Source organism: Anarhichas minor, unplaced genomic scaffold (genome assembly GCF_050575085.1).
Source record: "Anarhichas minor isolate MPS153535 unplaced genomic scaffold, ASM5057508v1 ptg000016l, whole genome shotgun sequence".
Taxonomy (NCBI): domain Eukaryota; kingdom Metazoa; phylum Chordata; class Actinopteri; order Perciformes; family Anarhichadidae; genus Anarhichas; species Anarhichas minor.
The window spans coordinates 1,114,539-1,184,606 of NW_027466462.1; the positions used below are offsets into that span (position 1 = coordinate 1,114,539).

Consider the following 70,068-nt stretch of genomic DNA (forward strand, 5'->3'; position numbering starts at 1 on the left):
TGCCCTCTGACATAACGATAATATAAAAGCACAATAATGCAGGTACACCCTTTAAAAGAGCAATTCACTATTAACTCTAAAAGGTCCAAGTCTTATAAAGTCAAGATAGTATTTGCTGCGTATCAATTATTTACATTTAACTATTATTAGAGCTAGATGTCAGGATTATATTTGTCATTTATGACGGTAAATGTAAAACTTTTGAGGGTTTAGTTACCTTTTGAAACCTGGGAAATGTCATTTTTCGCCATTTTTGTTGTTGTTGCACGTTTTAAACTATGTGAACAATTGAGAAAGTATTACCTGCAGAATAAAAGGATTAAAAACAGCAGTTGTCACAAACTACAGAGCCTCAATGAACATCTCCAAAAACTGAACACAATGGAGCGTCACTAAATCACGACGCTTTGGGTGATTCAGTCCACACTTGACCTCAGATAAACCTCAGTCCATTCAGCGAGCTAATTGTCTCCCAGTCTGCTCACACACACGACCTCCAGATGAACCGCATATTGGTGCCACTTCCTGCACACCGGCCCGGTTATAGCCGAGACTTCAGTTCCCTGGACGGATGCCGTCAGAAGACGACTGTCTGGCTGCTCAAAGCGCCTGAACGAGATCATAGGGACGCCATCGGAAATAGATCTCACTAGAAGGAGCTGCAAATTGATATAATGCGACTAATAATAGCACGCGGCACTAAGGAGTTATTTTGGATTTTCAGAAAAAACATTTACTCACATGGAAGCAAGACACTATTATCTGGCTGCTGTGTAAACTCCCAAATAAGAAAAATATGCCAAATATGATTGTGAAAGTAAAACAAAGCATCTTTAAAACAGCTTCCTGACACTTTAAACACACGCTTGTATTTACTCACCCTTTGTTGTTGTGGTCACCCCGTCAGATTTGATGAAGTCTATACTGGCGTAGGCGCCGTTCTCCGGCACCGACGTTGCCGCCGCCGTTGAGCTCCCGTTGCTGTCACCGTCTCCAGCGCTGCTCCCGTCCTCCCTCAGCTCCAGGGCGATGTAGTTCAGCCCGTTCTGGTAGCCCACGGACATGTTCCGGCACATTCTGCCAGAGGAGGTGGTCCCGGCAGCGGTGGTGGCCATTTCCATGGCTCTAACTGGGGCATGGGGAGCCGGCAAGTCCCCCAGACCCTCCATGGACACCCACATGCTGTCGAAAGAGGCCGAGCTGGCCCACCTCGAAGCCTGACCCTCCGTTACGTACGAGCCGTTGGGGGCCGCGGTGTTGGCTAGTGTCGGGTGGGTGGATGAGGATGCGGGGGCCGGTCCTGCTCCAGAGGGGGTTGAATTAGAGGAGGAGGTAGAGGAGAACGTCTCCGAGCTGTGCCTCCTCCTGCCTTGGGGGTCCGCGCGAACCACCCTGGGCTCCAGCTGTTGCGTCGGCGGTGGAAGAGGGGGAGAAATGGAGGCGGGTGGAGCGTGGCCGTAATGTTCCTCCATCACACAGAGGTGCTGCAGCATGGCCGTGGGGCTCGTTTGCGTCCTCTCTCCTCTGCTGAGGTTGAACGTCATGTCCGTGTAGTCGTCCCCCATCGACTTCCAGTGCCCTCCGGTGGAGGCTCCGGGATTGGTAGCCAGGGGTCGGATGTAGCTGGGTGGGTTCCAGGGGGCGACGAGGCTGGGTCTGGGCGACGACTGTATTTTACCCAAACACCCGGCGCTGTCCTGCTGGTCCGCCACCGCCGCCACCTCCACACTCATGTAGTCCTGGTGAGGGGAGCGACTGTGGGCACTAGACCCCAGGGAAGGTGCTTTGTCTTGGGCAGAGAGGGGATAAGCAGGGGGCTGTTGTTGATGGGGGTAATGATCCCCGAACTCAATGTTGATGTACTCCCCGGGACTTGAGGGCCTTTCAGATGAGCCGACAGCGGCGGGGACCGAGGTGGAGCTGCCGGCCGACGTCGTGGTGGAGGGCTCGCTAACCCGCAGCGGACCGTGGAAACTCCTCCTGCCTAGCGGGAGGCGGTTGGGCCTCGCGGCGCGTCGGTCGGCTATTGCCGCGGTCGTATGGTGAGCCCCATAAGGCGGGGGTGGGTGCGAGGGGGTGGAGGTGTTGCTACCTCCTCCGCCCTTCTTCTCCGGTGTCAACATTGAAGCCGTGGCGACAGATGAATAGACGGGCTTGGCGGGAGAACTCATAGGAACATACTCCCCGTACTCTTTCTCATCTCTGTCTCTGGTGGGAGCTTTGTAGGAGCGAGGGAGGGAGAAATAAGGGCTGTAAGACTTTGGGGTGCCCTCGGGTGTGCCGGGCGTGTAATACCCGCCGTTGCCTTCATTTGAGAGCTTGCGCTCTGCGCTGCTGCTGCAGTAAGACATGTCCATATACTCCCCGTTCTCGGGTCTCTCCGCTATGCTGTCACTTGCACCGGCGCCCGTCGCGCTGGAGCTGCTGTGAGGGCTCGGGGAGGCTTGTCCTGGGAGCATCATCATGTAGCCGTGGGAGTCTGAGGAGGATTGGGACTGGTGGTGGTGGGCTGAGCGGGGGCCTAAAGCTGGACTGTGAAACTGAGGGGATTGGGAGACGGGGTGGGTGTAGGAGCCGGGTTGCATAGGCATGTAGTCGGGAGGCGTGTCTCGCGGCGAAGCAGCCACGCCGCACAACATCGGCATGTAGCCGCTGTCTTCCTTGGCAGAGGTGGAGGAGGAGAGCGGAGGGCGCTCGCCACCGGCCTCCGTCCGAGAGAGCGCGGAGGGACGGCTCTGCTGGCTGTGCTCGGAGCAGGAGCTGTAGTCGGAGCGGAGCGAGGAAGAGGAGGAAGACGGCCCGCCGCGGAGCAGCCCGCTGCCAAACGGCAACACAATATCCGACCCCTCGTCCAACGAGAAGTTCGTCTGGGTCATTTTCTGGTAGACCGCAACCCCAGAACCGCCGGTGGCGCCGCCGGCCGTTCTGGAGAAAGAATGCGCCCTCCTCCTCAGCGACGATGATGAAGAAAAGCGATCGTCCTCCGTCGTTGATGTGCTCTCGTCCCGCGGCGTGTCACCACCGCTGTTGTTTCCAGAGCCCCCGCCGGTGCCGAAGACCTCCCGGTTCCAGCCCATCGCCATGTAATCGTTCAGACAGTTCTCTTCTCTGATTGGCGGAGTGTTGCCGAGAGAGTCCGGCGTGTTGCTGCGCACCCGGAAGTACCGGAAGTCGCCGGGACTGGAGCCATACTCGTCCGAGGAGTTGAAGCCACCGTCGGACGGGGAGCCGCATATCGAGGCGCTCGACGGGCGGGTGAGCGTGTCGGAGACGGAGCCGTGGCCGCTGCTGGAGGACACGCTCACCGGACTGGTGGTGGAGGGGAAGTGGGACACCGGCAGCGAGGCGGAGCGGGCGTGGTAGGTGGACGCCGACCCCGGGACGGCTCTGACATAGCGTCCACCGACTGTGCTTGTGCCAGCGTTTCCTGTGGCGACACCACAGACGCCGCCGCTGCTGCCACCGCCTTCCTGGCGCCCGTGGTGCGCCCGCGTAGAGTTGAGGTGCACCAGACTTCCTGTGGCGGAGCGGAACGGCCGGTTCATCGTTCCCTCGCCCTCGCTGGACGTCCGGAAGCGATAACCACTAGCCCCGGAGCTCTTGCTTGACGGCGGCGTGCCGACGACCGACTCTGTCCTCGACCGCCGCTGCAGCCCCGTCTGGCTCGGTGGCAGGTTGCCCAGGTGGCGCCGCGTCGTGATGAACGGCATCGGGTTGGAGCCCGACGACTGGCTCTTGCTCCTGGGCCGAAACTCAGCGAAAGCCTTCAGGGCTTTCATCGTCTCCAAGATGGTCTCGTGCATGTTTTGGGCCACGACGGAGTCGTCCACCTGCATCCATATCTCCCCGGGCCCGATGGAGGAGGAGCGCCCCACCTCGATGAAGAAGAAGCTCTCAGAATGTCCACAACGCCTGATGTTCATCAGCTGGAGGTTCACACAGGGAGTCTCAGAGTTCAACTTCACCAGGTGAACGGTTTTAGTCGAGAGGCATAGCCGGTAAACACCTGTGAGGTTTTTAGTTTGTCCCAGTCCTTTAGGTTTCACATTCACCTGCCACACCTCTTTAAACACTGTACCAGGTGTGACCGTACCGTAACCATCGTCCAGATCATCAGAATCCACGTGCCCTTTTTTACCCTCGTTCATCAGCTCGCTGACAGCCACGTACCAATCCTCTTGCTCCTGCTCGTTTTCGGCCACTATGGCAAAGTACTCGTCCTTGGTGTAAAGGGCGATGAGGTGCTTGTTTTTGGAATCCGCCCTTTTGTTCACCGTGAAGCACTGGTAGAGGTAAATAACCCTTTTCGGGGGAGAGGCGGCGGCGACCGCTCCTCCGCTGCCGCTCGCGGCAGCCGCAGCAGCAGCAGCGGCGGCAGCGGAGCGCAGGCTGCTCCTGAACTTCTTCTCGCTGTCGTAGTACTCCAGGCGACTCGGTCCGAGGCGGCTGGCGGCCCGGAGCACGAAGAACCTCTTGTGTCCGTGTTTCTGCTTTCTCAGGTAGCCACATTTTCGAATATCGTCCACCACACTGTCCGCCGCGGTGTTCGCGACGCTAACGGCCGCGTACACGTGGCCGCTGCTACTGCTGCCGCTGCTAGCGGTAGTAGCAGCGGCAGCAGCGGGGTCCTCGGAAAGATGCTGCTGCGGAGCCAGCTGGTGGTGGTGGTGATGCGGTTGATCCTTTGGCTGCTGGTGGTGATGCGGTAAATGTTGATGGAAGCGAGAGCCGCTACCGCTACCGCCGCTACCGATGTTATTAATTAACGGAGAAGAAGAAGGGGGTTCCCCGTCTCCGTCCGCAGCAGATTTCGTCCCCACGTCCACCAACAACATCGCCGTTTTGCCCTCCTGGTAATTCGTGAAATTCGCCATCAGAGGAACACAATAAAAAGGTCACTTTACCAGCAAGCTAATCCGAGTGGACCTAGAGACCTCATTCTTGTTTTTCGTGGAGGAGTCCTGGCTAGGCCAGCTAACGTTGACTCTCTACGGTCCTCGTCCTTTTCTCTTCTCCCGAAAACCGGCTCTGTTGTTCGGTCAAAAAAATAGTCCCCACCTCGTCCTTTTTTCCTCTTCCGGAAGCGGAGGTAATCCAACGCGGACTTTTTTTAATGACAAAATAAATCGCACCGTGTGCAACATGACCAACGCTCGAGCCGCGTTGACTATAATCTAGCTAGCGCGGTTAGCAATGCGTTGCCTTCTCCTCCTGTACACATCTCTACCAGAGCACAAACAACACGTGACCCTCTTGCGTCACGCACCGAAACGGGAGGAACAAAAGAGTGGAGCGCGGGCTGTGATTGGCTCAGTTGGTTTTTTGACTGACGTTCGTCTCGACCAATTGCTATGCGAGACATTATTAAGTGCCTCGCGGCGTCAGATAATTGTGGTCAATCACGTCGCGCAGAGTCTTGTTGAGGTAAAAAAAAAAAATATATATATATATATATATATATAATAAGGCGGTGACGCTGTAGGGCTGATCTGGAGTCTTTTTTGTTAGGCTTATTTATATATTTATTTATATATATATATATATATTTATTTATATATATGTATTTATTTATTTATATTTATTTATATATATTTATTTATTTATATATGTATATAGATAGATATTTATCTATCTATCTATATATATATAGTATTTTAAAAGGTATTATTATTATGAAGTCATTACACTGACATCAAATAAAAAATAATACATTTATGAAAATACTATACAAGTACAATTTTGAGGGAGATACTTGTAACATTACTCTACTTGTAACGCTACAAAATACGAGTATATCCCTTTCATGCAGCTTTATACTTGTACCTAGATATTGTACTTTTTAACACGTTAAAATCCTCCTTTGTCTCCTGTAAATAAAAGCTGATTTAGTCACATTATATCTTTTACTTATAGACTGAAGATACAAACAGCTCCTCAGTGTTCAGACCCCTCTCGTCTGCAGGTTTTGGCCTTAAGATTTATTATCTTTTTTTAATGTAAAGTTCTTAAAATATTAGAGAAAATGTGATTTTGAAAATGTGGTATGATCCTGAAATTAGTAAATGTAGTAAATCATGTTTTTAATGACAGAAATAGTTTGTTTTGACTCTAAAATGAGTGCTCTAATCCTGATATTACTTACTGAGTTACATCTTTTTCAATTTGGACCATAAATGTGAATTTATGTTGAATTTATTTACGTTGTGGCTTTGGAGCTGATTTCTGGAAGATTGGTGAGATTGTAAAGTAGTAAACAATAGTAAAGAAAGCAGAATATCATAAATAGACATTCATTTACATAAAACCATGTTTGTTTAGCTTCTATTTAGCATTTTTATGGACCTTCTATATTCTTTATATATTTCTCTCCTCTTCTCTCGTCCTGACTGGATGTTGACACAGCGCCCTCTGCTGGTCGGAGTGGCGCGTTACAACAACCCGGCTGCTGCCTATTGCGCTTGCAACAAAGGAGCAGAGCCAACAAAGCTGAAACACACACACACACACACACACACACACACACACAAAGGAGAGCATGCTTCCCTTTGTTGCAGACTCGGTCTGTTATTTCAGAACGAGCACAGTTGCTGCTGTTGACAATTTAAACAGACACACAGTTTATTTGTTCAACTGGCAACAAATTGTTCAATTCTGCACATGTTCAAACACGTTTTTTTGTGATCATTCATTCACCATGCCAACTTTAACCTCTATAATACAGTGAGTGCAGTGAGTATAAGTACTTACAGTGTATATTTCATGTATTTTGAAGTAGTTGTGGTAAACTGGAACCACTTCAGTTGTAATAACTGCAGATTTCTTGCAGCAAATATGTTAAAATGTCCATTTATTTCGGGATTCTTTTATTTTCAAAGTGGCTTTATTGACATTAAAGTTCCAAAAAACAATGTTGCACAACATTACGATTGTAATCCGGTAATCACAGCTCTGTAAACTGTGACACACGACAGCTTGTTGGGAGCCCTTCGCTGTCTGTCGGTTGCACGACATGTAAACCACACACGAAGTCAGAAAAAGAGCCGATACGCTTTCCAGCACAACCAGTAGCTGTCTGCTCAATAACTATTTAACTTGCATGCAGATACATGCTTGTTCGCTGTCTGTTAAACGGTGTTAAACAGTGATTCAATTAATATTACTGGATATATGGTGCATTAAATAATATAAAGGGACATTTTTAATTCATAGTTAAACACACACTACACACATGTGTTCTGTATTCTGTTCACCTGTATTCTGTTCATAATGTTAGTATTGATGTCCTGATGCCACGATGCATTTTGCAGTTTGCAAGCCAGCATGCTCTCCTGGCTATTCTGACCCATAATCCTTTGAGGGTCAAAGTTTAAGCTGCAATGTGTTAACGAAGTGGGTACGTCGGAATGTAGTGCATGCTGCATTCACATACGTATGTAGCAGTATGCACATCAGAAATAAGGTTCACATTAATCTGCAGATGTTTGCATATGGAGGCGAAGCTGTGGATGGGTCCAAAAAGATAGATGCTTTATTAATGCTGCAAGGGGACATTTGTTTTAAAAGATCTCTGCATTTGACCCATCCCTATAGGAGCAGTGGGCTGCTATTGAGAAGCGCCCGGGGAACAGTTAGGGGTTTAGTGCCTTGCTCAAGGACACTTTGACACAGCACACGTGGTAGCCAAGGATCGAACCGCCAACCCAGCGGTTACTGGACGACCCTCTCTACTCCATGTGCCACAGTCGCCCCATAAACTCTGAATACTGCTGTTTGAGTCCCGTGTGTACAAGTACTTTTGTAACTTTTACGTTAACGTGTTTTCAAAACTGAAACTGTGATACGGGAGAAAACACATTTCCCTAAGTTTAGTTGTATGGGAAAGTAATGTTGTAGGAGACATGGTTTGGCAACAAACTGAATAAATTAAGTAAAATAAAAAGGATTAAATAATCTCTACCAGAATCACACGGATGTCGGTGCGAAGAAAGCTTTATTAAAAAACTACTTTTTTTCCGTAATTTATGTGAGTTAAATGATTAAAACTAAACAAATAAAAGAGCGTGGTGCTCGCCTGTTAGTTTATATATTTTAAACACACACACACACACACACACACACACACACACAGTGAGGATCAGCAGGGATAATCCTGCAGAGCTTCCAGGTCGCCATCTGTAGCTCCAGCAAAGTGTATTTTCTGTTGCGTCACTAGAGGGCGCTGTGGGTTTGTTTAAATAATCACTGATTCACAGGACGAGACACACACGCACACACACCCACACACACACACACACACACACACAGATCTTCACACTGAATTCAAGCACCAATAGGTTTATTGCGGTGTGGTTACAAAAGAAAAGTGGACTCAACGCTGCAAAGAGAGAAAAATCTAAATCACTATCTGATCACATTCAGGATCATTTCCAACTAATATAAGAAATTAAACAGTATAAATAAATGTCTGCAAGATGATTCAAATGTCAAACAGTATTTAAGATGACACAATATTTTATCATCCGCTCCTCTCTTGTTTCCTTTCCTCTCTCTTTCCTTCTCTCCTCTCTTGTTTCCTTTCCTATCTCTTGTTTCCTCTCCTCTCTTGTTTCACTGTTAGTGAATCAAAACAAGAAACCTGAAGACGTCACCTTGAACTCTGGGAAACAGTTTCACCATTTTCTGACATTTTCCTCTCCTTCCCTTCAAACGGAGGAACAAGGAAGCGAAGGAGAAGGAAACGAACAGGAGATAAGCCGCTGCTGACGGACAGTTTTCCGTAGATCCCTGCTCTGCTGAGTCGCCACTTCCTCGGCCTCTAACACACGACTTCATCTCCTCGCCTCGAGCCGTTAACACCCACCGACACACGTGGCGATAATCTGAATTAACACTTTCACGATCTCTCCTCCTGGGAACTTGTTCACAGCGGATGAATTTCATAAGGATGATTTCTAATCTTAAATCTTGACCTGAAGTTCTCCTCTTCTCGATCACGTCCGCTCAGAGTTTAAATATTGTAGTTTTCCTGTCGGTCAGTGGTGCAAAATCAGGGCGTTGCCGTCGTCTTCGGGCGCGTAGAGTTGAGTGACGACGCGGACGTGAGTGATCTTCTTCACCGCCTTGTGAAACAGATGCTTCAGGTCCTTCGACTCGTCCTCTGCGACGCTGATGTGTTGGCAGACGCAGGGGGGAGAGAGAGTGAGGAGGGGGAAGGACAAAGGGAAGAAACAATTAACGCAAGATCTAAATCGAAAAATCGAAATCTTTTTAAGTAGAATAGAATACAAACACAGGAAAGCAGGTCCGGCTACTAGCTAAGTTACCCGACAAGGCAATAAGCTGACGTGACGTCACATTTGTGACTGTCGGGATGAACAGTAACGTGGAGAAAGTTACACGTTTTCAAAACTTGTAAAGTAGAAGAACTGAGTTTTGTTAGTGACCAACTCACCAAAAATGGTATTTCTCCCCCTTCTGATGAAAACAGTAAAGATTTTTAATTTATGGACATAAAACCCCCACGTCTGAATGTCTCTGTCTTTTATTTGCATTTACTTGAATCTTGATTAGAAACCAACTCAAAAGAAAAGCAAAAAACCTGCAGCAAGAAACATCTGGTCAGGACCACGGTCTGGTAAAATATCACTGTCATAGTTTGAAATTCCATCTGCAGATTCAAGATGGATGTCTAGTTTTCAAAATAAAAGCACTTTTCTTTTTGTACCAGAACCCAACGTTTGAGCAGCTGCTTCTCGTTGTGGCCAACGTTTCTTCCTCGTAATCAAGACGCAACTGAATGCAAACAAACTGCAGTGACACCTTGAGACAGTTCATGCTAACAAGTATTTGCCAAAGAATGAGTCGTGTTGCCAACCAAGCCAGTAATGTTATACATTTTGTTTTTACAATGCATAACATTACCTCAGTTTTTCTTCTTTGCAAGCTGTTCCTGCTGTTGTTGCTTCTCGGCTTTCCGTTTCTTGTACTGGGCTATCTCGGCCATCTGCAAGCCGTGGGCCATTTGCCTGTTGGGACGAAGTGAACAGCGTGAACACAGCACACACACACACACACACACACACACACACACACGCACACACACACACACAAAATACCATCTTTTCCTAAACCTTCCTAAGTAGTTTTGCTGCCTAAACCGAGTTGTTTTCTGTTAAAATGGAAGTTTATTTTGAAAAGCGCTCTTCAAATTTCATTAATATTGAACGTGTCGTGTGTCCCAATTGCACCGACTTCGTCACTGCACGTCCTCGGGACCCCATCAACACACCCGCCGAGTGTGAAGTAGATCGGATGAACGGTTCTCGAGATATGAGAAGGACACACAGACACACATACAGGCAAAAAGAGTTTCTTGCTTTACAGATGAGACTCTGCACCCAAACATGCAGCAGGTCCAGAATAGACTGCTATGTGGGGACAGCCTTAATCAAAAAATCTAAATACATTCTGGTCTTTTATCTTCTACATTAAGTATAAAAGTATTTGGTCTCTCTGGCTTTTTTTCTTCCAGTACTATTTCTGAGTTTGTGCAAACAAATCTCAGAAAGAACTCATTCTTTGATTCTGTTTCTGCCACCAAAACCTGATGTTTACTTCAGAAAAATACACACATCTGGGAATCATTTTCGGGGTTGATTGGCCAACATGGGTTGATGAAGGCGAACCAGTGCAGGACTCAGAACTTACTGGGTGAGAAATAGTTGAGGTGTTAGGAATAAAAAGAGGGAGAAGAATGAAGCAGAAAACTAAAATGCTCCTACCCGGTTTTGACTTCTGGAGGAACAGGAAGTGGTTTGTTAAATCCTTCTTTCCCTACGAGCCAATAGGTCTCCTCTACTCCTTTCCCCTGAGAAAGAGACACAAACTGTGTATACACGGTAGCGACAGACTGCACTCCAACCACATGCAGAAATCTCCGTTAGTTAAAAGCATTGTACCTTGACTTCTTTCTTCCCTCTCAACTCGAAATTGTAGCCGAGATTTAGGTCCCGCAGGACTTTCACTGTACTCTGGTGAACGTGGATCCTGCAGGCTGCAGCAAAACAACAAAACGGATATTATAATCTGCAGGAAGTTGAGAATAAGTATGAAAAAATGTAATGAATTAGAACAAGAACGAAGAATTGTCGACGTCTAGTAAAATTTACAAGAAAACATGCTTTCTCTGGTTTTTAGAAAAATGTACGAAGAATTTTGCGACACGATTAATTGGTTCACAGGATCCGCCAAAAAAACTACATTCCTGGTCTGATTATTTCATCCATAAACGTTATTTTTTCGTACTTACGCAACCCGCTGGACTCCATACGAGAGGCGGTGGTCACTGTGTCTCCAAAGAGACAGTAGCGAGGCATGGTGAGACCTACCACACCTGCTACACACGGACCTGTAACACACACATAGAGTTAAAGTTAACTAAAGTTATAACAAGGCCATGCAGTGACATTCTTCACTTATGTGACGTCCATTATTTTTATACATTAATGCCTCAGACTGTTTAAGAATAAATGTCACCCATTGGTTGTTTTAAAGCCTTGAGAAACATTTTGGTCGTCGCCATCTTGTTTTTTGGTCGTCGTCATCTTGCTTTTTGGTTGTCGCCATTTTGTTCTTTGTTTGTGGTTATCTTGTTAAATAAATATCATCAAAACAACCCATTGTCTAGGGTAAGATAAGAAACACTTTACGCATTGATAGAGGGTAAAGTTTACCCTGTACTGGGTACTACAATAGACGCAAATTGACCCGGCGATTATTTTTTTCGACCCTCCTGCCTCACCTGTGTGTAGTCCGATACGAATCCTGACAGGAACGTCGGGCATGTGTCTCATTTTGAAGGTTCCCACTGCGCTCAGGATGTCCAGCGCCATGTTGGCTATCTCTGCAGCATGCCGGTTGTCGTTAAGGACAGGAACACCTGACGCCACCATGTAAGCATCGCCGATAGTCTCCACCTGTAGAACGAACAGCAGGTGTGAAGTGATGTGATTTACCGCCACAATGCTAATATAAAAAGATAAGAGATCAAAGCGCGGCACCTTGTAGACATCATGGTTTCCTATGATGGCGTCAAAGATCGTGTACAGGTCGTTGAGCAGGTCGACCACCTCGATGGGTTCGCTGTTGGCCGAGATGGTGGTGAAGCCGACGACGTCGCTGAAGTAAAGCGACACGCAGTCAAAGTGCTCCGGTTCGACTGTCCCGCCCACCTTCAAAACCTCGGCCACAGACCTGCAGGGGAGAAGACAGGACGCGTTAGAAAAGTGTAAGAGATGGTTCACGATACGATTTATATTTCTATCTTCCATTGAAACAAAACATGGCGACAAAACTTCTTACTTTCTGCAATAATCCAAAATCCAATGAAAAGATCCCATTGGATTTCTGTCGAGGTAACTAGTACGATCCTAACTTCTCGTTGGCCTACAAACATACGTCATCTCTTCTACAACCATCTCAGCGTATTTGAATCTGTCTACGTCAACTCACGGAGGCAGCATCTGAGTCAGCAGCTTCTCCGTCTTCTGTTTCTCGATCTCCAGCTCCTCCGTTCGCTCCCGGATCAGCTCCTCCAGGTTGGACGAGTACTGCTCCAGCATCCTCAGCATGGAGTCTATGATGTTGGTCTTCTTCCCCTTGTTGATGTTCTTAAACTGAAGGGAGAGGAAGGAATAAAAGTACTTAACTCCAGTATAAGCAACAGACCCCTTTAGGCGGTATCCTCACCTTTATATCATCAGAATGAATATATTCCCAAATAATATTGACTTCCAAATTGATTTCAACAAAAAAATTGACTATTTTCAATCCAATATGGCGCAACCTTCCAGTTTCTGTATTATTTTAAAACAACGTAAAAGCAGCATTTACACGACCAACAACACAAACTCTTCATGACATATGGCATTTGTTAAATATGAGCAGTTTATTGAAGGAACAGTAGATTGGTTTAGTCCTCTATAGTAGGGCGTCAAATAAAAAAATAAAGCACCCAGCACCAACAAATCAACACTGGTTGTTGTATATCAGTTTAACACCAGCTAACAGGATATTTTGTAACATTTAGAGGTTGATATTGTGTTTGAATTAAAACATAATGTATTTAGAACTTTATATCTACCTGGTCAAAGATCTCCTCAAAGCTCAGTCTCTTGTCTGGCTGTTCGCACCAGCACTGTTTCATCAGCTGGATGCACTCTAAAGGAGCGTAGTCTGAACTCACCACCGGGCGAAACAGCGGAGGAGGCTTACGCAGCTTCTCTATTATTTCTAAAACACAGAGAAACATCAGCTGTTGTTTGTGTGTGCGTGCTCATTGTTTGTTAGCCGTGCTAGCGGTTTGGCGTACGGGTGGCAATGTCATTCAGGCCTGTTTGATGCAGACATTCATGGCGCCAAGTGGACTTTGGTGATCCTTTAACTGTTCGTCTATCGCCAGACACAGGTTTTAGTCCTCTGTGAGAGTTTGAGCTAAATTCTAACACCGTAATGCTAACATGCTAAGCTAACATACTGACGCTTAAATGCTAATATTCAACATCATAGTTCAGTACAACTGAGGCAGATGAGAATGACAGTAGGTTTGCCGGTATTTGGTCACAAACCCAAAGTATTGGACAAATTAAAGGTTTGACTCGAGGAGGGCGCTGAATAAAAAGTCAGAATGAGCATCAAAGGTATTATAATTCATCCCGAGGGGGACATGAATGTCTGCACTAAGTTTCATGGCAATCAATAAAAGAGTTGAGAAGATTTTTCAACCTCATGGTGGCGCTGGAGGAAACAAAGTCCGTAGGATACATCCTCTGGAGACTCTAAACATCAGCAGCACAAACATCCAATATTCGTCAAAATATGTGGATTACTGCTGTGGATCGACTGAACCATTAGCATTAGCGTAACATCTGCTAGCTCTGTTTGTTTTAAATTTACGGCAGAAGAAATCAAAAGAGCGAGAGAAGAAAAGCATTATTGTCAGCGAGTTCGGTTCCCTTTAGAAGAGCTTTTGCAGCCATTGTAAACTTAACAGAAACAATATTTGGGACGTGTGCTGATCGGAAACTCCCAACACAATTTGTTTTTGTGTTTGTGAAGTTGTTGTCTTGCCTGTGGCGGACATGTCCATCATGCAGTAGGGAAGCCCTCTCACCACCACCTCCTGCATGATGATGGCGAAGCTGTAAATGTCTCCGGACAGCGTCCCGTGAACCTCCGGCTGCCCGCTCCTCAGGATCTCTGGAGCCGTCCACAGCAGCTCTGCGGCACAAAGCGCCGCGTTAGTTTTGCTGCTACTCACACAGATGGTTTCCCTCATCTGAGCTGCTCTCTCTCTCTTCTCTTCTCACCATCTGCAGGTTGTTCCATGTAGGGGAACCTCTGGGCCTCCAGGACCTCGTTGTAGCCGTAATCGGTGACCTTCAGGACAAAACGCCCGTCCACCACGCAGTTACGGGACTTGAGACGAGTGTGGGACACGCCGCGGTGGTGGAGGTACTTCATACCCTGAGACAGAAAATGCACAAGCAGTGGTACTGTGATTACACCACTAATCAATTACTGAATGACAGAAAATGTATCGTCTATTATTGTGATAGTTGTAATTTTTCATGGAAATGCGTTTCATGGTTCCAGCTTCTCTAATGTGAATAATTGTTGCTTTTCCTTTTAATTATTTTAATGTAGTTGGAAGGTGCAATTTGTAGGATTTGGCACCATCTAGAGGTGACGTTAAATATTGCAACCAACTGAAACTTCTCCCGTTTGCCAAGCGTGTAGGAGAGCTACAGCACAATGGGCAAACGTTAAAAAGCGTAGGGCCCTATCTAGAGCTAATGGTTTGGTTTGCCTTTATGGGCTACGGTAGAAAATGGCTCTGTGAAGAAGGACCAACTCTTGTTTTTGCAACTATATAGCTCGGGGGGACTTGTTAAACATTAACGCTGACCTTAATTAAATCCAGCAGCAGCGACGACTTGAACATCCAGTCGAGTTTGACGTCGTCGTTCAGCAGCAGGTCCTCCAGACTCCCTCTGGAGCAGAACTCGGTCACGATGGCGAACACGCCGCAGTCGAGAAAGAAGCCCAGGAAAGGGTTCACGTTCTCGTGACGCATGTCCTTCATCTGCAGAAAGCAGCGTTATATGAGCTGTGTTTTTCACGACTCAGCGTTAAGCCGATGGATACTTTGTTTGTCTCACAACGATGTCACGTACCAGTTCAAACACATGGCTGGTTTTGGGGTGGATGCTGCTAAACGACCCATCGGGAAGTCTCTTCAGCCACGCCCAGTCGCCCTGTAGGAGAGAAAACAACCAAACGTCAGCTTTCTTACTTTACTTCTTATGGTAGTTATTATTTCTCTTGATCTGACCTGGTCCTTACAGACAAAACATAGACGTTGCATATGAAGACGCTGTTGTGATGATCCAATTGACTTGGTTGTTTCCCATTATACTTAATGGTGTACCCCCATGAAGTCAGAAAGATCAGTGACATGGTTTGATTTGAGTTAAAACCAGGCGGCAACCCCCGGTTCTGAAAAGTGAAGCCAATGCTTCATGTCTCAAAACCTGCATTCTCTCTAATGTCCACCAGGGGGCGACTCCTCTGGTTGTATAGAAGTCTATGAGAAAATGACTCTACTTCTCTCTTGATTTATTCCCTCAGTAAACATTGTAAACATGAGTTTATGGTCTCAGTCTCTAGTTTCAAGTCTTCTTCAACACAGCATGATGTTCATTTAGTAAATTATGGTCCATTTAGAGTCAAACAGACCATAAAGCAGGGGATGCTTTAGGGCGGGGCTACACAGTGATTGACAGGGGAATGAATGAAGTGCATCTTTAGTCGTTACAGTTTTAGAAAGGACTGGCGGGAGCTTTGTCATTGAGTTCTGCATATTAAAATCAATGCCTCACCTCGAAGATGATGATGTTGGAGTTCTCGTAGGTGGCTGGTGATTGGGTGGAGACCGGCGACGGGGCGTCTGATACACTCCTCATGCCGCTCGCTCTGCTGTCGTCCTGACTCAGCTTCTATAAAGGAGACGACGTTCAGGGTTTGACAAACAAGTTTTTCATCACTTCTAGTTTGAACTAATTTTAAGGGCAACATCGGTGGTGGAAGGAGTACTCAGGTGATTTAATATTTAACGTAACAATGCTACTGTGTAGAAATATTCTTTTACAAATAAAAGTCCTGCATAAAATTAAAAAAATAAATAGGTGTATAAACTAATGCTCAAGAAAATTACCTCAACATTTTAAGTACAGTAACTGTATCTAGTTACTTACTTTCCCCCCAAAGCTTCAGCTACACAAAGTCTTCAGGTGTTCAAGAAATTAGGATTTATTCAGTTAAAATCAATGCTGCATAGTTTTACTTAAAAAGCACGAGTCCATCGGAGAGGGGCCGACCTTATTGCTGAGCGACGGGTTGATGAACGTGACGTCAGCCAACGTCAGCAAGATCCTGTTCGGACCTTTAACCAGTCGGATCTGAATGATGCGCCGCCTGCAGGCAACAAGGGACAGCGGGGCAGAGTGATGCACTTCACCAGTTACAAATACCTGCTTTACTCGGGATTGATAGTAAGAAAAAAAATACAAACAACTACGTGTTCTTTTACACCAAAATTATGATTATTATTTTAATAAAATATATTCTAAACAAACAGGATTTGATTTGACTTTCTACCTGATGCAGTAAAAAAACGCCACTCCGAAAACAGAGGCGGCCATCGCTCCGAGGAACATGCCGATGGTCGAGAACAGATCCACGCCTGGGACAAGAAACACTGTTACTTTTGTATTTTTGAAAACATTAAAAGTGTTTTTTTTTTAAGAAATAAAGTTTTTTTTGGTAGTGCCGATGCAGGAAACTATTAGATTAAAAGTCCCACACATGGATGCACTGTGTGTGTGTGTGTGTGTGTGTGTGTGTGTGTGTGTGTGTGCCTAACCTCCTGAGCAGAGGACTCCAGGAGTAAACCAGCAGGACGAGTCCTTCCTGGGTCCGTAGCCTCGAGGGAAGTGGATTTCTCGACCCGTGAAACGCACCAAACCTGCCTCCATGTCGATCCTGTCGTCAATCCATCCGATCACGTTATTAATAAGATAAGACAGAACTTTAATAATCCCGGAGGAAAATCATTACAACGCAAGAATAAGAAAAAAACAATAGAATAAAAATACAAACATATATGAACAATAGAGTAATAAGTATGACGTGTATGAGAAGTAATACCAACATACCTAATAGACAATAAAATAGAAAAGTACTATTGTGCATGATATTGAGAGTAATGCAACCCTTTAAAATGTGTGTATGGCCCTTTAACTCATCCGCCTGCAGGTAGTTTTCCTCACACACCTGTGTGTGGGCCTCAGCTCCCAGGAGACTCCGTCCGTGTCCAGGATGAGGTAATCCAGCAGAACCGCTCCGGAGCCGTTGGTTCTGATGGGGTGACTGAAGCCCTGAGATGTAAAGTCAGATATGTAGATTCATCATGCCAGGGAACTCACATCTTTGGGTTTGGATACTAGAAACGCGAGTAAAAACATATGCTAAGGACTATTTCTTCAACCGTTTATCTAATTTGGAGCAGAAAACAAGGATTTAAGTGTCCTTCCTATTGTTTTAGACTAAAGTACATAAAGTTATTATAATTATTAATATTACCTGGAAGTCCATGTTGCCGGTGTGTCTTGCCAGGTTTCCCCCAGACATCCACTCCCCAGCTTCCCTCACCCGACTCACCGCGTGAGCCATGAAGAGCACGGAGCTGTAGATGGTGCCAAAGAGTGGAGACACCTGCGGGACACACGGGCAGATTGAGCTGCCTTGCTCAAGGGGGCGTCACAACAGTGCACAACAAAACGCCCTCCTCTCTACTAGCGCCATGCATCACCTGCTGAGGCTTCAACGTCCCGGCCACCTCCCCCCTCTCCACGGCCTCCCCGTAGGCCTCGTAGAAGGACGCCCGAGGCGAGTCGACGGTGACGGTGAGCACGGCGTCGTACGCCCGCAGCAGCTTGCGGTTCCTCTTCAGGGCCGGGTAGGTCACGTTGAGGTAGGGCAGGCTGTAGAGCAGGGCGTCGTAGGGCACGAACACCAGGGAACCGTCGATCAGCTGCATGTCGTAGGCCGTCTCCAAGAGCTGCTTCTGGGCTCCACCGCCGATCAGAGCCGAGTGCATGCAGAGGACCACGACTAGAACGAGACGCGGTGCTGAGATTAGGATGCTGATGAACGAGCAGGTCTCATTCATTTAAAACGATATGTGAGTAGAACAAATACTGGAAGCTGGAGCTCACGTCGTATTTCTTTCATCTTGCGGAGCTTCGTCAGAGTTCGTCTGATGCCGTGAGGCGTGTTCTCCATAAAACTGACCAGTCGGACCGGCAGACCATGAGTCCTCAAGGAATCAGCTACCTGGACGGGACAGAGACAACACACATATTGACATGGATGAATTGTTGAAGGGTCCTACGGTGTACAGGCCCGTGGGGGCCCAAAGTGTCAGACCTTCACCCACAAATTGTAACTCGTTGAGACCAAGAAGAGATTCACAATGTCCACAAAGAAACGCAAAACGACAGCAAAGAGACACAAAATGATCTCAAAGAGACACAAAACAACTAAAGAAGACACAAAAAGAACACGAAAAGACACAAATCGACTACAAAGAAACACAAAACTACCAAAAAAGACACAAAATGACTAAGAAGAGTCAAAAAGACACAAATATTACTACAAATGGACACAAAACCACCAGAAAAAAAACACCAATGGTTCCCAAAAGGCACAAGATTAAGTGAAACTAAAGCTTAAAAAACCCCACAAAGAGACACGAAACTCCGAAAACGACACCAAATTATCTCAGAGGCACAAAACCACCAAAACGATCTCAAAAAGACACAAAATTACTACAAAGAGTCACAAAATGAACCAAAATACAGACACTAAATAATCAAAGAGACACCAAAACAAAACCCACAAAGAGAAGCAAAACCACGAAAAGAGAGAGGGAGTGGGGCCTCGTGATAATGACCAGAAAAAAAGAAACATGAACTTTTTTACCTCCATTTCTTAGTAATTATGGTATTTCTGGTCTTGGCTTCATATTCTATGTCCCAGCAAAGAGTGGGTTCCTCTGTCATGTAAGAGTTTTATTGGATTTATCTACAACACAAACAGAACAAAAGATTCAAACCTTGGTGGCCGTCTCCACCCAGACGTCCTCCGAGGAGGAGATGATGGCGACGTTGGCCCACCTGAAGTACTTTATGATGCTGAGCAGCACCCAGGTGGGCCTCGGCGTGGAGCGGGCGAAGGTCGGGTGGCTCCGCACGTCGTCCGTGTCGTAGCCGACACACCCCCACGGAAACAAGGCCTGGTGGGAGGAGCCAGCAGAGGAGACGTGACCACACATACCGAACCTAAAGTCCATCTAAAACCCGAGTTCCCTCAGGAGACCTACTTTGTTCCAGCCTTTGCTCAGCATCGAAGCTGCGTCACAGTAGCCGGGGTTCGCCGGGCCGATGTAGCCGGACGCCTTGGTGTGGAAACCGATGAACTTCTCCAGCGCCCTCGATGTCTCGCACGGCTCCTGAAACAATCGATTCATAAATGTATCAGTGCCTCAACCGGCCAGTTTGATTCGTTTCAGGCTGAGACGGGCGTCGCACCTGCAGCACGGTGAAGTCGAACGTGGCGGCGCGGGACAGAAAGGGGTCCTTGTTGATGCGGTTGACGGCGAGCTGCGCCGCCACGCTGGGGAGGGCCTTGGCGAAAAGAGGGTCGCACCCCCACGGGCCCACGACACCGACCCGGAACCAGGCGGCCTGAGCCGGGCGGGACAGCGAACACAGGGAGGCCAGGAGGACCAGGAGGAGCCGGAAGAGCCGGAGGAGGGACGGAGGGAGCAGAGGAGGAGGAGGAGGAGGAGGCCTCCATGTTTGAGGTAAGAAGATGAAGGCACGTCGCTGTGGTTGCATCTCAGAGTTCAGGAGACCAGGAGGAAGACCAGGAGGTGCTGCTTCTCTGGAACAACGAAGGATTTGGCGAAAAGTAATAGCGAACTTCATTTCACTTGCCATTGTTAAGTTGGAATAACTTTACAAATTTAGGTAAATACAACTAAATGTAAGCTTAACAAGTAGATATAAAGTAAACATAACTTAATACTAATAGTTATATTTACATAACCTAAATCGCCACGCTTCCTTCATTCATTATCTTCATTGAAGGACTCCTACCATGCGTCGATGAGACGGGCGGCTCCTCTTTGAGTCAAATCTTCTGCAGTGATGGAAGCTTTCATCACTTCCCTTCCTTATTTTTCATCCAAGAGGCAGAAACGTCGTCCATCAGCAACAAAGTGAGTGTTGCTGTGTGTGTTACCGTGTGTGTGCGTGTGTGTGTGTGTGTGTGTGTGACGACCTAGAACAAGTGTGACCCGTCTTGTCAGATTATATCAAATCCAATCAGGACCTCTGGCTTTAAGCTGCATTGACTGAGATGAAGATGAAGGTGACGATCAGTATTATTATTCTCTTTAGAGTCGGTGTAACAAAACTCTTAAAACGCAGTTTTTTGCTTCCAGCTTCGTCGAGTCAGACATGGAAATGTTTGATTGACATTAAGTCTGAATCCACATGGTTTTATATGGAGACATACTATTTATTTTTAATTACTGATGTATAGAATCTCTTTTTTAATTCATTAAAACATTGTTCTGTAGTTTCCCTGGTGATCCAGGTGGCTGCAGAGGAATAAATCATAATTTAGTTATCTTTCTTAATTTAAATTAATCAAAAAGAGGAAGTCATGATAAAACGGGTTCAGTGAGTTTCTTCTCCACGTGTTTTATTCCCCAATTGAGCTGAATTTTGTAGTTTTACAATAACAAGTGAGACAGGGAGTGAGATGTTTCTCTCTTAAAATAAAATAAGATAAATTCGATTATAAGCTGAAGTTTTGCAGCAAATAAAAAAATGTATGTTGAGTGTGAAAAATTCACCTGCATCATGTGAAAATAACATTTTTCAGCAAATGCAACCCTCAGTCTGTACTTTGCATGTCTCATTACCCTTTTCCTCATTCATACTGTTTCACCTTTCATTCAATAAGTGCTGCTCTGACAGCTAGAGGGCAGCACGGTACAGAAACACCGATATCCTCTGTGGTCGGCACAGAAAGCTGTTGTGTGCGAAGCTTTCTGGAAGAGTTGTCGTCTTGAATCCAAATTTAAAGCAGATATTTTCTAGTCCCAAAAAAAGTTAAATGTCGTTGCACAATGTGCACAAATCTGCACATGTCTGTCACTGTTTTCTCTTTTTACTTCATCGGACTCACCCTCTCCTCTGGGGTTTGCTCAGATGTCATGATTTAAAACATGTTTGAACATTTAAAATCTCAAAGTGAGGTTAATACCAGATCAGGACAAGTGAAGGCATCGAAGTGTTTACTCTCAGCCGCTACGTGAGAATAAACTGTTGCTGTGTGGTTTATAGTGTTAGAGGTGAGGCCAAAGGCAACAGGATCATTTCTGGATTGTGAAGCTGTAACTTGACTCGACCAACATTCTGTCATAAGCAAAGCAAATCGGTCCAGATGTGAAGTCCTGACCTGCCCGAGGAACCCTCTTACTCTGCTCGTGCTGGACTTCATGTTGGAATAAATGCCGCTTTAACGCCCTGTTAAATAATTGTATTTAATTTTTGTGTGACAACATGTTTGATCCCACGAATGATGTAAGATATTTGAGCCAACTGATCAATTGTTGATGAAGACCATGAAATGGGGCAAAAAGGCTCCAGAGGAAATCTAGTTAAAGGGGGATGGGGATTGATTTTACACATCAAAGTCTATTTTAAGGTTTTGGGGAGTTCTACTGCCATGGAAAACATTACTAATACGAACATGTTAAAGATTAACATAACAATTAACACAACAGGAAATGTAGTCTTTGCTTGAAAATCACTAAAATAACTAACTTTACTTTTTGGTTGATTGAGGTACAACCCATTGACATACACACAAAAGTAGACGCAGCTTTATTTTAATGGTTCTTAAGCCAACAAGTTTGGGAACCATTGTAGAGATATTAAACATCTTCCACATGGCTGTTTTTAACAAGCAACTTTAACATCTTAATATGGATAAAAAAGTATATTTTATAAGGTTTCAAATTATTATTTTGGTATGTTTGATTTTGCTTCATCAGTGGAGGTTATAGTCGTGTTTCTGTTTATCACAGAGTTCATTTCTACAGCAGAGTTCAGCCACAGGTTAATGTACACATCCAAACCGTCTCCTTATGTCCAGGTGTTGACAGGCTCTGCCATAAGCGACTCTTTGAATTGATCACAAGCTCTTTCTTTTCTCAATGGCACACATCTTTATGAAACGGCCACTTAGCGGTCGCTGACAGAGGGGCGCCTCATTCTCAAGACTGGCCGGCACCGCGGTGTCCAGAGGTGGAGGGGCTGGATGAGGGTCTCCAAGCGGCTCCACACAGGACAAAACTGGTTTTCACATTCCATCAGTGGTGACCATCCCCTGCTTTATGGTCTGTGTGACTCTAAATGGACCATAATGTACTAAATGAACATCATGCTGTAGTGAAGAAGACTTGAAACTAGAGATTGAGACCATAAACTCATGTTTACAATGTTTACTGAGGTAATAAATCAAGAGAGAAGTAGAGTAATTTTCTCATAGACTTCTATACAACCAGAGGAGTCGCCCCCTGGTGGACAGTATAGAGATTGTCTTCACTCGGCAGAACCGGAGGTTGCCATCTGGTGGGCGACAGAAACTGAATACAAGGCTCCATCTGGCGGCCATATTGGATGTCCTCCAAACTATGCTACCCATTGCCGGGACCACCAATAAACCAACATTTGAATGCTACTGTATGTCATGTAAAGAAACAATAATTCATACAAATTTAGAGAATAGCTGGTGAACATTGCGCCGCATATTGCAGTTAAAGAACCAGATATTTTTTGCAGGGGTTGGTGGACACCCAAAACGGAGCTAAAATAAAAGTGTTTTCGAGAATTAATGCTAATATTGTTCCTCAACTGCCATGTAAATTACCAACTGTGAGCTATCAAGGTTGTTATTATGGACGTTGTCAATGTTGCACTGTTTCAAAGAGACCAGCAATATATTAATGCAGGTTTAAACAACATTTCCATCAAATGTTTGGCCAAATGTCAATCTACCTCTTGTTCTCTGCAATCTAAACAGGTCTTACAGCAAACTAGTTACTAAGTGTGAATTAATTGGTAATCTCTGACGTGGTAATCTCCATTAAGCAGCCTAAACACTTGATTTAGGCCAGTTTTTAATTTACGAACTTGTGCAACAAGCTTTAGGACACAGTTCATGACTTAGTTTACTTCTGTTACAGTAGACCTACATAGTGTATTTAATAGCAGTCAATTCCACATTGACTTGCGTTGAAATATCCATTCAGTGGCTTTCTTTTCTTTTTGCCGGCCCTACCTCGGTCAGTCTACAAATCTTCCTTATCTGATGTGGTCTGTAATTTGACCGCACATGAAAGGAGGAACGATGAAAAGTCAGAAATGCAGAAAAAAGCAAGAGTGACATGAAAAATAAGAATGAAGAGGTATTTAAACCGACCTTACCACCCAGAAACTACCACGCACACGCACACACACACACACACACACACACACACACACACACACACACACACACACACACAGTCAGTTAGCTTTACCAGTTAACTTTTGTGTTTCTGTCTCAAAAACACAGACGCATGCAGGGTTTTCTCTCCTTTGTGTGACTTTTCTTCTGGCGTCTGACGGTGAATCACTCCATCAGTGCTGACCAGCACACAATGTTGCTGTGGTTGCTGTTTATTCGTTATGGCAACTAGAGGATCCCTAACATGTTTCTCTAATCTCACTCCTCCCCGTAGCGCTGCAGGGTAACATCCAGCATTTGCTTATTATGGAAAACACAGAGGCTGTATCATCAGGCTATATCATAAACTAAACACAGTTATCGGAAAGAGCTTTTTGATCGGGCTGTGTTGAAGAGAAATTGATGGTTCGTGCTCAAGATGCTAAAGATGTGATTATGATCTGACCTGAAACACACACTTGTCATCCAGGAGAGGATATTTATGTGACAGTGTCCATAAATTCAGGTGATTATTGTGGAAAAGGCTCTGAACAAAAGCATGCTCACAGAACTTTACTCTTTGAAGCCTGAAAATGTAGGCTTAAGTAGGTATAATATTTCAATACAAAAACATATTACATATGCTTATTTGCTTAATAAATACAATAGATTAATATCTCTCTAATGTCAGTCTGTTAAGCTACAGCCAAGTACAGCTAAGTCAGGCTAAACCTGTTAGCTTAGCTTGACTGAAAACAGGGGGACACAGTTAGCAGCCGGATAGCTTAGCTTTTATGAAAGTAGAGGGACACAGCTAGTAGGTTGCTTGAAAACAAGGGACAACACCTAGCAGCCAGTTAGCTTAGCTTGACTAAAAACAGGACACAGTTGGGAGCCAGTAGGCTTAGTTTGTGCTAAGCTAACTGGGGGGGATATAGCTACTTGGCTCTGTCCAAAAAAAACAGCAAAATTAGCCAGCCAGAACCTCTTAAAGCTCACAAATTAACACGTTATATGTTGTTTATTTCATCTTTACTAGAGCAGCCAGGCTAGCTGTTTCCACCCGTTTCCAGGCTTTGTGCTCAGCTAGTTAACCATCTGCTTTAGCTGCATAGTTAGCATAGAAATATGAGAGTAAAGAAAAGCAAATAAGGATAGCCCTCCTAAAGCTCCCAAGTTGCAATCAATCAGGAAAAAGAAAAGAGTTGTCTCTCTTGAATGTGTTCCAGTGAGTTGCAACAACACTGAATTTGTGGTAATAAATCATAGCGTTTAAAAAAAATCATTAACTCAGCTTGAAAACATTATGCAAGCCAGGATGGGGAGGGAGAGAGCAAAGGTTGAAAATAAAAGATAAAGAGAATTTACGCATCAAAATCTTTTAACAAGGTTTGAAAATCGGTGTGGAGAATGTGGGCAGAGTAAAGCCCAAAACCAGGCAGGACGTTCAAACATGACTAGTCTAAATAAATGCTGTACAAGGAGGGGAAAAGTGAGGGAAAGGGGGCAGGCAGGGTGGGAGAGAGGAAACAGGAGGCTAAGTGGGTTTCCCACTGGGAGCCAAATATAGAGATAACAAACCTCAAATATTGTTCATGTATTAACTCCTACAGGCCTAAACAAAGAGGAGAAGTCTGTTCTGCAGGTTTGTAACCTCAGATCAGTTCCTTAAGTCAATCTGCTGATGTGATCAAAAGCTCCGTAACGTCTACTAAATGTTGAGATTGTTTAGTCAACAATTAGCATTTGTGCCAAAACCGAACCTAAACAAACCATAATCATTCGTCCAGATGTCAAATCAGCAAGCAGTCACATGTATTATTTTTGTAACGGCCATTTTGGAAAGTGTTAACTTGTCGGTTTGACTTAAGTCTTTTTGGTCCACGTTGTTCTTGATAATCTAATTGCAACATAATTGGAATTCTTCATAACGGCATTATCGCGTCGGGGAGCCGAAACATTTAATATCTCGTCTCGTGCTGAAAGCTCTGCTGACAGCGGACGTGTTTGTTTTACGTCAGCGCAAACAAGCTGATAATCTTCTGTTTTTCTGTCTCGTTTTTATCTTTCTGAATTTGTCTCCCTTTCGACAGCAGCTATCTTCTGTCTGTCCTCTTCCTCCCTGTTTCTGTCAGACACTTGAACACGGAGACATTATGATGCATTTCCTTTTTCCTTCATTTTAGTTTTACTTCATAAAGTCTTAGATCTTATTTTCTCTCTCTCTTCTCTCTCTCTTGGTTTGAGGTCTTGACTTCATCCCAGACGGGACTTTAACTTCCTGCCGCCTCTTACAGATAACAGAATTAAGGCTTTATTAACACACGCACACACACACACACAGCTGGTTTACGTCCTCCACACTGCTGTTGTTGATGAAGTACTTTCCCATAGCGGCCACCAGAACAAGAGCCCGCGTGTTTGCGTTTGGTTGCTTCGGGTGTGTTGCTGTTGATGAGTCAACCTATAGAGATTCTGCTATATTTAGCATGTTAGTTAAATGTGTCTCAGGAAGTTCACCAACAGCACACCGACTCATAGACCGCCATTACAGAAGAGACGTCTGAATAACAGCTAACAAGACCCCTTTGCTCAGTTATTGCTCTTTGCATTGTGAGTTTTTAAACTATGAATGTTTGATCGTTGCAAATTTTTACTTCATAGCCTAGAAAAACGGTTTTGTTCATTGCTCATTAACTTAAGTGTACTTAAGAATATACAGTTGCATCATCAGCAAAAGAGTGTTTTTGTACCAAGTCAGTGTCGCCCTGCACCCCTCCATAAAAAGGCCGAAGGGATTTCTTAGTTTGATTTTGATTAACACGCTGAATAATTTCGTGGGATATCTACGAACTACAGCACATTATTAGGCATAGAATGCTGGATGAGGCCTGAGCTCTAACATTCCCCTATTAGTCAAAGTTCTGCTCTGATGAAGGTTTGAAGAATGACGGCTTTTCATCTGCATGTTTTTCTTTCTCACGATTTGATGTTTTTGGCCTTCGTGCACCTTCACAAGGTTCTGTGTCTAGACTGCATGACACAGACTGTTGAGTTAGATTACGCTGCACAACTGGATGTTTAATTACAACGAGGAAGTTATTTATTTTGAAACAGAACCCAGGAGTTACTTCGGCTCTCTTTTTCTCCTCATACCGAAAAAGGGAACACTTAGTGGAAGCTCCATTTTCTGAAATCTTGCCTATTAAATGCCACATTAACTCTTCGTCCATCAAATAAAACTTAACTTTTAAAGAGAGAAAACTAAATGGGGAGGGTATCGTCATTTTTTTCATTTGAAAGCAGGAACACTTGATCCAGTGGCACACAGGAAGGAGGTCTTCAAGACCGACATGACGTGTGTTTGTGTGTGGGAAGGAAAGTTGGGGTCTCAAAAGAAAACACGAGAGGAAATTGTACTTAAAGGAGCTAAAAATGATGGGAAAATCTCTTGTGTTGGCACGATGCATCAAAATGTCATCTCAGACTTTTTGTCTCGACACACAGCGAGCGAGACGACGGGCTTAATCCTCAAACCTTTTTGTTTTTTTCCAGCCCTGCTGCTTATTTAAAGGGCAAAGGGGCAGAGGGGGTCACCGGTCGGGGTCAGCAGACAATTTTTTTTCTAAGTGTGTGTTAAAAGGGTTCGAGTGGCAGCTCAGTGACCGAGAAAGAAATTCCAAATGCTGAGGAATTCTGTCTTCACTGGGAATTTTGTGTGTGTCAGTGAGTGGAGAAGGTCATGAGAACAGCAGAAAAACACAAACACACACTTCACAACTTCTTTTAGATACTTTACAAACCTTTACAGATAGAGAACAGACTTTATTTAACAACTCCATCCACGGTTTAGGATTCTGACCCCTGAACGCTGCACTAAATTCTGGATTTATTCTGCTGTTTTTTCCTGCAAGTGTTGAAATTCGACATCTCTTGGTACCAAGAAGCTGTGACTCGCCCACAGATTCCTTCTTGTTGGAAATAAAAAGGCCTCTTGAGCAACATTAAGTCCACAGAACACGAACACCTTCCTTTTTAAAACAAAGCAACACTAGAAATGAAATACTCCTCAGACTGCGAGACAGTTTGTGTTCTGCGGGCTGAGCAACAGTGGAAACGTTTACGTTGTCACAATTAAAGGCAATCTAGGGCTCGTAAAGTAAAGTACGTCGTGTGTTGGAGATTTTTGGTGATGAATTTAGGGGTTTAAAATAAACCTAACTACAGCTCCTGTAACTTCAGTGAAACATTAATGGAGTTAAAACACAAACGACTGCTGAGTATGGAAGTCTACAGCTGACATTATTAAAATAGTTTTTTCTGTTGTGTGCATGTTGTGTCACGAAATAATATAAAACCTCTAAAATAAAATAAAATGTTCAATTTTAATGTTTTAAAATAAAATGCAGGCCAAATTAAAAGAAATTCTGATTTATAATAAATCAGACACATCAGTTTTCTTCAGCCTGTATTTGTTTACATTTTGGCAAATTGGCACCATTAAAAGCAGCCGAATTAATTCCAACTTCTTTAAAGGATTGTATTTTATTCTTGGCAGCCATTGACTTCCACAGTTATCAGGCGTTTGTCTTCGCTTTGTTTGGACAGGAGAGGCCTCCCTCCTGTCAGCGTAAAAGCCTCGAACGCTTGTGTTTTGGGGTCATTTCCTGTTTCGGTTCAGACTACTTTTATTAATAAGTCTGCAGTCTGCAGGACGGACACTTGCATTGCATTTATTTTGTATATCAGCAAAGTTGAAATCCGGCGTTGATCCCACATGGATTAACCCCTTGAACCAAATTAGATTAAATTGTCTTTTGAGCATCATTTTGTGGCAGAATAAAGGAACCGGTGGTAAAATAAGACTCTCATAACATTTTCTTTCATTTAATTGTCTCGTCTTTGGCATTAAATTAGCTTTTCATCCTATAAAAGTGATCTTTCAGCCTCTGCAGAGCTGAGACTTGAATCTGTTTACAGTGAAGTTTTTTTACGGACTCGCTCGCTGTCCTCTTTGGTAAACACGGCAAGTTTCTGACACAACACGAGCTGTTTGCTCAGCAGTCTGTGACATGTTCACTTTCACGAGCTCCGTCCAAAACACAGAGAAGAGCTTAGTTTGCAGAAAGCTCCATTCAGTCTTTAATGCTTTGATCGCTGCAGAACTCTTCCGTTTTTTCTTCATCCTTCCATCGATTTTCCACGGAAGCTCTTGTTGCTTTTGGTCCCGTCCTGCGATCAAAGAGTCGTGGACGACTTGGCTTTGGAGGAGAGGACCTGTCTGAACCTCCTCTTCAGCTCCTGCATGTTGGGAGATTTGGGTCTGGCCAGGTGGAGGCCTCCTCTTCGTTTCTCCCCGTTCCCTCCTCCCAGCGCCCGGATCACCTGGAACACAGAGACCACGGTGACTCGCTGGAATGAACGACAGCTGATTTTTTTATTTATTATTTATTTTCATTGTATGTCTGTATTTATGACTTTTATTTATTTTGTGAAGCACTTTGTGACGTCCTGCTCTTGAAAGGTACTTTAGAAATAAAGTTACTTAACTTGAGGGAAAGTCAAGTCAGTCAGAACATTTTATTAAGAATAAACATTTTCTACAATTTTAGCGTCTGGAGCCAAACAATTGTCTTGAATCTTAAAATATTAAAAACATAACATTACTATGCTGTTCTACTTGATATCCTTTGTTTATATTATCGGGGATTTTCCATTACAGCCACATTATTTACAATAACAGCGGTATCATTTATATATTGTTTTGTTACAACTAATTAAAGGTATGTAAGGTGTGAAAAATTAAAAAGTACATTTTAAATCTGTATTTAAATATATTTTCAAAGATCAACCTTTTTCAAACACAGCAACAACTGTTTAACGTCATGTGTTTGGGAACCAGATGAACTTAAATCCAATTTTAAACTCTGCTTTTAGCTCTGTTTAGGTCTCCACCGACTCCTGAGGGAAATGTCTGGCTCTTTAGCGGCTAAATGCTCCAGTTTGTTCATCATATTTCTCTGTTTTCTGTTTGATGCTAAGAGTGTAATTATCAGTTGGCTTATTCAACTTTTTTTTGTTGTTGCTTAAATCCGCTGCCAGCCGTGGTTAAAATCCAGAGCCAGAAAACCAAAACAATGAGCTGAAAGATGCTAAAGAACTAAGGGGAGCTGCACAACATTGGGCTACTGTTAATATACATAATATTGATTATTGCAGCTTTAAAAGCACCAGATTATCTGCTCTCTTGAACACCAGTAATGAGCCTCTGAGAAAAACTCCTACTGCTCCGCCAGAAAAACAAATATACAGATCAGACCTCTTTCTGACTAAAAATACAAACATGGTATTTTTATATTCTTTCTCTGGGCACCAGAGGGAAATAGCCTGTGCACTCATAATTCCCACAGGAAGTGAAAATCCCTTAAAGTTTGTTGGATTTAAAGTGAATAACGTCTTGAAATCTGCCAAGAAGCGAAGCTTCAACTGTCCGATTAAAGAAACCGATATAGAAAACAACCAAAGAAGGTCCCACCTCGTGACAGAGATGGAGGAAGGTGGCGTGGACTCCCTCGTGGTTCTCTCTGGCCGAGGCCTCAAAGTAAACTCCTCCTGAGAGCAGAGGCAGTGTTATCTTTCAGATAACAACCGGCATTCCTCGTTCGTTAGGCAGCATGCAGGATATAGTTCATGTTTAAGCAGACGTGTGTGTATGTGTGTGTGTGTGTGTGTGTGTGTGTGTGTGTGTGTGTGTCATAATTGGACGGTTCATTTAGAGCTTGAATCCGCCAGATGTTTTTTTACAAATTGGCCACTGTGGGGAAAGTCCATTTAAAGTGTTTTGGTGGCATGTTTGCAGTTCTCTGATGAAGTTTCTGCACAAAAACAAAAGATCTTCAAGCTTGGAGTAGAATGAAGGGAAGGGAGGTGGAGAAAGAAGAAGAAGAGGAACAGCAAAGAGGAGGAGGAAGAAGAACAAAGTGGAGGAAAAAGTAGAAAAAAGGAGTAAAAAGTCAAAGGAAAAAAGAACAAAGATGAGGAGAAGGAGGATTAAGGAAGAAGAAGAAGAAGAAGAAAGAAGACGAGGAAAAAGAAGACGAAAAAAAACAAAGAGGAGGAGGAACAACAACAACAACAAAGTGGAGGAGGAAGTATAAGAATGAAGAGGAAAAAAGGAGAAGAAGAAGGAAGAGAAGAAGAAGAAATATGAACAAAGAGGAGAAGGAAAAAGTTGACGAACAAGAACAAATAAAAAGAACAACAAGGAAGTGGAAGAAAGAAGAGGAAAGAAGAAGAAGAAGAAGAAGAAGAAGAAGAGGAGGAGGGATGATGAGGATGACGAAGCCCCACCTAGCGAAGCTGCTAACGTCTCTCCTTCGTCTGCCGGCACTTGTCTGGCTCTGAGCAGGTCGCTCTTGTTTCCGACCTGCAGCAGATTACAGATTACAGGACAGACTGGATCAAAGGGGATTAGGGTCAGCAGGTGGCTGTGTTCTCTCATTGCTGCCATGTTTCTCTACCTTGTTTAAACTCTATATATTAGACTCTGTACACCCACTAACCAGGATAACCGGTATGTTTCCAGAGGGGTGTATGCGTCGGACGTGCTGGTACAGCGGCTGGATGGTTCGGTAGCTGTTGTGGTCCGTGATGGAGAAAACCAGCACGTAGCCGTCTGCCCAGTAGATCGATCTGGGAGAGTTATTGAACAGTTATTATCGGCAGCATTATTCCTTTTACTGGTTTAATTCACATTGAAGTAAATGGATCCGACCTGTTGATCTGCTCCTGGCAGTACAAGCCCTCAGCATCGTCCTGGAAACAGAAACATCACGGAATCAAAGAACCTGTTGATTCACTTTATGAACAATAAATCCATCATTTTGTTTATAAAATGTAAACAATTTTGACATACTTGCACTTTACTTTGGCCGTGTATTTCCATTTTGTGCTACTTTTCCACTACGAATCAATGGGAAGTATTGTAGTTTTTTACAACATATGATATTATACGACTAATCTACCCAGTACAGTATCTACAACGAGCTCCACATTGACGAACTACAACAGAAAATGCTCGTACATGTATTCATAAGTGATAATGTTCTATGATGATGTAGCCACACCTTTGATACCTTAAGTACATTGTGTTGTTCTTTTACTTCAGTAACATTTAGAATTCAGGACTTTTACTTGTAATGGAGTATTTTTAGAGCGTGATATTTGTTAAAAACCCAAAATATATTCAACATACAATGATATAAAACAGAGAAAAGAAGCAAATCCTCAAATTTGAAAAGATTAAACCAACAAATGTTTTTTTCCCCTTTTATTTATAACTTTAAGTAATAATAAAAGTTATTATAAATCATAGTTTCAGTACTTGAAATGAATGAAATGCTTTAAAGATGTTTTCCTTTGTCGGAGACCGAAGTGGCTTCCTATTTTAAAACACTTCCTCATCCCTCATCCCAGCAAGGGACCGATAGTCCAGACTACTCAGCAGAAAACCTCCATCATCTGTGAAAGAACTGGTTTAAAAATAACCCGTGACTACTGGTGCGATGATTGCTGCATTCCCAGTGAGACAACACCATCTTCTCCTAAAGTCAACTGCCTAAACGTGGAGGAAAAAAAGGAAAGAGCGGCTTAAAGTGAGTTAGCAGGTGGTGATTTCACTAAAAGAGGCACATTGCCAAGACAAATGGCTGTTTATGGACACACACCAGCTGTTTGAATTTACGACTCCCGACCCACCAGACCACCCAGTTGTCAGTTCGGAGATAATTAGACTTTAGTTTGGGCAGATTCTTATTCTTATAATTACCAAGAAAAAACATATTTTCTGCAATCAAGAGGTGAAGATGAGTTCAGTTGCCTCACGCAGCTTCTAACAATCTTAACTCCTCGACCTCTCTGCCTCCTCACATTAATTACTTCTAATCTCTGGGAGCCGGTCGCCATCGTCCTCTGTCCTGCCAGGAGAGACTTCCTCACCCTCCGTTATCTCCCCCCCCCCCCCCCCCCCCCCGGTGGAGGGAGGAAACGAGCAGCCCAGAAGTCTAGTATTTTTTCTTTTGTAAACAGACTGCCGGTGTGCAGAAGTGTGAGCCGTGTGGCACGTTGCGCTCATTATCCTGGAGGAGATAGTCCTAAGGTCACTTCCTCTCGCTCCAAACACATTCCTGGAATTACTTTCAAGATAATAAAAAAGGCAGTTTTTGACGAGTTCAACTTCTAGATCATTAAGCAACAACGTCGAACAAAGATCTCGGCTTTTTGAACGTTTCAACCAGGCGGCATCCTCCGGTTCTGTAGAGTGAAACCAATGAGGAAGAGTGTTAAACCTGCAGTCTCTCTAGTGTCCACCAGGGGGCGACTCCTCTGGTTGCATAGAAGTCTATGAGAAAATGACTCTACTTCTGGAATCTGGAATCTGGAACAAACCAAACGCACTGTGACATCTGGTCACCATGTGCGGAAAGCCTAAATCTCACTGTTTCAAAAGCATCTCAAATGAATTTAGCTGTAATGATATGAAGCCTTTAATGATCATCCACCTACAAATAGAAAAAAAATCAAACAAATACATCTAACTATTGCATATTGATGGACAGAACGCACAAGAAAAAAAGGTTATTTTATGCTAAACATCGAACTATTTAAGAGCAAATCCTGTCTAGAGGTGTCTAACTTGTCTTTGTTCAATTAAATCTCTAAGCTCTGTTGGGATTCAGAAGTTACCTCCATAATTTACGGAGCACGGCTTATTTCTGACCTTATTAACTTGGACCACAACCGTGTGCTGACTCCACCAGGACGTTAACACTGTGACCCACCACCTATCAGGCTCCTCTACCTCTGTGATTACTTCCCTGTGCGGTCGGTAAATAACAACACATGCTGAGGACAAAATGTTGTTTAGGAAAATAAATGCACGTTTTGGCACAACGCCAACCAAAGTGTTTGACCGCTAAATGATGATTGAGCGCTGCGGTAATGAGCAGCACCAAACTAAATTCTAACTTTTTCTGCTCCAAGTTGGACGCCAACATGTCTAAGAAGGAAAAGCCAGAAGAAGAAGAAGCATTTTTGTTACGTCTTCTGTAAACAGAGACGGTTTCCTGTCAACATTAATGCGATACCTGTTTCCATCACCTTTTAAAGGGACAGTGTGTAAGAACTACGGTGGCCTACGGGGAGAGAAAGGTACCTTTAGGAAATGTAGTACAACTAGGAGCTACTCTCATCAATACTCAGTTCTTCTACATGACTAAATAATTGTAACACAAAAGCTTATGGCCGATCGTTTGAACTGTGCTCGTGTAAACACAGGGGCGGTGTCCGACTGAATTAGGTTTCACTTTCTTTTACATGTTCACAGATGTATTTAATACCTGGTTTTGGAACGCATCCCTACATTCAGTTAACGTAAAAGACTCTCACTAGAGCCAGAGTCTGTTCTGGGCGGCTGTAGAAACATGGCGGTGCAAGATGGCGGACTGCGTGGAAAAGGCTACGTCGATATAATGGCTTTTTCTAAGCTTAGAAAAACATAACGATTCTTAGTTTCTGATTAAAACATAGTTATGAATATTATATTACAATTTCTGCCAATAAAACCTCCCTTAAACACCTAACATCTTCATAAACGGAAGCAAAAGAGCGCTCCAGATGTTCTATTCATGATGCAACAAGAAGACTCTGGGACTGTCTGCCTCCATCGGTTTACCTGGAGAGTGACGCAGGGAGTGTCCTGGATCTGAAGCGACACTTCCTCCCCATCCAGCGTGACCTTTCTGGAGTAGAGCGCTCCTGGGGAGAATGAAAGGGACGGGATGAATGGATGAATGGATGTGATGGATAAACGGATCAATAGTCGGGGACTTCTGCTGAGGGGGAAATGCATTTATTTCTGCTGCTTACTTTGACAAACGTTCCTCGTGTTATTTCAGACCAAACCGGGCGGAGAACTCACCAGTGTTTGCTTCGTAATCCCCGATGAACCGCTTGGTCAGAAACCTGACAATCAGAGCTGAAAAAGAAAACAACAAAACTCAAGATTATTTATGGCGATTTTCTAAATCTCTGTCACAGAGTGCATGAAGTAAAAAATGTATCTTAATTCTCAAAGTTCTTGTACTTGGAATAAGAAAGATATTTAAGAAAGACTTCTGCAACCTACTGACCTATGTTACACTTAAACTGTTGCAGGTGTTGCAGGAATTTTCTCTTTTCTGTGGCACATTTTTAGATTCTGAAAAAGTTGACAGCAGAGGGACGAGCCGAACAAACAGGCCCAAAGTCTGAAGAGAAGATGATTCACCAATACTAGGAATCTGATGTCGCAATCCTCCGTGCGTCATCTTTGTATCGGTGAATGCTTGTCTCATGCATCTCTTGTTTCTCTAAATCTCGCTGACGTTTTGTGAAGCCAGTTTCATTTTGGAAGAAGCTTTTGTTTCCTGTTTGTATTAAAGGATAACTCCCGACGATACGATATTAAAGTGCTGCACTTTTGTAAAGTTGTGAGACTCACAAGCGGCGGTTTCCCTACATTTCCCATCATGCAACCTGGTACCTTCTTTCGGTGAAACCTTCCCCGTCTTACTAACTTTACACCTCCGGTTTGTAATGCAGGCTTTCCGCTGGTAATTTGTCTTCTCTGTGATGACCCCGATGACATCACTATGACATCACTATGACATCATCGGGGTCGTTTTTTAAGACTCCCACCAGTCGGAAGAATAATTTATACACTAATGGATGTATTCTGAAAACCCTCAACATGATCTAAAGTTATTAAAATCTAAAGTGACAGAACTGGAATAACATATCCTCATTATTTGACCCTGTTTAGCATTTGTTTTGACTGAACTTTTGTTGAATATTTGCTATTTTTCATTTTATTATAATCTCATATTTTGTCCCCGTACTATTCTACCTTTAAAGGAAAAGAGAAATGTTGTACTTTATACGCCACTACAACTTGTTACTGTTACAATTAGGATTGAACATAAACAATATATGATTAATTATATGAAATATGAGTATTGCAACAGATTGAACTACTTTAAAGAATATAAAAAGTTAAAAGTGACACAGACAACACTCTGAAAGGTGTCATTCTGCAAACAAGTGAAACTTTAAGTACATTTTTTTATACTGTCGAACAAGTAAAATAATGCAAGCAGAACTTTTAGGTATAATTAAGTATTGTTAAATTATTTTAATTGATCTGAATACTTCTTCCACCACTGATTATAATGAATAAAAGTTAACAAATTAAATATAAAAAGGAGCAATATTTGAAAAATGCTTATAACGCAGAATGTCGCCCCCTGTCGTTCAGGTTTGGTAATTTATGTCAAACCGTTCCACTACTTTCCTTATATTCCTCCTCTAGACAAACATATCTCAAATATGTATTCCTAACAATAACAAAGCTGCATGATGAGTGCTTTAATGTGTTATTATTTGTTATTCATCACACTATTCCCCATTTTGAATCCCTACAAGGCAACTTCAGTTCATGTGAGAAAGAAAGAATAAAAACTTCCCTCATTCCGCTGACTGTTTCTATGTTTCCCTTCCTGTGACCTGAACCTACAACTCTCCCGTTAATCCGTACCGGTTTTCCCGACGTTGCTCGCCCCGAGCACCACAATCTTCACCGTCTTGTTGGGCACACAGTCCAGCAGAGGATACTCCGGGATGGGGACCAGCAGAAAGTTGCCCGACCCGCTGCTGCTGTTCATGGTCGCCGGTGCAGGGTCGCCAGACAGCCGCATTTAGATCCCCTCGCTCTCAGATCAGCTTCTGCTCTATGTGGGAAGAAAAAAATCACTCCAGTATTCCCATAATATTCCTGCAGGAACAGCGTGGAGAGCTCCGGATCCCCAGATGTGTCCTGCTGTTTATTCTTGGTAGTTTATTATGCAGAGAAAAATGTTGGGTTTCCTCTCTGCTAAAGGTGCAAAATCCCCCAATATTTCCCAAGATCCCTGCTGCGGTTCAGGGTTTTCCACCAACTGAGTTCAAAGAAAAACTTTCAACAACGAGAAGTCATCAGCAAAACACTAAACATCACAACTCAGTGAATGTGATGTTTAAATGTAAGATGCATAAATAAATGCATTAAAACAAAAATAAGTAATCCGGTTTGCACAGATTCCTGATCATACTGACTGCAGAGAGAGAGGGAGAGGGAGGGAGGGGGAGACAGAGAGAGAGAGAGAGAGAGAGAGACTCTGATCCAACCCCTCTAATATTCCCGTGAGACCAGACTAAATTGAGCTCCTCTTTCCTGCCTGGACTCAGACATCATTGCGGGCAAACACGGAAATGAAGGTTTATGATAATAAAGCTGCCAGACATATTAGACAAAGATGAGACTGTAGGTTTTATTAATACATGTTTTATTAAATTTAAATTCAGTCGAAAAATAATAAATTAAATATTGAATGGAAGCTCATTCACGCTAGGAAAAGAATAAATAAATATATATATGAATACAAATATTAATGCTGATGACAAAATTTGAGATAAGTAAAAAAATATTAATTTGATTGATTAATCAAATTAATATTTATATATATATATTTTTTTTTTTATTTTTTATTTTTTTTTTATAATATATTAATATTAAAAAGATATATAATAATAAATCATGACTTAAAAAGTAAGGAACAGAAACTATTTCCTTGCATGAATACTACATAACAAGTAAATTCAGAATTTAACATGAGACTTAAGTAAAAATACAAACGTATCAGCATCAAAATATACTTAAAGTAACCTATTAAAGTAAAATAACTCACTATGGAGAGTGGCCATTGGATTCACATTTATGTGGCAGCTTGTAGGGGTGGAGACAATTATATTTACTGCTGGGTATCTTGTTAATTCCTTAATAAAGTTACATGTTATCATATGGTGGTATTTGAAAGATTATCTCGTGGCCCCAAGACAAAGTTTGGTGTAATATTGTTGGAGTAAGACCTGAATGTTGATCGAAGCACCGCCCGCTGATTCTAGCCCCCGTGACTACAATCGAACGCACTAAAGAGCTCCTGATTTGAGCGTCGGCGACACTCCCTCTAAGCTTCCCTCCGGGAGGAAGCTGGCAGATACGTTGAGTAATACCGGAAGCTACGTGTATTTATTCAAAATAAGATAAACAACAAATAGATATTTATACTTCTTCTCTACTACATTTTAGAGGTAAATATTGTACCTTTTATTCCACTAGCTTTAGTTACAAGTCACTTTCTAGATTTAGAACATTAATACAAAATATAAATTAACAAATATATTATGGTATATCATTATAGGATAAGCTATCCAGCAGATTATAAAGTAATTAACAATTAGCTCAAGTGATGACCACATTAATGGAACAATAACTGTAATATAATAATATAATATATTTACTTCTGAAATGGGCCATTTTGCATAAAGAGTACTTTTTATTTTTGGTACTTTGATGCTCATACCTTTGTACCTTTACTTTTGATAGCAGGACCTTTTACTTGTAAAAAGGTATTTTTACACAAAATGATTGCTACTTTTACATAAATATAAGATTGTAATACTTCTTCCATCAACATTAGCCAACGTTGATTCTAAACGTTGAGAGCAACGTGTAAACCGGAGTCAAATTCCATGTTTTTTTTTTCCAGTTGTCGTCTTATTTTGAAATACAAGACCGGAAGTCGCGTGAGCTACCCTGTAACAGCACCAGAAGGTAGTTCCGGCTCTTCTCCCGGAACTCTGCAGCCGCATCGGCTCTGATAATTTCCACATCGGGGGTTCGGTCCAACATGGCGGCTTACGGATGGAAATACTGATGACAGTCCGAAAGATCGCCTCGATTTGTACGATGGTAAGCAGCCGATATTCGGCTTTAAATTACGGTATTTCTGCGCCTCTGGTCCCGGTGAGCAAGGACAGCTAAAGCTAAAGCTAGCGGTTGTGCTAGCTTGTTTGCTAACACCACAGACCAACAGGATGCTAATAACACAAACAGGGTTCCCAGAAAGTTGTAGCCTGTTAGCTAACAGTTAGCTCTCCAGCTACACGGAGAGGCTGGTTTAAGTTTAACAAATAAAACGGGTGTTATTAAGTGTAAACAGAAGCTTGTTTGACAGTTTATCTATAGCCATCTTTGTAGTTTGTTTACGCGAGAAGGGCAGGGTCGAAAACTAGTTAGCATTAGCCTGCTAGCTTAAGATAATAATAATAATAATAATAATAATATTTTATTCGTCCGGCAGTGGGGAAATTTACATAAAAAGTAATAATTAATGGTAGCCAACAACAGCAGCCACTGCTGGGACATTAGGGCAAAAGTTGTGTTGCCCACACAGATGAAAATATGTGCCCTTTTATTACAACAATTACTTATTTTTTTAAATAGCTGTTGCACATAAAAGAGGAACAACGATTTGTATGGTCAGCGGATGTAAACAACCACAGTTGGATGACATTGATATCTGTTATAATCTGTATTAACTGATTCAGTTCAGCATTTCCTGTCATGGGACGAACCGTGTCTCTCTCTCTCTCTCTCTGTCTGTCTGTCTGTCTCTCTAACTCTCTCTGTCTCTCTCTCTCTCTGTCAAACCACGAGGTCCAACCAGTTGGAATTAATGTGAAATACTTTTCATCAGAACGTCTTCTGGACTGATAGTCGTGACTCATAAACAGGATCATTCAGCCCGGCTGTCTGCTCTTCACTGGTGACGTCTTTCGAGCCGTTCACTTCACTGTTTGTCACTTTGAAGAGCAGTTCTACGGCTCATCGTGAACAAACGATTCTCTAGTGTTCCAGACGGACGTCTGCCCTCCTCTCTGTTTACAACCTGTGATGTTGTTGGATAAATAACCTCGACTATCGGCGTTCGTCTGCTCTCTTCTTGTTGACTTTACATGGACTGCAATGTGATGATGATGATGATGATGATGATGGTGATGAGTAACAACTGAGTGGCTCCACTTCTGTACTCAATCAGCCCTGAAGGAAAAGCTGCATCATCGTCATCCTCCTCCTCTCTCTGCTGCCTTGATATAGTGTTTGATGGCTGAAACACTTAAAGTTGTTATAATAGTAAAACAGAAGCAATCCTTCAGTGTAAATGACTTTTGCAAAGACTACTTTATTGTCTTGTTGTGATTCGCTCTTGGAACCTAAAACAATATATTACTATGAATATTAACACAACATTATATATTGTTTATATCTCAAAAAATCCAAAGTTTTCTACACAAACATGCGTATTAATTATTGTAAAAGTAACAAGTCATGAGACTCAACGCTGAGGAAACGAAGCAGGAAACACAGATGGTGGACGGTCCATCAGAGGAAACCTGAACACAATGAGGAGGAAACAAGAGGACAAAGGAGGGATTCTCAGGATCATTTCATGTGACATACATGTCTCTTTGTCCATTAAATGTTTCTCTTCTTCTTCTTCTTCTTCTTCTTCTTCAGGGCGCCAATGCCTCTGCCTTGGAAAAGGAGATTGGACCGGAACAGTTTCCCGTTAATGAACACTACTTTGGATTGGTCAATGTAAGTGTTGCATGTACAGTGTATCGCTGGTGTAACATGTAACACAGTGTTGAGCTTCACCGCTAGAAGCCTCCACGTCTCTCATTCTGTCTCGTCTCTACTTCTTTTGTTCCAGTTTGGCAACACCTGCTACTGTAACTCAGTGCTGCAGGCGCTGTACTTCTGTCGACCGTTCAGAGAGAAGGTGCTGGCGTACAAGGTGAGTAGAGGGGGGGGTAGAGAGAGAGAGAGGGCGGAGGTAAAAAGAGAGAGGTACTTCTGTACTCGTGTACTTGTAACACTTAAATAATAAGAAATAATGTGAAACAATACTTGTTTTGTGACAAAATGGGCGTCGACTAGATGTTTAGGTATTCAGCTGCACTACAGAGGGAACTCACATTCAGAGTGTTGCATTATGGGTAGTCTGTAGCCGTATTGTTGCCTCTTTCATGTCTCTTCACAAAGCGTCTTTAGTTTAGTTTGTCAGCTAAATTAAAACTATGGTATATTACAAGTTGGGGTTTATTTTAACAGCTGGTTTCAATATGTATTTAAATATGTAGAGAAAGTGATCAGACGGTTGTAAACAAGAGTCAACAGTTTAGCCTGATGATGCACTTTAAATGGAGGTAAAAGTGAAAGTTGGTGAACCTTAAATGTGAGTTTAATAGGTTGAATAAGGAATCCAGTCAAGTTTATATTTACAGCTGCACGTCTTTGTGTTTTAATCCAAACAACTTGTTTTCAACACGTCCAACTGCTAGTGTTTGTATAGTTTATATATTATATAGTTGTAATAAACTGTACTTTGACCTGGTTTCTGATGGCTCGAGAGCCTGAAGCGTCCGTGTGCGTAGCGGATCGTTCTTTGTTTCCTCAGAAGAAAATACATTTATGACAAAGTAGAAACAAATGGAAAGAGATTAAGAGTCTGTCTGCAGAGAAGATGAGACCGATGTGTGTGTGTGTGTGTGTGTGTGTGTGTGTGTGTGTGTGTGTGTGTGTGTGTGTGTGTGTGTGTGTGTGTGTGTGTGTGTGTGTGTGTGTGTGTGTGTGTGTGTGTGTGTGTGTGTGTGTGTGTGTGATATATCACTCTCATAGATTAGATAAAAGGTCAAGGTTCAGGCTGGATGAAGCCTCACCTCACCTGTTACATCAGAGAAAGTTAAATATCTCTTGATAGTTAACGTCTTCTTCATCTTCTCCTTCTTCTCCCTCTCCTTCTCCTCTTTCTTCTTCTTCTTCTCCTTCCTCTCCTCCTTCTTCTTCAGGTGCAGCCGCGTCGTAAGGAGTCCCTCCTCACCTGTCTGTCTGACCTGTTCAACAGCATCGCCACGCAGAAGAAGAAGGTCGGAGTCATTCCTCCCAAGAAGTTCATCTCCCGGCTGAGAAAAGAAAATGGTAAAATACGGATATCGTACCATAAGGAGGGAGAGAGGAAGAGAAAGGAAGGAGGGAGGGAGAGAGAGAAGGATCCTCTTCACCCTCCCTCCCCTCTGTTTGAGTTTCTAAACGTGTGACTTCCTGTGTTTTTCTCTGGAAAAAAAACATTAATTCCAACAACTCCACCAGGTGTTAATGTTCTTTCATCAGACGAGTCACAGATGAGTTAACTGACTGGTGAGGGAGGGAGGAAGATAAAGGAAGGGAGGGAGAGAAAGAAGGGAGGGAGGGAGGGAGGGAGAGGGGAGGGAGGGAGAGATGAAGAGAAGGGAGAGAGGGAGAGAAAGGGGGAGGGAGGGAGAGATGAAGAGAAGGGAGAGAGGGAGAGAAAGGGGGAGGGCAGCCGAGGAAGTAAAATATTCAGCCAAATCCTGCAGATGAAAAAGAACAGATGTTGATGTTGTTTACGTTGTCTCTCTTCCTCTTTATTTACATCCTTCCTTATTCCTCTGACCACTTCTCTCTGACTCCTCCCCCTTCAGAGCTGTTTGATAACTACATGCAGCAGGACGCCCACGAGTTCCTCAACTACCTCCTCAACACCATCGCCGACCTGCTGCAGGAGGAGAAGAGCCAGGAGCGACAGCAGAATGGGAAGCTGGTGCAGAATGGAGGAGGGACGGGAGGAGGAAGTGAGGGAGGAGGAGGAGGAGGAGGAGAGGGGGACGGAGGAAAGGAGACACAACAGACTTGGGTCCATGAGATTTTCCAAGGAACACTGACCAATGAGACGCGCTGCCTCAACTGTGAAGCTGTAAGTCCTAATTTTAGGATTTAAGTTAGAATTTATTTACCTTTAACTTTATAAAACTAGTCATCTTTCTTTGCCCTTAAGCCCCTCCCACCTGGTGGTCATGTGACGCACTTCATACAGTACCCAGTACGACTCATTCTCTTTTTACAGTTAATGGTTTTGCTTTGCAGTGTAAGTAGTTGTTGCTCATGCTGGTATAGAAACTTTCTCTGAAGGATATTCCACCGTTGAATCTGCATTAGCGTTCGTGGATCAGCCAATAGGAACGGAATAGACCTTGAGTGTGTTCACTTGCGTTACAGGTGAGCAGTAAAGACGAGGACTTCCTGGATCTCTCGGTGGACGTGGAGCAGAACACCTCCATCACGCACTGTCTCAGGTAACGATCACCCACAAAAAGTGAAACTAGTACGGACAAAAACTAGTATGGACAAAAGGAGAAACTAGCACGGACAAAAGGAGAAACTAGCGCGGACAAAAAGAGAAACTAGTACAGACAAAAACTAGTATGGACAAAAAGAGAAACTAGCGCGGACAAAAAGAGAAACTAGCGCGGACAAAAGGAGAAACTAGCGCGGACAAAAGGAGAAACTAGCGCGGACAAAAAGAGAAACTAGCGCGGACAAAAGGAGAAACTAGCGCGGACAAAAGGAGAAACTAGCGCGGACAAAAGGAGAAACTAGCGCGGACAAAAAGAGAAACTAGCGCGGACAAAAGGAGAAACTAGCGCGGACAAAAAGAGAAACTAGCGCGGACAAAAGGAGAAACTAGCGCGGACAAAAAGAGAAACTAGCGCGGACAAAAGGAGAAACTAGCGCGGACAAAAAGAGAAACTAGCGCGGACAAAAGGAGAAACTAGCGCGGACAAAAAGAGAAACTAGCGCGGACAAAAAGAGAAACTAGCGCGGACAAAAGGAGAAACTAGCGCGGACAAAAGGAGAAACTAGCGCGGACAAAAAGAGAAACTAGCGCGGACAAAAGGAGAAACTAGCGCGGACAAAAAGAGAAACTAGCGCGGACAAAAGGAGAAACTAGCGCGGACAAAAAGAGAAACTAGCGCGGACAAAAAGAGAAACTAGCGCGGACAAAAGGAGAAACTAGCGCGGACAAAAGGAGAAACTAGCGCGGACAAAAGGAGAAACTAGCGCGGACAAAAGGAGAAACTAGCGCGGACAAAAAGAGAAACTAGCGCGGACAAAAGGAGAAACTAGTACAGACAAAAACTAGTATGGACAAAAAGAGAAACTAGTGCGGACAAAAGGAGAAACTAGCGCGGACAAAAGGAGAAACTAGCGCGGACAAAAGGAGAAACTAGCGCAGACAAAAGGAGAAACTAGCGCAGACAAAAAAGTTTGTTATTTTACTTGTGTGTGTGTTTTCTTAACAGGGGCTTCAGCAACACAGAGACGTTATGTAGTGAATACAAATACTACTGTGAGCAATGTCGCAGCAAACAGGAAGCCCAGAAAAGGTGAGTGACATCGTCAGCTGGTTTGTTTGTTCTTTCTTTCTTTGTTGTGGTTTTGAATGTTGACATAAGGACGGGTCAGTTATTTTAATATTATATAAAGCAACATTTTAAGGGGGGTTGCTGTTGCTTTAAAAGCTGCAAGAGCCGAGATTAGGAGCTTTTTCTCAACGGCTCTGAACATGCCGGCAGCAACAAAGCACCTCTACTTTATCTTTACTTCGACAATAGTTGCTGCTATAATAATGTTCTAAATGTCAAATAAAGCTCCTTTAACCACATAGAAGCGCTTTTTAAAAATTGGTCTCTACAGAGCTGTGAAGCGTCGGCTTCAACCGCAGTCAAAAAGTACAAACCTTTCTTCTCCGTCTCTCCACCAGGATGCGGGTGAAGAAGCTACCGATGATCCTCGCCCTCCACCTGAAGCGCTTTAAGTACATGGACCAGCTGCACCGCTACACCAAGCTGTCCTATCGCGTCGTCTTCCCGCTGGAGCTCCGCCTCTTCAACACGTCCGGGGACGCCACCAACCCCGACCGAATGTACGACCTGGTGGCTGTCGTTGTACACTGTGGCAGGTAGGCTCTTCTTCCTTCAACTACATTTTATTTAAATATGCTGTCTCAACGTCTCTGAATAAGATCAGAAAAATTACTATTTTGCGCATGTTAACGTAGTCTGTGTGTAGCTAGCATTAAATTAGATCAAAAGATAAATAAAACAACTGGAAAGACGTGGCTTTGCTGCAGTTTTCTGAGGCCGATTAGCTGACGTCAGCTGATGTGAAAGTGATCGTATGCAAGTTATTAAGTCGCTGGATCGTCTTCAAGCAGCAGATGAGTGATTTAATCGTCCAGCTGTGAACACAAAAGACTGTAAAACTCAAATGGGGCTGAACTATTGTATTTTGTACCTTTTGAACGACCGACAGAATCCAGGTTTACATGTTTACTTGTGAATAAAATAAAAGCATCTTTAGGTGTGTTGTTCTCTGTGTCTCACTCGTTGCTCCTCCTCTCTGCAGCGGTCCAAACCGTGGACACTACATCACCATCGTCAAGAGTCACGGCTTCTGGCTGCTGTTTGACGACGACATCGTAGAGGTAACAGACACATCCTCTCCTAGTACTACTACCTCCTCTTCTACTGCTAGTTCTACTATTACTACTACTACCTCCTCTTCTACTGCTAGTTCTACTATTACTACTACTACCTCCTCTTCTACTGCTACTACGTCCAAACCTTTAGTTATTTCTAACTTTTAAACAAGACGTTAATCTTTCACTGAAACAAGATTCAAATGTTGGCCGTCATGAAACAGCTGCTCTGTCTTCAGCGTCTCTGGAACCATCTGCTTCTCTCTGGAGTGTTGACAGGAGGAACACGTAGCAGCCTAGAAACAGAACCAACGGTCTGCCATGACAGCACCATGGTGTTAGTACCCATTAACGTGATAATCTATCAATCCAAATTCAGCAGCGTCTCCAGCCCGGCGACATGTTAAAAGTACATGAAGTCAGACGAGTAGCGCTCGACCGCGTCAGTACTTGGCCTGAAGCCTCGGCACGCTGCTGTGTTCCAGCTGCAGACGAGTAACCTTTCACCTTATGTCTCCGAGGACAAGAAAGTAGCGGTTAGCCGACCGTGCAGCGATGACGGGTGAACGCTCCGGGGTGTGTGGAGTATAATCTGTGTTAGAGACAAAGGTACAAACAGGGTTTAACACAATATAGTAAAAGTCAAAAGAAAATCCTCCAGATTATTTCCTCAGTCACGTGCTGTAGATTTATTTTACAGGTCTGCAATCTCTGAATGTTTTCCTAATAATTCCCCGGAGAGTTTCTTTGGAAAGAACGACATCATTTTGTTCTCATTACGAGGAAATTAGGAACAAACGGCTCATTTAAACTTCTCCATCTACGTTCTGAGCTCACTAAAAGTCTCTCTATCCTCACAATCAGTTGGAATCAGCTCATTCGAAGTATAACAAAGTACAACAATTCAACACAGTATTTATTATTTGTGCTAAATGACATCGTCCTTTCTTTGAATCACGCAAACTAATAGCTGTATTTAGTGTTTTTACAGGAAGTACGTAATGAATCTGATGTCTAAACATTCGTTTTGGTCATATTTCATACGGCTCCAGTTAAACTGGTTTGTTTTACTTTTAAGAGAAGTCCGACTGCTGTTTGAATCTCAAACCCTCACCACCAGTGTGTTTTTCCACTATGCTGGGAAGGAGGCCCAGTCGAAGAACATCTGGTCCAGAAACTGACCGAGTTCTGGAAGAATCCGCTGAGTTTGCAGAGCAGAAACGCACACTCATCATTTTTCTATGATTAGTGGAGGTTTAATCTCCCCTCCTGTCTCGCTGCTTTGTATTCTAGCTTTTCATTTGTTCTGAAGTTTATCTTTTCACTCTTTTTCTGTCTCTTTCCACCTGGAATAGAAACCGCCTGACTTCTCTAAAGCCTCTTCTCTTCTCTTTGTTTAACTCCATTGTCTCCCTCTCTCTGTTCGGACGAAGCTGCTGCACTGAAACAGTTGTCCGGGTCAGAACCTCAAGATATTCACCACTTCCTCTTCAACATTCTCACTTTGAACGGGAAACAAAAGCCTCTGTGAAAACAGTGACACAACAAAGTTCAACAGCACAGCTGTGAGCTGAAGAAGAAGGATTTTATCCTGAAAGTAGTGGATTGTGTTCTGGTCTGACAGTGAAGCCGGTGAAGTTGTGCAGTAAACCCCTGCTCAGCTAAACTCTAACATCAAACATTTTATCTTCTTTTCTTGTAGAAAATTGACGCGCAGGCGATCGAGGAGTTCTACGGTCTGACGTCGGACATTTCCAAGAACTCTGAGTCGGGATACATCCTGTTCTACCAGTCCAGAGACTGACCCAGCCGGCGGTGAATCCCCCAACAGACTGTACGCCCGACAGAGGGGGGGTGGGGAGGCCCACTGGCTCCGCCCCCTTCCCACTACGCTCACATAAGTACCCAGGCTTTATTTCCTGCAGGCGGAGCGCCACTCGGATCGGTCGAAACATGTGCGGGTCGCTACTGCCAGCCTCCTGGATTACGACCGCTCGCATCTTTCTTGAGCACCTTAAAAAAAACAAATGCGCGCCGGGGCATCAGCGGGGGAGGGGGGGGGGGCGAGTAACACCAAATCCAAGAGGCTGACATCGCCGTGAGCACAGCGGTCCAATTGTGTTTGGGACAACGCAGAGTAACCAATCAACTGTTTCGGATGAGACACAGGATTGTAGACCTCCTCCTCACGGTAACCGTCAGTCTTCTTCAGCGTTCTTTTGTTTTTGTGAGTATAATATACCATAATATACCACGCTACGTTAGCCTTACGCTAACACATAGCTACCGCGCGTTCATCCCCTTTTCCCCCAACCCCCCCAAACATTAAAAAAATCCACCGGGAGATGGAGAAACTAACATCTGACAGCCGTGTTTAAAACCCCCGCCTGTCAGAATAAAACCACTGATGGAATAACTTGAACGTGGAGCGAAGCAGTTGCTAGTTTGCAGTGTTTGCATCATGAAGTGGTGCTAAAAACGTAGAGTGGTGTTATAGGAGAGCGTGAGATGGACAACCAGCCACGAGAGAGACGCTGACCAATCTGATAGACGACCCTTATTATTATTATTATTACTTCTGCTTTTATCTTAAATTAGTGCAGTGCCGGTTGAAAACATGGCTTGTTAAAAAGCGGTGAGCCTTCCAGCTCACCAACGACGCTGTTCTGGTTTTAGTCTTTAGTGTTGGAGTTGCTGGTGAGTCGGTGCCATTACGGGTCATGTTTGGTGCCACAGCGAGAGAAATAGGATATTGAACGAAGTGTTTCAACGTTAAAAGAAGTATTTCTACTCTGGATTCTCGGGGTTTCAGTTTGATTTGAAAGATTTGTCTTCAAACGTTTTTCGACTTTTCTTTAACGGCAGAATGTGCACATTTGTACCTTTTTTTTTCTTTTAAAGGGACACACACAGATACAAATATCTGGTATTTCCTTTAAGTCAGTTCTGACATCCAAACTGTCCCACTGCGTGCAGGTTGAATGTGTCTCTAACACCTCCCTGCATACGCCAGCACACAGCCTCTGGCTCGAGTGTTCCTCCTGCAGACTTTTACGTAACATGTTTTCTGCTCCACAATCTTAAATCGGAGCCTTCAGTGATGCTGATGCGGAGCGTGTCGGTCGAACAACACATTCCCTCTCCTCTATGTTTTAAAACCTAATTCAGCTCAATAAGAAGGAGTTCAGGGCAGTAACAACCTCTGAGTTAACTAATACAACCCGCCCAACATTTGCAGTTTCTCCAGAGTGAGGTTGCTCTCTCACTCTTATTAAATTCAGACACGGAGTCTTTCCTCCCTAAATCAAGCTTTCTGCCTCCACTTCCGTTGTTCTCGTTTTAACGCACAAACAAACCAAATGTAGTCGTTTTTTAAAAGTATGTTTTAATGCTCCAGGCGCGTGAGGCTCCTCCCGACTGGGCTGTCCCACATCAACAAGCAAGCTCACCCCGTCTCCTTTTGAACAGATGGCAAAGTGAATGGAAACGAGCTCTCTGCATCCTCCAGAGGTGTTTATATTCTGCAGCAGTTGAGTGGTCCGGGCAGCGGGTCAAGTATTATCTGAATGTTAAGATGAATAGTAAAGCAAAAACAGGGCTGCTGCTGCTCCAACTGTAACACACCAGCTGGAGTCGGGTACGTTTTGAATAATCTGAAGTTGCTCTCTTTACCGCTAAGACGAGAAAAGCACGTTTAACACAAATACTTTATTTAAAATGTTTTAATTTCCTTTGGAGTCTTTTATTTTGACGCCCGAGAACAAACGTAATGCAGGTCAGTTAATCAGTTTATGTACAAACTCGTCATCGGTCCCATTGTTTTATTCAGCAGTTAAAATCCGGCTGCGTTCACAACAAAACATGCATCATTGCAACGCCGGATTTGTTGAGAATGCAGCGTTTTATCACAGCCACAGAAGTGTCCTGAGGTCCTTGAACGTCTCACTGAGTTCAGGAGAGGGAGCAGCTTCAGACGACGCGTTCAAAGTCAACACTATTTCTTTTCTCCGGATGTTTTGCGCGTTGTTTTGGGGGTCGATCCGCTTCGTTTTCCATCATTTCTTCAGTTCTTTTGAAAGTAAAAAGAAGAAGTTTACAGGTTCGTATTCAGGCTCCAACAGAATCCGTGGACTCCTAATGAAGTGACCAAATGACGTGTTCATATTTTAAGCTTTTCAAAGGAAACCTTTTCTTTTCCTCATTGTATGACTGAACAAAAATAAGCACAAAAAGCGCGTTATTTGGGGGATGAAAGTCTACAGATTCAGTTGGGAGCTGGTTATGAGTCTCCTTCAATGAAACGCAGTTTTAATGGAAATCGTTGCTCCTCAAAATCTGTAAATGTGTTGAAACAAGGCTCTGTTTTAATTTAAATACTATAAATATTATTATTATTCATTTGTTATCTTCTGTTTCTTAGATGCCTCACTTGTTTTTGATATATTTCACTAATTCTACTCGCCTACCATTTTTGAGTAGGCGGCTTTGGAGATTATTTTGGGGGAGTGTGTGACAAGAAATCATGTGTACATAAATACAGATATTATTATTGGAATATAAATAATTGCTTGCTTTAAAATAATCGGCAGACATCCAAAAATATTAGTGTAAAAAGTTATGCCTCAAAATACTTTTATTGTGTTAATGAATCAATAACAAGCCCCGCCCGTCTGGCGTCCAGGGTAACATAAACCAAGCAGCCCCAAAGTAAATGAGCGCGTATATGTAATCCGTCACGTTATAGTACACAGAAACAGACTGATTTCACTAAGATACTCTGAAGAAAACTACAAGGAACTACTGTGCAGAGAGACTGAGCCTGACCTGTGCATCACTGTTAAAGGAAACATCCACTTTAAAGTACGTCAGCGCTGAGTCTTCTCTTCTCTTCTCTCTTACATAAGTTTGTGTTTTGTTGAGTTTGTCCCGTGATTAACAAGTCAAATGAAGATGGCGTTTTGTTAACAATCACAATGTTGAAGAGTACTAAAACATGACTATGTTGGCCTCACAAAACATCCAATTCACGGAAAAGAAAAAGAGGGGTTAGCTCCGTTAGCACCTGTTAGCTCCGTCAGCTCCGTCTTTAAATATCCAGCATCAGTATTTCTTTATAACTTACTTTGATAAATCACTTGAACATTTTGAAATGTCTTACTTTTGGACGATAATAAAATGATTAAGTCTTCAGCATTGTGATTATTCAGCTGGTTAGTCTTAAGGGAGTTGTTTTTAATAGCAGAAGCACTAATATAACGTTAAATACTGAAAAGCTGACGTCTGCAGGTGGATATTTCCTTTAGCAGTTGTTCTGTCCTCTGAAATGTCCCTTCTGGGCTTCGGTCGTCCACATCGCCCTTCTTCTTTTCAGACTCACCAAGAATGTAAATGTTTTGAGTTCCGCTATGTGACTGAGATGTGTCTTTAACTCTGATACTGATACTGCAACTGACTTGTGTGCAAAGTGACAGCAGCCTCACAAACAAACAAACTAATTATTTATATTATAATAAAACGAGCAAACGAGCCCCGTGCCTTCAGAAAAGATTCAAAAAACGCTCTTTGGTCGAGTCTTTTCTGAAAGGACTGCTCCTATCCTCAGACAGAGAAGTGGGGTTTTGCGTATATATATATATATTTATTTATATATTTATATTTATATATATATATATATATTTATATAAATATATATATTTATTTATTTATTTATATAAATATATATATTTATTTATATAAATATATATATTTATTTATTTATTTATATAAATATATATATTTATTTATATATATATATATATTTATTTATATAAATATATATATATATATATTTATATATATATATATATATATTTTGCGGCACACATTAATTGGCATGCACCTGTTTGTGAGCTGCTGCTGCTTCACACTCTGCCGTCTGAAGTCCCTCTGAACACATGGAGACGAACGACGGCTGGTTCTAATAAAAGTGTCCAAACTTGAAATAAAACACAAACTGATTTTTAAAATGGAAACATCTCAACTGTCTTCAGTGTTTCTTTACGAGCGTTTAGTTTATTTCAATTTAGCGTTCAGTGAATAATGTGAATTTAAACTAATTATTATTAAACTTGGTCTAAATGACTAAACAGAGTTCCGATAACTTCTTGACCTAAACAATACTTTGAGTATTATAGTGTGAAACGGATTAAATCCCGAAAATTATATGAGAACAAACGGAAAAAGTTGTTTAATAAATAAATTCTGCAGCATTTGATTCAAAGTTGAAAGCAGGAAGCTTGAGACGTGTGAGCTCGTCTTCTCCTGGAGGGGTTCTCCGTCTGACAGAAGTGAGACCAGAAACTAATGATTCTGTTCAGCGCACTAACTCGGAACATTTCCCCCTCGTCTCTCCCGGCACATCCAACAATAAGCAGTGACGCACACGTGCAGTCTGACATTCAGTTCTCTGCAGGTGGGCGGGGCTTCATCTGGCTTCGGTCTCCATGGATCCCACAAAAAAAAGTCCAAAATGAATCTTGTTTTCTCCTAAAAGAATCCAACAGAGCAGAAGATTCATTCACCTGCTGAGTGAAGGACGGCCTCTGTGTTCGTGGTAAAGAAACACCGTTAGAACGTATGAACATCTGTGAGGTATGAATCCATCCATCGATGGAAAACATGGTTTTCTACTAAGAGGCCAGTTTGGCAATATTCCCCAACTGTTACACATTTAATGTGAACATTTGACAAACATCATACAAGTCTCTCTGTGGTAGGAGAAGCTTTAGGAGCGCCACAAGAGCTAATGTGGTGAACGTCGCCCTCCTGTGGTTAGAAGGTCACCACGCTGCTGGAAACACTTCAATGCCTTCACAAGTCTAATTCTGAAGACGTCGAGACATTCAGGGACAGATTTGGTTGAAAAGTAAAAGTTTAACAGCTTCACATGGAAATATAACTTGGAAGTTTCGCCGTTCTGGAGATTTCAGTCGTATCACATGATCTTCCTCAGCAGATGAAGCTGCTCAGCTTGTGCTTTTGTTTGTAGGAGACGACGCAGTTTCCTACTTTTGTTTCTCTGAGGAATAAACAAGTTCTGCTGCAGAACAGTTTATTTTTCCTCAGAAATACTAAGTGGTTCAATGCTGCGTTCACGTTACCCGGTTATCATGGGAGAAATGGAAACGTTTTCCATCAGATAGTGGGCGCTTGCTATTTACAAGATAATAAACCGGGACTCTTGTATATGAACGCAGCATCCAACCCAAACTCAAAACACATGAAACCAACTGTGGCCCAGTTTTAATTCTATTGTCGTTACAAATCACCAAATCAGTGCGCAGCGGAACGTGCTGATGTTTGTGCACACCGCTATGTGACCCGCAGTGCAGCTGAACATCTGTATGTTTGGGTGATTTATTAGACTCCAGTAAGAAAGTGTTTCCATCATCGCTGCTGTGTCTGGATCCTCCAAACTGCACATGTCTAGAGGTGAATGTGTCGCGATGACTTACTGCAGAGCTCCTCACAATACAGCGGAGCAACGGTAGAATAAAGAGGACGTAACAGACACAACGTTGAGCATATGATTTATGGTATTTAACTTCATGGTGATAAAAGTTCACTTTGAGAGTTGACAAATGCGCAGATGAAACAGAAGCAAAAATGAAGGTAAGCAAAGGTTCTGGCTCTGATATATTTGTTTATTTTCTGCTGAGATGCCGTCAGGAGTTATACTTCAATGTTTGATGGTATTGTAGATTATATTTACAGTTAATGCAGTTTATTGCAGGTTACTGGTAAACAACAGAAGGAGTCTGGTCTGGAGTAGATGAAGAAGTGCAGCTACACAGAGTGATGCAGTTCTACTCTACGTATTCAGGGTTGTGTGTGTGTAACATGACATTAAGTACACATTAAGTACACATTATGTACATCTCAATGATTACTGCGTCCACTTTCATTTCATCTCATGAACAGAGTTATTATTCTCTTCTTCTTCTTCATGTGCTGATGTCCGAGTTGTGCTTAAAAGTTTAAACACTTTCTTCCGACACAAATCCAAAAAGTCTTTAAAACAAACACACACACACACACACACACATTCATGCACATGCTGCGTTCCAGGGATGCCTGAAAAGTTGGAAATTCCAAACGTGCCGCCTTTAAAGTTCAGGTAGGAATTTTAGGATTCAAGAATTTTAGATTGTAGAGCTGCAGAGTGTTTATAATCTTAGGAAGACACTTAACCTTTGTTTTAAATCAACAGTAGTCTGCTGTAAATGTAACAGGACGTTGGGCACATTTTTGGGGGGAATTCTGACCTCAAAAACACACACAACGTTCCTTCATATCTCCCCTTTTCCTCGCCCGTCATCACACCACCGTCTCCGAGCTCGACCCTTTCCCGGTGAAAAAGTCCCAGAAGTTGGAGGCCGGTTTGCCGTCGTCCTGCGGCGTCTGTCTCACCCAGATGCTGCTCTCCGTCGAGCCGCTCAGACTGGAGCAGCTGCCGCCGACGCCGCCCAGCGTGAAGCCCGGCGGGCCCCTGCGGTCCTGGGGGTCGTGGTCCTGGCTGAGTCTGGGGCCGGAGGACGAGGAGGGCTGGGCCAGGCTGAGCAGGTTGTGGTGGGAGTGGAACTGACGCATGTGGCGGATGGATTTACCTGAAGGGGCCTCGCCTGGAGGATAGAAAACAAGCACAGAAACGTTGTGCAATCACGGTTTCTTTGGGGAGATCTGTCCTCCGTTTAACAAATACAAATACAAAATAAAAGCAAAACCATTCAAGACAGGAAAACCTTTTTAAAAACGTTGATTTCAAGATGAACGTTCTCAAATTCTCATAGTAAGACTTTATTAAAGCTGGAGAAACTTATATAAAAGACGACGGAACAACCAAACCAGGATCAGTCATGTGGTCTTCGTCATTCATCTACTCTTCTTCTTCTTGTGTTCCTTATGTTCAACACAATACTTCATGTTAATAGTGATGCTGCGTTGGCCTCTCCAGCTTCCTGTCTGTCACCACTAGATGGTGCTGTGGCCTCACTTTACATCCCAGCACACAGACGTTCAGCGTTATATTCAACATAAACATCTTATTTTAAAGGTGCTTTAATGTGCCGTAGTGTAGGAGGATTGTAACTTCAGATTTTAGAAATAATGACCAATGGTCCAATTATATTTTCCTACATTTTATTTAAATGAAGCCGTTTGTTCAAGAAGATTCCTCTTAAATGAACAACTGTAAATTAACTTTATTTATTGAAACTTTCTTGGGGAATCTAAGAGGAAAGCATTACCTTTTTATTTCCCAAAAAGTAATAAGGGCATAAAATGATAACAGTCAAATTTAAAGGCACGTAGGTTAAGTATTGATATCTCCTTCATGAGGACACATGCGTACCGTATCTGGTCTCCTGGCGCTTCCTGTTCTGGTTCAGTTTGAGAACGTTGAGGAACACCTCGCTGGTCAGGCTGCCATCGCCGCCGTTGCCGTCCGGCGGGAAAAGCGGTGACGGCGGCTCCAGCGGAGACAAACTCCCGCTGGAGGCCCCGACGGAGTCCAGAGAGGCCCCCGTGTCCCGACGACCCCCCGACTCACTGCCGCTCTCCACCGTCAGGTGACTGCCGCTGGATGAGGGGACGAAAATGTAAAATGTAACATCAGTAGAGAAAGAAAAGTAGCTCAGTGACGAGACCAGTCTGCATGGTTACCTGAGTTTCCTCCGCAGCAGATAGTCGATGATGTCCGGGTCCGTCTGGATCAGGCTCATCAGGACCTCCTGCTGCAGCTCTGCAGACACCTGGAGGGTCACAAACCAAACGCTTTGATTGGATCTTGAGAAAATTATTTGTGTGCATAAATGACACCAAAATTAAAAAGCTGAAAAAACGTTTTTAATATCTCAAAGTCTCAGCACATGAAACAAATATTAGCATGATAAGGTACCAATGATGCTGATCCTTTCATACTTATTTTCCAAGTTTAAAAGTTACGTTAAAAGACAATACTTCATCATCTGCGTACCATGAAGAGCCTCCTGTGGTTCTGTACGAGCAGCAGGGTCACGGCGATGATGGCCGTGCTGTCCTCGATCCCCATCGCATGAGGACTCGGGTCTCCTCCTCGCTCCTTCTGCAGCAGGTTGGGACCAAAGATCACCGCCAGGTTCGCCGCCGTCATCTTGTTCCCGGGGATCTGGACGGAGAGAGGACGACGGAGAGGTGCTCATTTTGTACAATCGATCTTGATCCACTTTATTTGTTATTGGCTCTAAACCTGCAGTCGCAACATTACAATAAATGACCCCATAGAGACACAAAGAACACAAAGAGACACAAAACCACTAAAAGATGCACAATGACCACGGAGTCTGTCCCCCAGGGGCCCGTTTGTCTCATAATCCTGACTTCTACTCGCTCTATAGAACGGGTGAAGCCTGTACCTCCTCGTCGTTGGTTCCCACGCTGTCCTGGGCGAAGCTCTGCACGGTGTGCAGCAGGCTGAGGAGGCGCAGCAGGGTGTCACAGTTGCAGGGAGGCAGCAGGTAGAGGAGGTGCTGCAGGTACTGGAGCTGGTCTGCTCCCCTCAGCACTGCAGGGAGAGGACGAGGACTTAGCGGGTATTGTACAGGTGTTAAAGCTGTTTTAGTCACCGTGTGTGTGTGTGTGTGTGTGTGCTCACGGTTGGCGTGCAGGAAGGCGGGGTAGAGCTCTCTGGGCAGCAGAGGGTCAGGAATGTCTCTGAGGAACTCTTTGAGCAGCGCCGCCACGTCGTGGACGCTGTGCTCCTCGTCCAGCTGGACGTCCACCCCCCTATCGAAGTCCTCCAGCAGCTGAGCAGCACACAGAGGACAAGTGTACCCACAAATATGCATGTAGGAAAAGACAAAAACACACCAGGAGGTCAAACAGGAGTCACTTTCCCCCCCGACAGACACAAACTCTCCAAAACAGGATGCCACGCATCGTCAGCTTTTCCCTTGAAGATTATTTTCATTTTCCACTCTGACGGGAAACAATTATTTTAAATGTTGCTTCATATTTATTCTCAGTATTAATCTTCCCAAGATCTTCCTCTTTGGTACAATGTTTACAAAGAAAGAAAATTAAGTTTAATGAAATCTTGAGCAAAGATGTAAAAATTAAACACCAAAACCTGCTTTACATTTTGTTCTGCAGTCATTTGGAAGCGCCTTCATCATTTTTAAGTGTTGATTATGAAAAATAAAATGTTATTCCAGATGTTTAGTTTGTTTTTTACAGTGATAAATTGGATGTGGGTGAACAGGAAACGTCCTCACCTGTCTCACTCTCTTCTTAGAGCTCCCAACTCGGAAGATCCCCACCGTCTGAAGACCTGGGGACACAAAATGGTGCAACAAACAGTCTCGTAAAGTTCCGTTCATCTACATTTAAAAGGAAAATAATACTTCAGTGAGTCTATTTAAATGACTGTACATAAAAAACAAACTTTTAACTTTTGCAGCTTCAAGTTGAAAGAGTTTTGGGGACGCCAAATGGCACAAGTGAGCCGCAGCCGCCAGCGCGTGTCTCACCGTAGGTCTTGATGTGACTGCAGCACCTCTCCAGGACCCGGGGCACCTGTTTGTAGATGGGGTTGAGGCTGAGCTTGGTCTGGGTCCTCCCCTCCGACGAGCCGCCGCCGCCCGGCGACTTCATGAGCTCCAGCTCGGCCGGGTGAGAGAGCTGCAGCGCCTCCAGCAGGCGAGACTGACTCTCGACGAGGTCGGAGATGGAGTCCACCGACAGACCGCCCTGCAAGAGAAAGAGGGTAGTTTCCTGTGAAGACGGAAGTTTATTTTGAAAAGGCCGCATGCAGGAAACGGGCGGAAAGTGGCACGTGTTGCTGAACCTTTGCAGGAAAACGAAAAATAACTTTCAACCGTTGAATAAGATTCCTGGAAAACACGTCAAGCAACACAAGTTTACAGAAAAGTAAAACACTGCATCACATGTTTTCGGCCACTAGGGGGCAGCAAGCTGAAAAACACAACATATTATCAACATGTTATCACTATTTGTACCTGCAGCAGATTTCTGCACTTTCTCTTAACTCTGTTTTGCTCTTCAACTCAAAAACATCTCTCTGGGTTCAACAGTCATTTGAATCACTGATATAAAAGTATTGATTCGTGCAGCTTTAAATGAAGAGAAAGAGTCGAGAGAAGAAGAAGAAACACTCGGAGAGAAGCACCGACGGGAGAAAATGATGTCAGGAGAAGAAGAAGATCCAATAAATGTTTGAGAGGCAGACAAACGAAGACCACAGAAATATATAAATCGCTCGTCTGTGAACTGCAACTAATCGTTTCTGGAGGAACGTCAAGCGTCCCAACAGCAGCTCAGTCCAGAAAACTAAACCGCTCCAGAGTTCAGGGATTATTAGGATATAAATTCAACCTCAGAAAGAACAACTTTGTGTCTTTCGAAGCCTCTAAACCTTTATGAACCTGGTGTTCTTGAAGGAATGGAGTTCTTAAGTTATTCAACTTAAATACAGTTTTAAATATAAAGCAAATAACCTCCGTCTGTGTGTGTGTGTGTTCTTCTCATATCTCGAGGACCGCTCATCTCCTCTCCTTCACACCTGGTATACTGCTCGAGACCTGAGCGAGTGCTTTGATTCATTTTGTGCAATGTGGACGGTCGATATATTCAACGTCGATCAACATTTACACAAACAAGCACACGGCAATCTGTGTAGCAGATCAACATAATAATTAAAAATATCCTCCATCTTGTTCCAGCCGTTAATCTCAACCTTTACTCTCTCAGTGTACACCGTCTGTCACTGCACGGGACACCACGCAGCCACCACGTTACTGCTGCTCAGCTGACAACATGAAGATCTCCAGCCAAAGAGTGTGTGTGTGTGTGTGTGTGTGTGTGTGTGTGTGTGTGTGTGTGTGTGTGTGTGTGTGTGTGTGTGTGTGTGTGTGTGTGTGTGTGTGTGTGTGTGTGTGTGTGTGTGTGTGTGTGTGTGTGTGTGTTGTCAGATATGTAAACAGTGAGCTGCTGCAGTCCAGACAGCTGTAAGAGGGTGAGTCAGAGTCCCATTTAGGTTGAGAAGGATGAGAAACACGTAACCTTCAATATGTATTACAAATATTTATACTTAAAGCTTTACTTACAGTTGTAAATGACTTAAGTTTGGATTTTTTATGCCATAAATGGAGTTTTCACATTTCTTAACGGTCAATGATGAAGATAATCGAGCCACATTGTCAGTTCTGTGAGTCCGTCTTCTACCAAATACTCATCATCACTGTGTGTAGTGTTTACTTCAGCGACTAGTCGTATGAGCTGCACTTGATCGCTGGTTCAGGTTGGATCACTGCGCTGCTGTAATGATGCTCTTTACGGATTTTAACATAACGACTGTTTCCAGATCAGCGTTGAGAGGATTACAGGGTGCAACAAGCACAACACATGAAAACACCCACAGCAACAACACAGCGTGTCTTCACACTAACACACGGCTGTGGAAACAAAAGGAAGAGTCTGAGCTGTGACATGATGTTCATCAGTCACTCTGTCTCACCCTCCTCTGTCCTCGCCCCGTGTTGTCCAGAAACGTTGGCGACAGCGGGTTGTTCTGGGTCTCGGTAACTGGCGCCGGTGAGCCGGGACCTCCTCCCATGATGGAGGGGGAGCTGACCAGCGGCTTGTTCCCGTTGAAGAACTGCCTCTTCTCGGCCCTGAAGCGCAGGACGCTGGCCTCCAGGTCCAGACAGTCTCGCCTGCTCTCCTTCAGGGCGTCCTGCTGCAGCTTGTAGGCCCGGTCGTTGGCGATGACCTGGGAGAGGGGGATGCCGAACGCCTTGGCGGCAGATTCTGATGGAGGGGAGGATAGAAAAACAGAAAAGAGAAGACAAGTTATGTCACGTTTTCTTGTCAGAGACGTCGGTAACTGGAGCAGCGATTCTGAAGAGAGAGGACGGAATCATTTGTTGGCTTTACAGAAAGATTTCAAGACAAACTCAACAACTTGAACAGTAGAGACAACCGTGTCACGCTGCTGCTGAATTGTCTCTTTTTTAACAATCTCAAACATTCCTGTGATTTAGCTGCACAAATCTGAACCATGATGGGATCCAAGCCCACTTTGTGTTTCCTCCAAAAACGTTAGTTACATTAATAACTTGCTTTCTGAGCTGCATCAGCTCTCACACGGAGTATAGAGTTCAAATAAGAACATCAGGATCCTCATCGCGAAGATAACAAACGCGACGCTTTACTTCGACCTGAAGAACAGCATGATCAGCAGAAAGAGAACACAAGGAAGAGCAGCTGCTCATGAAAACATGAGAGCTGCTCCACTTAAACAAAATCTGTTTCCCGTCACTCAGGGTGTAGAACTCTTTCTGCAACATCTACGATGGATTTCACTGTCGTATCCTGGAATCTAATTCCTATTCCTGTAATACGACACCTACAAATTCAAAAGTGCACGGTAAATTATCAAGAAATGTTTTTAAATTGTTTAAATAAATAACAATATTGTTAAGTATTTCAGTATAGAGGAGGCAGGAGGGCATAAATCTGGTGTAATTTGAGGGTCCAGAGAGCTGTGATTACAAACGTTTGCCTGATATAAACTGATCCACTTATAATAACTCATAACTGTGCGTGATGCTGGTTGCCAAAAAAATGTTTGCAAAATTGTAAGACTGCAATAATAAAGATGTGTGAAGAAAGATAACTGATCAAACAGCTGGAACAGATGTTGGTTTAAACATATTAATGGTTAAATATGATGTCTGGTGTTCACTCATGGGAGAAAACCTTCTTCCTCTTTCCTCACTTGAAGTCTTTAAGTGGACATTTAACAGACGAGCAAAACTCTTAAGTGTTTTGGAGAGTGGTCAGAATGAGCTCTTCTTCACGGAGAAAAACAGTCTTGCAGGTAAATGAATCTCGTCTGAACACATTGATGTAAATCAGCTGTTTGGAGAACTGGAACTGGGAGTCCTGGGTTGTATTTAGAGAACACATTCCTTTCTGCTGATCACATCTGAACTCCAAACAGGAAAACGATGAGACTCTTTTTGTTCACGAAGAAATAGTGGACGAAGTGAAACTACAGAAAGAACAATTTGAACAGCTGGTTACTTCAGTCATCACAGGAGAGATTGGAGTTCAGGGAGACGAGCGGGATAAGAATAGACAGAACAGATGGAGAGAGCAGGTAAGAGGGGGATGAACAGGTAATCCTGTTAGAGCGGCAAACCAGACATCACACTCAGACCGATACTGGCTTAGTGCAGGGAGATGCAACATGAGGTTGCTGTCATCGTGGGAGTCTCTGGTCAGCTACTCGACTGCTAAAGCTGCAAATCCTTTGCTTTGCTGCGTCACATGACCACAACAGTTGAGCGCAGACTCTGATCTGGCACAAAATCCAGTTAGAGAGGTCAGTTCAGCGCAACAACAACCAAAACAATGGCTTGGATTAAAGAGTGACAAAGCAACAACTCAAATTAAGATCGTTGATTCGATATAATAGCGAAATGATATTTATCTATGCATCTATGCATCTATTCATCTTTGCATCTATTCATCTTTGCATCTATGCATCTATTCATCTATGCATCTATTCATCTTTGCATCTATTCATCTATGCATCTATTCATCTATTCATCTATGCATCTATGCATCTATTCATCTATTCATCTATGCATCTATTCATCTTTGCATCTATTCATCTATGCATCTATTCATCTATGCATCTATTCATCTATGCATCTATTCATCTATTCATCTATGCATCTATTCATCTTTGCATCTATTCATCTATGCATCTATTCATCTTTGCATCTATTCATCTATGCATCTATTCATCTATGCATCTATTCATCTATTCATCTTTGCATCTATGCATCTATTCATCTATGCATCTATTCATCTTTGCATCTATGCATCTATGCATCTATGCATCTATTCATCTATTCATCTATGCATCTATGCATCTATTCATCTTTGCATCTATTCATCTATGCATCTATTCATCTATGCATCTATTCATCTTTGCATCTATTCATCTATGCATCTATTCATCTATTCATCTATGCATCTATGCATCTATTCATCTATTCATCTATGCATCTATTCATCTTTGCATCTATTCATCTATGCATCTATTCATCTTTGCATCTATTCATCTATGCATCTATTCATCTATGCATCTATTCATCTATGCATCTATTCATCTTTGCATCTATGCATCTATGCATCTATTCATCTTTGCATCTATGCATCTATTCATCTATGCATCTATTCATCTATTCATCTATGCATCTATGCATCTATTCATCTTTGCATCTATTCATCTATGCATCTATTCATCTATGCATCTATGCATCTATTCATCTATTCATCGAGGCGTTTCCATGTTTTTGTGCAAGAGAAAACAACCTATCATCTGCAAAGGTTTGCACACTGCCGACTCAATCCTCAAAGTTCTGGACAAACAAACACTACCGCCAGGAAAAAAAAAACATGATAATGGAGAATTCTGCAAAACCACAGATTGCAGATGTCCCTCGTTTGATTTGACGGGATTGCCGCCGCGTTATCACAGTGATGTAGTGTTGTGGTGGTAAACAGTGGTTGCACCTTTAGAGGTATTACGGTCTCACAGGTGTTCAACGTCTGTCTGGAATGAGAACATTGAGGCGCAGCGAACATTTTAAATACAGTATTTCCACATACTGCATCCAGCAACAGTATACTACAGTATACTTACTGTTATCTGGCCTACTGCCTCAGCGATGTCAGCTAGAGAATAAACGACAACTCATCAAAGGAGGATGTTTGCCAGTTTGTGGTCTTGAACCCAGATTGTCCAGTTGGCGCACGCCGCTGTCCAACGACTGACACATCCTGCTAACAGTGAGCGGACGGGAAACACACCAAAAACATCACTAACTCTATCAAATTTGGGGACACGAACATCAGCATTGAATAGTGGTCTTCTGGTTGACAGTCCTGTGTTTGTATGCACCACCCACCCCACAAACATCAAAGACTTGAGTACTTCCTGCACCACCCGGTGATAACCAATACAAGTGGCCATTTTCCACCGTACTTTGCATATATTTAACATATAATAACAGTGATCCTCTCGTTGATCTCTGCTTGAGCAGACTTCAGCAGGATGAACACTGTCTTGAAACAGGTTGAAAGGTTCTTTACACATCACCCTGTGTAACCTGGTACATGTCATACAAACACAACGTCCCCCAGCCAACAGGAACGGGTTCATCCATAAGATGTTAATGTGTCTTACGCACTGTACTTTATGGCTGTGTTTAAACAGTAAGCTCGTGCTTATTCCTCACAGTGTTGACGTCTGTTGGCAGGAGCAGCCGAGCTGACCACTCCGTGCCTCTGCCTCCTGTCATTCGGCCACATTTTCTGGCATCCAGTGGGACTCCTACAACGGTGTTCGCTGCTGGTGCTGGAGGTGTTCAAGTAAACACTTGAGGAGTTAATAGTGGGCCGATGGCAGCCTGGAAGTCTTGGACAATACTTCACAGAGTCAGTCAGAGTCACAGAGTCAGTCAGCCGAGCTAATGGGACAGTTAGACGTCCTCGGCTTCACGGAAAGCTGAGAAGTCTGCACGATTCTCAGGTTTGGGTTTTTAAATCACCATGAAAGTTAATACATCTGGCTGACGACATCAAGTATCGCACCTCAAACACTAATGATTTAAGGAATAAGTCTTCGGCATGTATACACATACATATACGTTTTAAAACGTCAAGTTAAAAAACTTTAACGGTGGAAAAAAATGAATAAACCTCATTGAGAGCAACAGACGAGGGATTCCCTTTACAACAGAGTCCATCCATAGGACAGAAATGATACATAGCAGCAGCAATAAATTACATCAGTTAGCATTTCCCCGATGAGACCCCTCTGGGTTAAGAGTAAAACAAACACTAAAACCCAGACAGGAAAACAGATGTGTGCCTCTGGTGAAAGGCTTATTGTTCGGTCCTCAGGTCACTTTCTGTTCCTGGAAGACTGAAGGAGATATATTTAGGAGGGCGTTCAGCACTCACTACTACTCCTCCGTCACAGGCCAGCAGCTGCGTGGATGATAATATCGGTCCTCCGGGGCATTGAGCTGAGTGAATGTAAAAACCTGTGTTTGTTTAACACAGGAAGTCCTCTGTGTAAACCCAGTGGAACACATGCATCAACAGAAGCAACCTATAGGTTTGAGAGCAAACAAGTGAAGAGAAATACTCAAATATATCTTTTGGTATATCGTCTACCGCGTGTCGTCCGACCGTGTCTAGTTTGTTCCACTCGGGCTCTTGACCTGTAACAATAACCCGTGCGGTTGAAATAAACTCTCGGCACTCGTTCCATCTGCAGTAACTTTCACTGAAGCTCTGCGTCCAGGCTGCTCCACCACTGCCTGCTTTCAGGAGTTCACCTCCCTCGTTTGAAAGCAATTAGTTGCAAACCAAAGTGCTTGTTGGATGGTGGAAGAGCGTCTGAAACCTATTCATCATTCGTCACCTTTTGTATATAGAAAGAATGCAACTGGATTCCGGGAGAGAAGGTTTGAACATATGCACCGTTCTGCCCAAATTTATTGCATAGCTGAATCAGCAATCTGCATCAAATCAAGGAAAAGAACAAACAACATTGTGGCTCTTCTTGTCATTCACGTTGCCAGATCACGTGAAAAACAGTGTGACTCATTGTTTCTCTCTCAATAACTCCACAGTCGCCCCATAATAATCCTGTGTCATGTAACCTGCTACCTGCTGACCCCTGAAGGCCACACAGTCAGGACTCCGGTAGTACCGGGGCAGCGGAGCCAGAGGGAACGCTGCCAGGTCCCGATGTTCTGTGTTTTGATTAGCAGCGTTAGCTTCAGCTAAGTCCCCCTGTGCAGGAGGCTGGAGGCAGGATTTAAAGACCTGCGCAGACAGCCTGGGAACATGTGTGTGTATGTGTGTGTGTGTGTGTGTTGGCTCGTATCTCCGATAATCACCTGAGAGTAGAGAACATCTCTTTATGAGAGGTTGGAGTCACATTGGCAGATGAGGCTTAGCAGGAGAGAGGAGGAAGAGCAGGGAGTTAAAGAAAGCAGAGGGGAGGAAACTGAAAGCAGTTGAAGTGGCTGGAGGCTTGTGTTTACATGTCCTATCACCAATACCATGGCTGTCATTTAAATAAGTTGTAATCGCACCTTGACATGGACTTACTTAAAGCAAGTTTATGTATTGCATGTTGCACGCATGATGTTCAAAGTGCGACACTCACAGATCGTTTTGTTCCCGTTCAGAGCGACGAAAAGGTCGAAACATTGTGGCTCAGTTTGGTCAGAGGCTCAGACTGAACTGCTTTTAGCTTCATGGGTGGATGACAACATGTAATATGGCTTCACTGCTGGATATAAAGAAAGACAGGGGTTGCCTTTGTGTTTACATAGAGTCCTCATAGTTTCCACAGTACGAATGCAACTTCATCATCAACGACACATGATCCACAGCTGTATAACTTATAAAGAGTAAAACTAATGCCAACGGATTACAGCGGTGTGCTGATTAGTTTTGTTGAGCTAACTGTTGGTGGTTTTGTTGCCTAAAGCTAACTGTTGGTGTTTTTGTTGACTAAACCAAACTGTTGGTGGTTTTGTTGACTAAACCAAACTGTTGGTGGTTTTGTTGCCTAAAGCTAACTGTTGGTGTTTTTGTTGACTAAACCAAACTGTTGGTGGTTTTGTTGCCTAAAGCTAACTGTTGGTGTTTTTGTTGACTAAACCAAACTGTTGGTGGTTTTGTTGCCTAAACCAAACTGTTGGTGGTTTTGTTGCCAAAACCAAACTGTTGGTGGTTTTGTTGCCTCAACCAAACTGTTGGTGGTTTTGTTGCCAAAACCAAACTGTTGGTGGTTTTGTTGCCTAAACCAAACTGTTGGTGTTTTTGTTGCCAAAACCAAACTGTTGGTGGTTTTGTTGCCAAAACCAAACTGTTGGTGGTTTTGTTGCCTCAACCAAACTGTTGGTGGTTTTGTTGCCAAAACCAAACTGTTGGTGGTTTTGTTGCCTAAACCAAACTGTTGGTGTTTTTGTTGCCAAAACCAAACTGTTGGTGGTTTTGTTGCCAAAACCAAACTGTTGGTGGTTTTGTTGCCTCAACCAAACTGTTGGTGGTTTTGTTGCCTAAACCAAACTGTTGGTGTTTTTGTTGCCAAAACCAAACTGTTGGTGGTTTTGTTGCCTCAACCAAACTGTTGGTGGTTTTGTTGCCAAAACCAAACTGTTGGTGGTTTTGTTGCCAAAACCAAACTGTTGGTGGTTTTAATGCTTAAACCTAAATGTTTGCTTTATTCTTTTTTTAATTAATTTTGCAAGTAATAACATAATCAAACTGTTGTCTTAGTGTGTTTAAATCAAAATAGGTAAATCTGAGTTAATTGGATTTAAAAATCACTTTGAACAATGTGAACATCATGAAACATGAATTAATATTAATTCAGAGCTGGTTGCTGCCAGTAAGCGTTGGTCGGGTGACACACCATGACTGTGGAGGACGTCTGTGTTCAGTCATGAATCTGTTCATGTCGCAACAACGCAGGACGGACGCAGACACACAAAGCTGGACTCCCTGAACGCTCTGCAGCCCTGAGCCACTTGTGCTTCATAAACAGCACTTCAAGAATGTGAGAAGAGCATTAGCGGTAAAAGCCGGTGGACGTCACTGTGGTGATGACTGAAGGGGACATTGTGTAGGACGGTAATGTTTACTGTGTGTGGGTGTCGGGTCACGCAGGGACTTCGTGGAAACAGACTATCAGGGGAGACAAACCGTATTGTTTTCTTTAATGTGAAACCACACGTGACCGTGTTTGTGTGATGAACTCACCTCGCTCTTTCTTTTCCTTTGAGAAGGAGTCAAACTTCCTGCGTAGAGATTTTCGCCGTTTGTGTATTTCTGTGAGAGAGAAAAAGAGAAGAGATAAAAGTCACCATGAATAAAATGATTAGAGACGCTGAAGAGCGTGTGAACAATGAAGACTGTGTGTTCAGAGAAGTATGTGTCGAATACGTGTTTCCACGAGGATCGCAACACAAACGCTCTTATTGGCCTTAAAATAACTTAACACTCAATCATCACTTCTCTCCCTGAAACACAAACACCGCCCTCATTGCGACCTTCCCCGCTTTCCTCTCCTCGTTCCCTTATGATCTTTCCTCCCGAGTGGTTCCACCTCGTCCTCCGCTCTAACAATAGAGCTGACTCTCAACAGACCTGGTTGTTTGTTTGATTAGCCCCTTTGCTCACGACTGCACGGCACCAAATGTGGATTTTATACATGTGGGAGGAAAATGAATAGTCGTTAGTTAGGTGAAAACGACACTTTAAATATTTTCACTGTAAAATTACAGCAATCTACCGGCAGCAGTGTCTCTCTACTGTATCAAAAGAATACAGCAACATACTGCAATCAAAGCATCCAGTAATTTACTGTAATTATTCAAACATGACTATATTTTTCTGGCAGCAGTTTCACCAGCAAGACTTTTACAGAAATATACAGCATCTCTACTGCATCGAAGAATTACAGTAACTTATTGTAATCAAAATGTACAGAAATTTGACAGCAATAGAAAGACGTGAAAAAGAAAAACTTTCCCCTTTTGGGAGATGGGGTTTGTCGGACGTGTGGTGCATTCCTGCATCCTTTATGTTTGTTCTCCAAATTCCTGCGGATCACGAGCCAAACATTGACTTTAGTTGTAACAACATCGGAGTTTGATCTCAGAAAATGCAGCGGCTAACGTCGTGCAGCTTCTCTCCGGGTGGCTGTTTTACATGGACACATCCTCCTCCTCCTCCTCCTCCTCCTCGAGTTCATGAGCAAGAAGCCATTGTTTAGGTTTCTCAATCTGGTGTTTAGAAATCACTAATTCAACACCGGGGTCTTTCCCCTTTTAGGGAACGATCGGAGTTCCCTGCATCGCAAATAATGCAGTCTAGAATATTTGGGACTCTCTTTGCTTGCAGAAAGTTAAAACAGTGAGGGGAAGAAAGACTATTTGAGAGTGTGTGTGTGTGTGTGTGTGTGTGTGTGTGTGTGTGTGTGTGTGTGTGCATGTCGGGATAAAAGGGTCAAATTCCCATGACTGCAGGAAATTAGAGTTTATTTCCAAAGCGTACGGTCCCTCCCATCGCTCACACACCACCTCCAGCTGGGGCTAATCCCTTCGCGTGTATGTGTGTGTTTGTGCACATGTATGCACTCACATTGTATGATTACATAACGCACGTTCACAGAGAGCTAGGACACACCGAGACGAATGCCTCCGACTAGAACTGATATTTTTCCTGCAGTTTTGCATCATTTGTCGTTGGCAGAATGTTTCGGTTAAAGGCATCGTTTCAAATCGATCACAGGATCACTAATTGATATAAGAAGCTAGAACCAGAGAAACGTTGACATGTTTGCTTGAAAAACGCTATATTGTCAAAACAATAATTTTGTCTTGAAAAAGAGGACCTTCCTGAACAAGTGGAGCTCAAGGGAAGAGAACCAACGCTAGGGAAACGTTGAAGACGGACAGAAGATCAAAGTAAGCAGAGAGCGAGTTAGTCTGGAGTCCCTGTAGAGACTCACAGAGAGAGACAGAGACAGAGAGAGACAGACAGAGAGAGAGACAGAGACAGAGACAGAGACAGAGAGAGAGAGACAGAGAGAGAGAGAGAGAGAGAGAGAGAGACAGACAGAGACAGAGAGAGAGAGAGAGAGAGAGAGCATGAGAACGAACTCTCCCAAAAACACACCAAATAAGAGCAAATCTGTCCCGCAACCACTGACAGGTTTCACAAAGAATCCACCGGATCCTGCCAATGAAACCAAATACACTCGTGCACAGAAACACACAGGTGTATGCAATCACAGACACTTCTGGAGGAAGTATTCCAGGAAGTATTCCAGTAAGATGTTCACTGGAGGACGACTATCGTCTCAAACGGTCCACAAATGAATCCAATCCTCACGTTTTCTGAGTGTATCTGTCAGACGCCATCAGCGCTCCAGTAATGAAGATGAAAAGACAACATCCAGTGGAAGCGGGGAATGTACGAGTGTGTGTGTTTTCTTGCGTTTTACAAGCTCTTTGGCCGGGTTTACGTGGGCTGAAGGTACATAAAGCTGGTGTTGTTTAAAATAACTAGGTTCCAGGTATGTTCCTAACAGGGAACACATGGGAACATCCCAACCCGCCCACATCTGAATGTCTTGTTCCCTGAATTTCAACTTGCCTGCAATTTGCTTCTTGGTAATTCATAAGCCAAGACACCGCAGTGAGTGATCTACTTGTGTTTTCCCATGAATCTCAGTGTGTGACTGAACCCCGGCCTGATGGGAAAAGAGTTTACATTCATCCCTGAAGATAAAGAAAAGGAAGATGGCGAAAGAGGAACATTTCCCGAAAGTGAGGAGGGATGAGTAGAGTCTCACAGGATGCAAGTTGCTCTGAGTCTAAACCTTGTTTCCGTTTCTCACATTTATTCCCTCGAGACCATCGTGAGCTTTTATTCATGCCATGTGGCGGCTGCGTAAACAGACTTCTGTCCTCACAACATGAGTAACACACGCTCACACAGGCGTAACATCCAGGACCTCCAACACTTTGAGTCCTATTAAGAAGCCAGTATTATTAGAGTATTAAATATGACAGAACAATCTAATCGGATTATTAAAAGGTATTAATGCATCGGGAAGATAAACATACTGAAGGAGCAAAGGTAACAATTGTGTACTAAGTAATGTACTAAGAAGTGCAGCAAGAGGAAGAGGAGAAGAAGACTGCAAAGCTCACAAACATAAATGTCAATGAGCTTCACTGTTCGACTGGGCCTGAATTCAGCAGCGTGGTCAAAGGTTAATAACTGAGAGAGAACAGTGGAGTCTGAGAACAGCAGCTTACTGTCTCTCAGGAGAACGGCTGTACGGTCAGACCGCACACAACAACAACACAACACTTCTACTATCAGACGCTTCTTGTGATCCTCCCGACCTCAGCCATCTCTCCATCCCAACAAACACCAGATTAAAAGAAAATCTCAGTTTCTGGTGAAACCAGATGAACTCATGCAGGTTCACCAGAAACTCCTTCAGCTCAGACTCCAGCAGAGACCGGTCCACTGTGGACAGACCCAGATCCTCCAGCAGAGACTGGTCCACCGTGGACAGACCCAGATCCTCCAGCAGAGACCGGTCCACCGTGGACAGACCCAGGTCCGGCTTCTCTGCAGCCTTGGACCTGCAGTCGGAGCTCCGGAGGGAGGAGAAGAGCTCAGCTCCCAGCAGCAGCAGCAGCGTCTCCTCCTCCTCCTCCAGGAGCAGCTGCTGGAGACCCAGGACGTATCTGTTTGTTTTATTAAATATCCTCCCTAATCCAACAAATATCCAACCTTCACCAATATCAGCCAGTAAGTATCTTAAGAGGAGAAAGCTAAGGCAAAAAGACATTCCTGAGCAGCAGCGCTCGTTAAGCTTATTGCTTCGGGTACTTTGCAATAACGTGATGTTGCCTCGAGAGACTTTAGAGAGAAAATAAATCTGGAACAAAAGGAAAGAAACTAGATATTGAAAAGTAAGAGAAACATTTTCATGACAGAAATCTGGAGAAATTCAAAGTGATGCTGAAGTTTGAGCTCATTGTGAAATGCAGTGATTGTAATCTGCAACAAATTGAAGATTAAACATGTGACACTCACTCTTTCCACTTCCTTTTGGAGACTAAAGTCTTCTTGTGTGGTCCCTCGCTTTTAGCTAACTGAAAAATAAGCAATAAAAAATGTCTTCAACAAGCTCGGCTGGAAGAAATAACTGGTTTTTGGCTGCAGCTCCTCTTGAGATTATTCTTGTGTCCACAGGAGGCAGAGAGACGACATCAAGGAGCCTTTTTTAAACTCTCCTCATCAGAAAAACAACATCATCTGATCTGATATCAATCAATCAAGCAAAGCAGGTTCTCATCTTCACCTCTTGACCTTTTAAGGTTGACCTGAATTCATTCCGACA

The 70,068-nt window shown here is 43.4% G+C and overlaps 5 protein-coding genes across 9 annotated transcripts in view; 1 reads left to right on the forward strand and 4 right to left on the reverse strand.

The window, feature by feature from the left end:
* The window catches only part of irs4b (insulin receptor substrate 4b), an 11,704-nt gene extending 6,455 nt beyond the window's left edge, over nt 1-5,249 (reverse strand). Inside the window, exons 1-3 of one of the 4 annotated variants that reach the window (XR_012954499.1) lie at nt 881-5,249; nt 433-609; nt 218-303 (exon numbers count right to left, since the gene is read on the reverse strand). Coding sequence is in view for 1 of the 4 variants with exons in the window: in XM_076092351.1 (XP_075948466.1) it covers nt 881-4,874 (3,994 nt within the window). In the remaining 3 variants the exon portion in view is untranslated. Of the gene's footprint in view, nt 1-217; nt 610-880 lie in introns of all 4 variants that reach the window. The other 3 variants (XR_012954498.1, XR_012954497.1, XM_076092351.1) reach the window with 3 other exon arrangements.
* Nucleotides 5,250-9,922: 4,673 nt separating this feature from the next.
* Nucleotides 9,923-20,018, reverse strand: gc2 (guanylyl cyclase 2). Its single transcript, XM_076092218.1, has 23 exons — nt 19,710-20,018; nt 19,502-19,630; nt 19,235-19,414; nt 18,336-18,453; nt 17,930-18,231; nt 17,701-17,832; nt 17,392-17,495; nt 16,982-17,100; nt 16,717-16,801; nt 16,437-16,533; nt 15,939-16,055; nt 15,234-15,314; nt 14,966-15,142; nt 14,367-14,523; nt 14,128-14,277; nt 13,142-13,290; nt 12,511-12,674; nt 12,060-12,252; nt 11,801-11,975; nt 11,309-11,407; nt 10,959-11,053; nt 10,782-10,867; nt 9,923-10,025 (listed from the first exon to the last, which is right to left on the reverse strand). Exons 1-23 carry the CDS (start codon nt 20,016-20,018, stop codon nt 9,923-9,925), a joined length of 3,321 nt encoding a protein of 1,106 aa, XP_075948333.1.
* An 8,671-nt stretch (nt 20,019-28,689) lies between these two features.
* rasl11a (RAS-like, family 11, member A) lies at nt 28,690-36,476 on the reverse strand. The gene is made up of 8 exons (XM_076092248.1): nt 36,317-36,476; nt 34,664-34,720; nt 34,418-34,500; nt 31,460-31,500; nt 31,248-31,377; nt 31,036-31,111; nt 30,221-30,297; nt 28,690-29,070 (listed from the first exon to the last, which is right to left on the reverse strand). The coding sequence occupies exons 1-8, from the start codon at nt 36,474-36,476 to the stop codon at nt 28,924-28,926; spliced, it is 771 nt and encodes a 256-aa protein (XP_075948363.1). The 3' UTR covers nt 28,690-28,923.
* Nucleotides 36,477-38,414: 1,938 nt separating this feature from the next.
* usp12b (ubiquitin specific peptidase 12b) lies at nt 38,415-49,400 on the forward strand. 2 transcript variants are annotated; one of them, XM_076092352.1, is made up of 10 exons: nt 38,415-38,569; nt 40,178-40,258; nt 40,374-40,457; nt 41,512-41,641; nt 42,166-42,437; nt 42,740-42,816; nt 43,825-43,908; nt 44,286-44,483; nt 44,930-45,008; nt 46,705-49,400. In XM_076092352.1, the coding sequence occupies exons 1-10, from the start codon at nt 38,522-38,524 to the stop codon at nt 46,804-46,806; spliced, it is 1,155 nt and encodes a 384-aa protein (XP_075948467.1). In that variant the 5' UTR covers nt 38,415-38,521; the 3' UTR covers nt 46,807-49,400. The 2 variants fall into 2 exon arrangements, with proteins under 2 accessions (XP_075948467.1, XP_075948468.1); XM_076092353.1 differs by having other exon boundaries at nt 41,518-41,641.
* A 3,263-nt stretch (nt 49,401-52,663) lies between these two features.
* Nucleotides 52,664-70,068, reverse strand: part of arhgap36 (Rho GTPase activating protein 36) — a 36,529-nt gene continuing 19,124 nt past the window's right edge. The window contains exons 3-12 of the mRNA XM_076092355.1: nt 65,901-65,969; nt 58,552-58,844; nt 56,546-56,765; nt 56,291-56,346; nt 55,672-55,822; nt 55,433-55,581; nt 55,015-55,185; nt 54,702-54,790; nt 54,391-54,617; nt 52,664-53,662 (exon numbers count right to left, since the gene is read on the reverse strand). Of these exons, the coding sequence (XP_075948470.1) occupies nt 53,358-53,662; nt 54,391-54,617; nt 54,702-54,790; nt 55,015-55,185; nt 55,433-55,581; nt 55,672-55,822; nt 56,291-56,346; nt 56,546-56,765; nt 58,552-58,844; nt 65,901-65,969 (1,730 nt within the window). The 3' untranslated portion in view covers nt 52,664-53,357. The remainder of the gene's footprint in view (nt 53,663-54,390; nt 54,618-54,701; nt 54,791-55,014; nt 55,186-55,432; nt 55,582-55,671; nt 55,823-56,290; nt 56,347-56,545; nt 56,766-58,551; nt 58,845-65,900; nt 65,970-70,068) is intronic.

What these genes read in the sequence shown, in the direction of transcription:
- usp12b (XM_076092352.1), top strand. Translation starts at nt 38,522, where the DNA reads ATGGAAATACTGATGACAGTCCGAAAGATCGCCTCGATTTGTACGATG. An exon ending in AGAAGGTGCTGGCGTACAAG is followed by an intron (nt 40,458 to 41,511) that starts GTGAGTAGAGGG and finishes CTTCTTCTTCAG; the next exon opens with GTGCAGCCGCGTCGTAAGGA. An exon ending in CCGGCTGAGAAAAGAAAATG is followed by an intron (nt 41,642 to 42,165) that starts GTAAAATACGGA and finishes CTCCCCCTTCAG; the next exon opens with AGCTGTTTGATAACTACATG.
- rasl11a (XM_076092248.1), bottom strand. Translation starts at nt 36,476, where the DNA reads ATGCGGCTGTCTGGCGACCCTGCACCGGCGACCATGAACAGCAGCAGC. An exon ending in GGATTACGAAGCAAACACTG is followed by an intron (nt 34,501 to 34,663) that starts GTGAGTTCTCCG and finishes CATTCTCCCCAG; the next exon opens with GAGCGCTCTACTCCAGAAAG. An exon ending in TGCCAGGAGCAGATCAACAG is followed by an intron (nt 31,378 to 31,459) that starts GTCGGATCCATT and finishes TAACTCTCCCAG; the next exon opens with ATCGATCTACTGGGCAGACG.
- gc2 (XM_076092218.1), bottom strand. Translation starts at nt 20,018, where the DNA reads ATGCAACCACAGCGACGTGCCTTCATCTTCTTACCTCAAACATGGAGG. An exon ending in CAAGATGAAAGAAATACGAC is followed by an intron (nt 18,232 to 18,335) that starts GTGAGCTCCAGC and finishes GTCTCGTTCTAG; the next exon opens with TCGTGGTCCTCTGCATGCAC. An exon ending in ACCCGTCGCTCAGCAATAAG is followed by an intron (nt 16,056 to 16,436) that starts GTCGGCCCCTCT and finishes TCTCCTTTATAG; the next exon opens with AAGCTGAGTCAGGACGACAG.